This window comes from Falco rusticolus, chromosome 6, assembly GCF_015220075.1.
Source record: "Falco rusticolus isolate bFalRus1 chromosome 6, bFalRus1.pri, whole genome shotgun sequence".
In the NCBI taxonomy this organism is placed as follows: domain Eukaryota; kingdom Metazoa; phylum Chordata; class Aves; order Falconiformes; family Falconidae; genus Falco; species Falco rusticolus.
In genome coordinates this window covers 82105337-82177425 of record NC_051192.1, presented here as the reverse complement: position 1 = coordinate 82177425, position 72089 = coordinate 82105337, and the positions used below count along the sequence as shown (strand labels likewise).

The 72089-nt window shown below is 42.6% G+C and overlaps 1 protein-coding gene across 1 annotated transcript; it reads right to left on the bottom strand.

Annotated features, from left to right (window-relative positions):
- Positions 1 to 20160: 20160 nt before the first annotated feature.
- Positions 20161 to 68457, bottom strand: SH3BGRL2 (SH3 domain binding glutamate rich protein like 2). The gene is made up of 4 exons (XM_037392841.1): positions 68177 to 68457; positions 44386 to 44571; positions 26377 to 26457; positions 20161 to 25239 (listed from the first exon to the last, which is right to left on the bottom strand). Exons 1-4 carry the CDS (start codon positions 68219 to 68221, stop codon positions 25225 to 25227), a joined length of 327 nt encoding a protein of 108 aa, XP_037248738.1. The 5' UTR covers positions 68222 to 68457; the 3' UTR covers positions 20161 to 25224.
- Positions 68458 to 72089: the final 3632 nt, after the last annotated feature.

The following is a 72089-nucleotide window of genomic DNA, read 5'->3' as shown; positions in this document are numbered from 1 at the left end:
GAGCCTATTTCTGTAGCTGTACAGTCATAATCTTCCCCACCTACAATAAATCCTTAATATGTCACCAGAAATAAAAAGGTACAAAATATAATTAATACTAGCCATCTAGGAGCTGGTACCTGGTCATATAGGATTCCTTGGTGGTTAGGGGTGAGAGATGAAACTGAGCCAAAATTTATCAGTTTTTTCATTGCAGAAGACTCACAGGAACAACTATCAGCAGCAGCCTGCATGGTCCTGGACATCAGCCTGCTTGGTACGGCTGGGGACACAGCGGTGCCCTGCTGGCACCAGGAGTTCAGATCATCCATTTAACCTCTGTGCTTTTTGGGTGTAAAGTAGTCAGATGTAAACTGTGGATAATATTGAAACACAATTCTTAAGCACAGCTGCCCTGATGCATACTGTGTGGAGCATGAAGCATCTTTCCGATGCTGATGGTGGGGGACTGAGCTTCCGGTTCTCACTCCCATCCAGACATTTGCTTTTGAAAATGGGAGTTTAGAATTCAAATCAGTTATGTAATTTTCACTCTTGTGCATCTTGTAATAAATCACTGAATTGTCTTAGTGAATTGAATAAATTAGCCAAGGCTAAATAAATTTCAGCATTTCCTAAAGATGTCCAAATTGATTGTTCTGTATCTTGTTTGAAGCAATTAGTCATCCACACTGCGGTATTAGCAGTGGATTTTTATCTTGGTGCAGAAAATCTATCCTACTCTAAAGTAACAAGTTTAATTTGTAACTTGAAGCGAACACCTCTCTTTTAGGGAAAAAAACCATGTCTGTACCTATTTTGTACAGAAACTCACATATGTTTTGAGAAAAGGTGTAAGCGAGACCAACTCTGTCCATTTGGAAATGCAACTGGAGGCTGCTGTTGACCTTTGGGGAGCTTGCCAGAACCCCTGGTTTTAGCCCTTTTTCCTGTAAATTTTTTTCAGTCACCACCCAGACGAGAAGGAGGTGGCCTGGCTGCCTGAGCTGCTTCTCCCACTTCACCTGCTTCTCCCCTCTAAGTCTGAACTCATTGATCAATGATTCAAGCTACTTTGAGAAGGAAAAAAGAAGGGATGTTTTTTTTAAAATTTTGTGAAAACTGGCTGGTTAGAGGCAAGAAAGCAGCAATGCCCCTGCTGAAGGCAGTGACACCTCGTCTCTCACTTTGTATCAGAGGCTCGCTGGGAGTCACTGTAATAGTGACCAGCATTATCAAATGCAACCTGCTACAGTAGTTATAGAGGAAGTGCTTGAAATGCCTACCTTGGCTTTAAGTCCATTATCTTATACATTAGAAACTAAGAATCTGTTTAGAAACAAGGCCATGTTACACGCAGGAGAAACAGGAGAGTCCTACAATGTATAACAACTCCACACACAGCTCCCACCTAACAAATGTTCTTGTGGCCATGCTGGTGAAAGTAATGTCACTACAAAGGAGAGTGAAAAAAACCCTTCTGTTAGATTGGAAATTGTAAATTTGTACAACAATGAACATTTTATTTAGAAATCCATCCAAGTCAGGAAGACTTTCCAAAATTTCCTGTCTCGCAGAAACTGTTCTGGGCATTGCCAGTACATTGTCTTACGCCATTGCAGTTTTGCTCTTTTTTTAATAACTATTTTGAATTGGGGTTTGTTAACCCTGCAGAAAGGGAGGCTGAGGGGAGACCTTACTGCTCTCTACAGCTACCTGAAAGGAGGTCCTAGCAAGGTGGGTGTTGGCCTCTTCTACCAAGTAAGAAGTGACAGGACAAGAGGAAACAGCCTCAACTTCACCAGGCAGGTGTAGATTGGATATTAGGAAAAATTTCTTCATGGAAAGGATGGTCAAGCATTGAAGCAGGCTGCTCAGGAAGGTGGTGGAATCACCATTCCTGGAGGTATTTAAAAGATGTGTAGATGTGGCAATTAGGGACATGATTTAGTGGTGGATTTGGCAGTGCTAACATAATGGTTAGATTCAATGATCTTAAAGGTCTTTTCCAACCTAAATGATTCTATGGTTCTATGAATGCTATTGGGCACCCAAGGACTGCTGCTTCTGCCACTGCAGAAAAGTAGTCTCAGCAAATTTTACTTACTGGATTTTGAAATGGGCTTTACTAAATAAGAAACAGAGAATCTATCTGATTGGTTTTAGTCTTTAATTACCTTTAGATACCAGGAAAGTGAAGCATAGGAATACAAAGATTAGTAAAATCAAACTGGAAAAACAAATCTGATAAACAGTCTGGTGAAAGCTAGAAGAGAAGTGAAAACATAAACGTTATAAAGTTTTACATAAATACATATAACATTATATAAATAATGTAATGGGTTTTCTAAAGCATATGAAAAGTAGACACCAATGTGTAAACTAGAAATAATAAATTATCGAAAGGAAGCTATTATCAGAACTCAAATGAACCAGACTCATGGATGCACGGTTTTCTTCCCAGTGGATATTCAGGAAATGCATCACTAAGCAAGTCAGAACTGTAAGCTGTCTGCAAGCAAAGGACTATTTACTATGTCAGGACTTAGAAACCAGAATATCAGTGAAAACCTCTAGAGACAGTTAAAAATAAATTAATAAGTAGAACTAATCCATATGCTTCTGTTTGAGTGTGAATCTTGCAATTTGAAACTAACTCAGGGTCAGTATACAGCTGGTAAAAATCAGTGATGTCCATCATGCTGGGTTTTTTTAGGGTAAATGTGTGTCAGTTCTCGATGGGGACCCTCGGCTGATCGCAAGGAGCACACACTAGCACAGTCTGGTCCGTCACGCGCAGTGCTCGAGCACTAGACAGGGAGGACTGACGACCCCTGAGAAGAAGAGGTTGGACAGTAGCAGGGATGGCGGTGGGGACACCATTTTGGAATGGCCAGAGGCCCGTTTAAGCATCAGAAAGCAGAGCAATGGCTGTTCCTGCCTGGTGAGAAATGCTGAACCTACCTGGTGGATGTATGTATAGGTTTTCCCCAGGGGGTGTTAAAGAAAATGTATTTTGAATTAAGAATTTTAAAATGCTGGAGCTGCTAAATGGCAGGACCAGGCCTCAGCCCTTGTATATCCCTAATCCAAGGCTGGTTTAAAACTTAGCCAAGTTAATCAGTAGGAGAATAGAGAAACAATAGATGATCAATTTGTGTACACAGGTACTCTCAGAAACGCGAGTATTATTAGAAAAATTAATATATGTGAACAGGAATTGCTTGTTAAAAGACTAAGTGTGCTTGAAGGATTGTGTGCGTTAAAGCAGCAGAAAGAAGATCATGATCCGAGGAGGACCTTGGAGCCCAGGCAGAGACTGGAACTGGATAGATGAATCAACTGGGACAGGCTCAGATGATGGATTCGCAGAACTGACAAGACCAAAGGAACTTCTAAAAACTTTGGACGTTGGGTGATGGTTCGATAAGTGTATATAAGCTGTGCTGTATCCCTTTGTCCTCTGCCACTCACTGGGGTGGTGGCCCAACTCTGAGTTGTGACTAAAGCAAGCCCAGTGGTGCCCACGTCTGTGTGAATTTTTCCTTTAACAGGGGATCTACAAGAAGCTGTGCTCTGTAGTGGTGACTGGGTGAGCTGGCAGGGAGGGAAGGGCTGAAATTTGCTACTGGCACAAACAATTCAGTCTTTTTCCAAAGGTGGGCAGGGTAGGACACAGAAATGTTTTTAAATTAGGAAGGGAGTTGTAATTCCGATAGAACAGTGGATAAATCTTGCCCAGATCTTTACCAAATCCAGTTTACAAACAAGCTCAAGCATTCCTGGGTCCCAGCATACAGAAATCTGTCCTCGTTCTCCACTTCCCACGCATGCTGGTTTCTCATTTCTCTGTAAGATGAGAAACAGAATATGAATTCATTGCACAAGAGCATGATTTTTTTCCTTGGAATAAACCGAGAGACTTGGTAGGGTAAAGACTTAACAACAATTCTTTAAACTGTGGCTACTTTGTCACCCTCTGAAGTAGCTGACCTCCAAAATAATAGACCCTGCGTAACAGACTTGCCTCATGCAGAACTGGATTAACTCAGTCCTCCTCAACCCAGAAGCACCTTCTCTGTGCCGCTGCTCCCTTTCTCCGGTTCATTTTCTGTCCCCTATTCTGTCATTGTTCACTGAGGTCCACACTGCAAACAGAATCAGGGAGATGGGGAACAGCAACGCTCCTGAAGTGTCAACCAACTTCAGTGCCTTGGGATGGAGGAACCGAGAAGGGGAGCAAGTGGCCTCAGGCAAAGGCACTTGGGGTGCGAATTTCTCAAGCTGGCATCATGACAAAAAGAAATACATCTCGTAGGAAACACCATGAGATGGTAATGAACTCCAGAAGGTCCTTCAAGAACAGCAGAAATGTGGTGGTCATCCACACGTGGTTGGGGCGACACAGGGCAAGACACATAGCTGGTGGTCTCATTCCACTGACCTACTACGTGTATGAAGTTCTTATCTCTGTTATAATGTCTGCGTCCTGAAAATATATTATAACTTTTTATAATATGTATTATAACAAATACAAATGTAAGAATGTTTAGTTGTTTGGGATTTTTTTATTTTACTTTATTTACAGGGACAAAACCACTTCAAAGCCAGAAAAAATGAGTCCAAATTTGGAAATATTTCTCCAGAGAAATTTTAATCCATTTTTATCAACTTCACAAAAAAGAAAGTACATGTGAAGGAAGAAATTTTAACTACCCTCTAGTCCTTTCCTTTCATCCTAGAAAAAGAAAATGTATATTAAGCATAAACAGTGATAATAGAGCGTGGAACCTTTAACATGGTATCAGCTTGCTGTTCTGCAAGATCTTCCAAAGGAGTGAGGGGTGGTCTCAAATATCCACATACAAATATCTGCCCATATTATGGTGCCGATTTACAAAAAAAAGCAATATGGAATATATTAATAATACAAAATTACTATAGAAAATCATGCAGAATTACTGGGGAAAATGGAAGATTCTGTGAAGGTTAAATGCAGATGATGCCTGTGGGAATACAGCACAGATGGAAAGAGAGGTGGTCAGTTAAACCCCTCCGGGGCTGAATCCAGTGAGCAAATGGCTTCCTCAAGTGGATCAGCAGCAAAAGAAAGACAGGGTAAACGGCCTGCTAATGAATCGGACAGGAGACCTGGTGACAGAGGACATCCAAAAAGCCAAAATCAATGCCTTCTTTCCTTGGTCTTTATTGGTAAAACCAGCCTTCAGAAATCATAGGTCCCTGAGGCCAGTGGGAAAGTCTGGAGCAAGTAAGATTTACCCTTTATGAAGGAGGGTCAGGTTAGGCAACATTTAAAGAAACTGGACATACAGAAGTCCAGGGGACCCGACGTGATGCACCCATGAGTGCTGAGAGCACTGGCCGATGTCATCGCAAGGCATTGTTTTGGAACAAAACAAATGTTGGTCCTGTCTTCAAAAAGGGTAAAAAGGAGGATCCAGGGAGCTACAGGCTGGTCAGCCACACCTCGGTCCTTGGGAAGGTGATGGAAAAAGCCAAGGTACTTAATGCTGCCTTTACCTTGATCTTTCCCAGTAAAACCAGCCTTTGGGAATCCCTGGGACTGGATGTGCCTGGAAGGGAAAAAGAAGTATAAAGGACCTAATATTACACCAAGTAACGGTCACCATAGCATCCACATCTAAGGTATAAATAAATATTTAAGGTAAGGAAACAAAAGGTTGTTTAATGGCAGATTTTCAGTGATAACTTGAACAAATGCAACAGCATATAACACTGCATTATGAAGAGAGAGGCATAATTCCATCCCCTTCATACAGCCAACCCCCTTGAATTGGTTCACACAGATATTTATATATGACTTTAAAATCTAAATATAATAGAATGTATAGGAATCTCTGTGCCTCCAGACATTTAATGAGCACCATGGAGAAGAAACCCCTGCTTTTTATCTGAATTCAGCGTTATTAGTTCTGCTGGAAAATGCACTGGGTTTTTTTCCCCTGTAATGTTTATTTGCCTTTTGTCTGTTTTGTGGAACTCTCCAAGCTGACAGCAGACTATCATCATACAGGTTTCTTCTAAATGCTCATGCAGGCAAGACAGAACATCTCTGACCGACTCAGCAGCAGCAATTTTGAGCAGGGCCAGCATGCTGCCTTTGCACAGTCTGAGACCCTCTGAAATGTGTGTGGACTGAGATGACCTCCTGGGCAAGGTTAGCAGGATCTCGGCTGCTTGCTTCTCAACCAGCTTAACCAGTAAGAAGATTATGGGTGCACTTGGAGAGTTTCTGATTGCTTAACGCAATGAAAGCCTTTCCATATTTTGCGCTCCCAGCCATATGCTGATGTGCAAGACTGCAGAGGCCATCGCATTTTTGATAAGACGATGCTCAGCGCTGAACCTTTATCTGCCAGAACAGGTGATTAATAGGGGGCAGTCTCACATTATTAGTTCACCAGCCAGGACATAAATGATGAACGGTACCCCATCACTTTCTAAATGCAAGCATGTTTCATCATCATTCGTTGTAAAGAGGAAAAGCCAAGTTAACTATGTATCCAGCAACAAATATTTCATCTTAACTGCACGTGTATTAAGAAACACCTGCTGAATGCAAAGATGTTTTTTCAGCAACAAAACAGATGTTCAAAGCCTCACGCAGAATATCTTTTCTTTTTTTTTAGAATAGGTGATACTAATTTTTAAATGATACCTATTTTTTAGAATGGGTGATAGCACTATGATTTTTTCCATTGATTGGCTGCAGTTTTATCTGTCTGTTTATGAGACTGAAAGATGAAATGGGAAACTGTAACAGTCTGGCAGATCACACCTTGGTCATTTCCAAAGGGTCCCAGATCTGCCACCCCTCCTGTGCCCCCACGCCATATGTCACAGCCGTGCAGTTCCACCCCTCTTTGCTCTACCCTCCCACAAAAGTCTTTTGAATGCAGACCTGATGGAGAGTCCAGTGGGTTACCCAAGGGGTTTTCTCCAGCATCCTGGTGGGCTTGGGATGTGCCCATCAGCTTCAGCACTGCCTGTAGGTGTCCATGCTCCTGCCACTGAACGTCCCATCCCCTGCTGTTCACTGACTGATTTCATGCCTTGTTCTCCACATTTTTTCCATTTCTGCTCTCCTTTTCACCACCTTTACTTCCCTTTCTCCACCCAGTCTCCTTCTAAACAAACCACCTTGTTATCCTTATATTGCTACAACCATTTCCAAATTCGGTGTTTCTTATAACATCACACAAGCAATCTCAGCGTTACATGGCATTAATGATATGGTTTCTTATGTATAGCTGCCCTTGCTATCGCTCCATTTCCCAAAAGAGCCTCCAAGCTCCCCTTGAACTGTCTGGTTCATAGTGGTTCCAGTTTGCTTACCTTACATGCTTTCTGAGACGTGCCATCCTGCCTGTGTCTTCATTCCTCTATTCAGCTCCAGGTAAGCTCAAGCACAGTCTTTTCCCATACACAAACCGTGTCAAAGCTGAGACATGGAGCATGTTTTTCTTACTCTGTTTTTGTGCTTACAGCGCATCCTGCTCTGCCTTTGCTGCTCAGTCACAGAACATTAGCCCAAACGCGTTCTTGGTATAGTGTCCTGCTTCCCACAGAGGAACCATCTCAACACCACCCTGATGCTCTGCAACCCGGCACCCTACAGCGAGGCATTCCTGGTGCTGGAGGGACACCCAGCCTGAGTGCAGCATCAGTCTGGGCACCGCAGCAGGGGTAGGGCAACGGGACAGATACAACCCCCTACTGACCAGAGGCTGTGCAAAACGCCTCTGGGGCTCAGGTCCACCTGGATTTGACACTGCTGGAGGCAGCTGATCTGCTTCCAGGTTTGTTCTTGAGTAGATGTGCATACTGCTGCTTCATTTCAGGGAGCAAACAAGTTTTCTGGAGGATACACCTTTAATAAGAATTGACCAAGCCTGGGTTTGGCTAAAAAGGGGAGTATAAAACCAAAACATTTTGCCATGTTATTTGACATCTGATGGGGACAATGCAATTTTCATTTGTAAGTATCTGAGAAAGCTACTTTCTTCTATTGGCAGATATTTTCCTCTGAGGTGATAAATTATTTATTGTAATAATTTTAGTAGAAACACAAGCTTTGGCTGACCTCTTTTGTCCCTGCAGCTGGTCAGTTACCTTCTCAGCCACCGGCTGCAAATTCAAGACAATTATGTGGAGCTGAAAATAGGATGGTATGATCAGGGCAGCCGATGAAAAGGTAGAGGAAAATAAAGAAGAAACCTGGCCTTCCTTGGAAACAATAAGTACACCCAAAAAACCAGGCGTGATGTTTCACTTCCCAAGTGCAGGTGAACGAGGCTTTATTTCTATTTCTACCATTTATAAAACATTTTATGAAGGGAGTTGGCCAGTGGGAAAGGAGTCACTTGCTCCATTGCTTGATCTTCCCTCCCAACACCTAAACCCAATTAAATGCCGGTTGAGTAGAAAAGTTTAAGTGTTGTCCATGTAAGGTAATTTTTTTCCTATGATCTGGTATCAATAAGGACCTGATTATGTTCTTACCTGATCTTCATTTCATAGGAAACATTTTTAAAGGTTATCATTGTTCATGGCAGTGATACTTCTGCTAAGTACTGTGCCCCTCCTGCTCCTTCTTGCTGCTGCTGCCATTGCATCGCCACTAATCTTATCAAAAAGAAGGTCATTCTGTATTGTTTCTAGCTCAGTAATATACTGACAGCCACTGAATATGTGGTAACAAGCCATGGAAGGTGGAGGTATTAGAGAGGTAGTTGGAAGACCATGCAGCTGTAACTGCTTTGGAGTATTTACTTCTGCTTTTAAAGCAGATGTCTCTGTAGTCATTCAATTATACATAAACTGGAATAGCTGGATGCTATGGGAAATCTGCTGTAAAGGCAGATGTCAGCCAAATTGTTTTAGTTCATACAAAGCACTTGTAAACTCCAGAGGGTTATGGCTTCTTTTAGTTAAACTACAGAGTCTATAACATATACTGCTTACTGTTCATTAAATGCTGCTCATTAAAAGCAACTTCTTAGGGAATGCTGACATCACCCCATTCCCTGACTTTCTTGTCCTTCCCTCAAGAACAATTCAAGGATGTTCTGCTCTTTTTTGATAGATAAAATCAGACACAACCATGTCAGTACTTTATTAGCAAGAAGTATATTCTCAGTCAAAAAGAAATCCAGCCCTTTGCAGAGGGAAGCACACTCATGATGTAATTTTTGGGTTCCATATTAGCGCTCAGAAGGCAGGACCTCTGCTGCCCACAGGTGACACCATGGCCCATGTTTTGCACGTGCTCATGCATTGCTTGCTCTAGTGTTAAGACGGCAAGATGAAAGCCAGAGTCAGTCACTGCACGGTGAGAATCTGTGGTTCCAGGTACTATGACGAGATAATTCTACGTCTGGCAAGAGCCAATTTTGCTACCAAATGCCCTTCCTTAGACAACCTTTGTTTTTTAAAGATGCTTCTTTGAAGAAGATAATGATACACAGGGGCTGTTTATGAACCATCTTTGAGATATAGGTATGCCAGTTAAAAAATATTTTTTAAAATACCATATTTTCTGAACTTACATTTATTGTCATCAATGTAATGTAAACATACAGGTTTGGAGAAAATCTTCTTGAGCACAGCTGAAACATCCAAAGTTCTTTTAAGACCAACTTTGACTGTGATGAGCCTCTCATTTTATGCTGAGATAAGTTTTTTCTCTAAAAGATAACTACTGCTAAATGACCTCAAGCAGATGTTTTCTCATTTCCCTCCATCCCCAAATCTTGCCTATAGTGACTGTATTAAAGTTGTGGGCAACTGTTGTAGGGCAAGTGGGAAGAAAATGCATCCCTGGAGGTCTGAGGGCTGTGACAGCTGGTGCATCGGAGATGGGCATGGAATAAAATATGGAGATCAGTTATCTTTTCCACAGAAGACAGGTTTTGGGTCCAGACTTAGATACCCAAATGCCTGCATTCAGGTAGATGAACTGAGCCTTCCCTAGATGTCCATTTGGAGTAATGGGAACTCTGATATATTGCTCACACAAGAACATCCATTTAGATATCTTAAATGGAGCTAAATCACATCCCGCTGTTCATGTGTCTTCTAAACTGGGTAAAATAACACAAAGCCAAAGGATGAGTTCAGTTGTTGGACTGTACTTAATGTCAACAGAATGATGACCTATTTATTTAATGATAAAGCCAGCTGATGAGGTAGGGGTGCTGGGAAGGTATTTGTAGACTTGCAGTGATCTTGATGACATCGTTAATGTTGAAGGATTCTAACCTATATTTCAACAATTGAAAATGGTGCTACTCAGGTCTTGTGGCTGCTGTGGCCATGGTTTGCTCTAACAGAACTTGTACTTTAGGTGGCTTGGGTTGCAGGAAAGCACACGGCTGCTTTCAAAGTATACCTGTAACATTTGTTGGTCACTTTGTCCAGCCAAGTGAGTGTGCAGGGACACCACTGCCAGCAAGCTTCTGCTTTCTGTGAGCGCTGCTTTCAACCCAGCAGTAAGGAGGGCTAATTTTACCCCATGAATTTTGGTGAACTTGTGCCACACTGCATAATTTCTGCCTGGCTGCTCAGAAAAGCGTCTAGCAGAAGCAACACGTCTGTCTAATCTCAGCCTAATTTGCTGTCTGACAACAGCAGCGCTGAAATTCTCTGAGGGGCTTTTTCCCCATTTCTGTATGCCTGTGCAAGGCATTTCGCTCCAGCTCTCCCCCAGCAGCACAGAGCTCCTTTCAGCCTCGGTGAAACAGCTGCTTCCCTGGAGAAACCACTCCTACGTATGCAGATACCGCTGCAGAGCATCAGCTCTTGCAAAACTGGTTTAAAATTGCACTTTTTATTTTTAAAATGAATGCAGTAAATATTTTGCTCTGCATATCATTATTAATCTGTATTTCAGGTTTTCTTTAATCTATTTCTAGGCAAAGTAGGTATGAAAATAGGACTTTATCTAAATGAAAGCATCTGTCAAGTAACAGGAAAGAAAAAAGACTTTTTAATAAAACAGTAAAAATATCTAGAAACACAGCATTACAACAAAGGACCCTGGCACTCTATTTAAATCATCTGCTTTTAAAATGTATTTTCTTTAGCAACCGGCTTAAGCGCTGGGGCAGCCCTGCGTGGCACTGAGCTGAGCCCCCCAGACCTGCCTCCATCAGCCTCCCCCTGGGCGTGCAGGTATCATCCTCCACGCCAGCTGCCTCAGGTGGTGCAAAACAGCTCCCACAGCCATCGCCCTCACGCGGGAGCACTCCAGAGAGGTGGCTCCTGTACCAGGGCAGTGCTGTCCCCTGAGCTGGGGGCATTTCTGCCTCGTCTGTATATCTCCTTCGCCAAGGCCCATGCTGAAACTCTACCTGACAGCCCCTCAGTTTGGAGGAGTAGGGAGGAGGAATAAAGCACCCTTTCTCTTTCCATCCACTGACAAATTTTCCCTTGGTCTAAGGATAGCAGCTACTGACTGGTTTGTAAAGCGAAACAACCATGATTTGGGGGTTCTGCTCCAGGGCACAAATGGAAGAAACTTCGCAGTCTTAAAGCTTTGTCAAGAAGTCAACCCCTGTGTCATCCAGCTTTACTGAAACACCATCAAGTGCCTACTGCCCAATTTATTTTCCACGTGTAACACACTTTCATTGCAGATGAACAGGCTTTCCCGCTTTCTTTCCATGCTGTTCCTGGCATGGCGTTCAGGGGCAGCAGAAAGGCCATCTCTAACACCACAGCTATGGGGACCATGTTCACTGATGACCTCTTTCTACTGGAGACGCTTTATCAATACAACAAAATAAAATAAGCTCCTGGAAATACCAGCCACTGGGGTCTGCTGCTTGAAAAAGCAAATGGGTAGGAGCTGCCCCAGCTGCAAAGCTGCGCAGCCGACATGGAGAGCGGCTGGGAAGCAGTGGCATGGGCTACACCCACTGCATTACCTGCCCTCACTGACCTCAGCCCTTTAAATCCTGAGGACAAAGCCAAAAGCATGGGAAAAGCTCATTAAATGCAGCACTCCATTAAAATCCCTCTAAAACTTTTTATTAACTTTGTGCAAAAGTTTACTCATCGTTTTACTATCCTGCTTACAGTCTCTTTATGAGGACAGCCTGTTCAGGAGTGCTGGAAAACCAAGGTGTGGGATAATCCATTGATCCTGGGAAACTGCCCCATTAAGTGCCAGTTTGGTATGGTCTAAAGCAGGGCAATGAACTGCTGTGCACACGCTCAGCCAGCATGAGAGGAATCACGGAATCATAGCGTACCAGGTCGGAAGGGACCTCAAGGATCATCTGGTCCAACGTTTCTTGGAAAAAGCATGGTCTAGGCAAGATGCCCAGCACCCTGTCCAGCTGAATCTTAAAAGCGCCCAGTGCTGGGGAATCCACCACTTCCCTGAGGGGATTATTCCAACAGCCGGTTGTTCTGATTGTGAAAAATTTTCCTCTTGTGTCCAGTCAGAATCTCCCCAGGAGTAACTTGTAGACATTACCCCTTGTCTTTTCCATGTGGCTCCTTGTAAAAAGGGAGTCTCTATCTTCTCTGTAGCCACCCTTTAACTACTGGAAAATGTTGGTCAGGTCTCCCCTAAGCCTTCTTTTCTCAAGGCTGAACTAACCCAGTTCTCTCCACCTTTCCTCATCCAGCAGGCTTCTCAGTCCATAGATCATCTTTGTGGCCCTTCTCTGGACCCTCTCCAGCCTGTCCACATCTTTTTTGTACAGCAGGGACCAAAACTGAGGGCAGTGTTCCAGGTGCGGCCTGACAAGAGCTGAACAGAGTGGGATAATGACTTCTTTATCTCTGGTGGTGATGCCCTCACTGGTGCAGAAGCAGCAGCTCCTTGGCTTGACGCAATTACTGATCACCTCCTGGGGCAAAAGAAACCAGCCCAGCCCAAAGAGCTCTAAACAGTTAAAAAATAATCCCACTACAGCTTTCTGGAAATGGTGTGAATTGCTGTTTCAGTCTCTGCAGTTGCTTTCTACATCTGCAGAAGCTTGGTGCCAGCAGAAAGACACAGAGAAGGTGGCTTATCTATGACAACTTTCCTCTTCGTCCTCTTTAGCTTTGCCAGGAAGAGGAGCCTACTGTGAAAATACGTCTTTAAAGTTAAAACTCATTTCCCAGAAGCCTCCCTACTTACTTTCTTTAATTTAAAAATTTGGCTTACCTTGCATTAACAGGAGCTTGAACAACACATTCTTTATAGGCAGGTGCCAAATATTCATAATATCCATGGATGACGCCAGGATCTTGTAGTACTCCTGACCGTTCCTCCAACCAGAGGGACTCCGTCCAGCCCCCAGCCCCAGCCCAGCAGGGCAGCAGAGGTACCTTGCAGCAGGACCTGCACTATGCAGTGCCCGGCAGCACCCCACAGCCTCCTGCTGACACCCCGCTAAGAAACATTGCTAAGAAACAGATCTTGCGATGGACAAGACGGATCTTGTGATGTGGGATGGAGGAAGCTAAGAAAACCTGGAATGTATTTCTAGTTTCCAACCATCACCATCCCTGAAGGCAGATTAATTTAAACTTTGGGTCGTATGTAAGCCTGAGAGGGTGACAAGCCTCTTACCGTTACTTTAACGGTAAAGAAGCTCCTGTAAAGTTACAGTGATCAAAACTCTCACCAGCCTTTAGCTGGGAAAAACTGCTGAAGTAGTCACCATTTCAAATTTTATTCTCAGGGGGGCTAGGACATATGCAACACTGTTCTTCTTACTATTACTAACCAGAAGAACATCTGTCCCATTGGGGTCTGGAGAGCATAAACTCCATCGCACCCCCTGGGGCACCGATGCGTCTGCTCCGTGGGGTCTCAGCCAATACAGTGAGAGGCGTTTTCTGATGGGAGGTGCTTTGTAATGGCAATGGATTATCCCGGGAAGAAAATTATCCAGATGTTTGTTACATTTCCCCTTATCAAATATTCCATAATATCTCACATATCTTCATAATGTCTCAGCTGGTGATGCAAGGCTGGGAGACAGACGTGAGGTTGGGAAGAGTGGCAAAGGGAAGAGGCCGCCGGCACGGAGGTTGCATTTGAAGACACGACGAGGTGTAAAGCAAGGAGAGAAGGGTGGAAAATAGACTGACAAATGTGCTGGAAGTCCAGGTAGGATGGTACAACAAGGCAGGGAGGATTCGTTTGTGGGAGCCTGCTGAGGGATGCGTGCAGGGAGCAGGTTGGAGCCAACACCACAAGCGAGTTTTCTGGGGCCAACACAGCGATCTTGGCTCGCTGCGCGGGAAAGCCCGGCAGCAGGATTGTGCCCGCTGAAGGGGAGGCAGCAGCAAGCGCCAGCAGAGGAGCGAAGGGGGAGAGCCTGAGCCCCGTGCTGCAACAGCAGGCAGCGTTCGGCTGCTGAAAGGCAGCAGAGAGACTGGGCCCACGCTCAGGGAAAGTGGCTGTTGCCCATATCCCGCCCCCCCCAGCACACGCAAATACAGCCGTGACCGCAGCAGAATCGGGCCCCTCACATGCAGGTTTTTATGCCCCGGTAACTGCTGTCTGCCATGGAGGGCCACGTTCCTTGTTCAGATTAGCGGGGAATTGAAATCTACCTTTACCTACTTTTTTTAATATATATATAGATATGTATGTATTAAACTGAAATAAATTTTAAAAATATGGCTGGCTACTCAACGGTCTTTCCAAGATCTGTATTTCACTCCTGCAGCTGGTTCAAGTAAGTTCAAGGAGCACATCCACGGATATCGATTTTTCTGACACCTTTGAATTAACCGAAGGTTAAAGTCTGCAAGGGAATGTTTAATTCATGTATTTAGCAAGCGCAGTTCTTTCATCTGCCCACACAATATGCCCAGGACATATGCGAGATTGGAGCAATAGCTTAGTCAGGACTAAAATGAGAAACTGTTAAACGGCAACACTTCTGCCAAGGTGCTGAAGGCAAGTATCAGGATCATCTCTAAATTATTAATTCTTCTAGCTGAAGTAATTAAAGAGCTCTGGACTTGCTTCATGGAGTTACCTCATGCTACTGTACAGAGAAGATCTCCTCATCCCAAGATCTCAGTTGTCCCTGGACATCAGTGGCACCGGCAGCAGAACCAGACACTGGACTGGCTCAGCCACTTCTTCCACCTGACAAAAAGCATAACGAAGGCAGTGGAGGAAACCAGCATGGAGCTGCATGTGGCAGGTAATTCCTGCAAGGGAGACTTGCTTAAATGAAAGGATGACGAAGGCAATGGAGATAAGCTGGCCGCAAATAAACTTCAGCTGGAATTTGGAAGAAGGTTTATTTTTTGGTGCAAGAGAAGCGGGGTTTTGACACAATCTGCCAAGTGGCATAGCAGAGCCAAAAAGCCACAGGAAAAAAATATCAACCCAGACCCAGTTTGGCGCTTTTGGCTGGAGCTGCGTAGTTTTATGAAACAGGATCTGTGACGACAGAAGCAGCAGAGGAGCTGGCTTTGTAACCCAAGACATCTCCTTCTAGGTTGACTATTTAATGCAGACCGTGAAAATTTGTTGCACTGAAATGCCATCACCTCTGTAGGTTTCTATAGGTATAAGTGGGTTTGATGGATACCCACACTTTGCCTGGAGCCAGAATGCTCCAAAGGACATGAAATAGCCACTTAGGGCTTAAGTGTTATAGCCTGGCCGGAGTAGTGCTGATGTTACAGCAATTTACCTTAATGACTGAAGAGGGTATTTCACAGCAATGCTGCATAGCTGTCCTGACCTAATAGCCCTCTCATGGCTTAAGCTCAAATTTATGCCACTCACAGAAGACATCTAAGAGAAAAAGCATATCCAGCAACACTAGAAATGGAAATGGAAGAACGTAAAGCTGTGAAAAGCCAGAGAAGAAAATGCGTTGAAGGAAAATTATACCAGTGGTGCCAACAATTATAAAAGTCTCACAGAAGGAAGGCCATTAGCTTGGGGGTCAGCAGCGAAAGCCGTCATCAGCCACTACAGGGCACAGCACGGCAGGACAGCAGCAGGACGCCTAGCCCCCATGGGTCACAGCATCAGCCAGGGTCAGTGCTCAGGGGGCTACAGCCAGCTCAGCAAGCAGCTTTCCTATCTTTTGGAGATGACATAGGGCCGTGTCACCACTGCAGACAGGTGACACCACCGAAGAGCTCTGCAAGAGCCATTCCCAGCAGAGACAGTCAATAAGCAATAGCTAAAAGAGGACAATATGGGTATATTGGTAAAGGAAGCTGAGGCAGAAAGACCTGAACTTTTATCCAGATATAGCTTTAATTAGACAATTTATAATTAAATTATAAAACTTATGCATTTGAACGCATTAGTATGCTGCTCATATCATGCTTAAGAGTGATTCAGCCTTCTCAGTTCTCACATATGAAAGGTTGGTCAGTACATCATCTGTCTCCGCCTCTTCACACTTACCTTCTTCCCACCTCCCTGCATGAAGAACATAAACCCATGAAATTTAGAGATGCCAAAGAAAAAAAGAAGACCTGTTAACACCACTTCATCCCTGGCTGCAGGCTCTATGGGATGGATTTTGCAAATGGAGGGAGAAGCATGGACCGGCGCTTGCATGCTGTGAGACCAGGAGCCCTGTGGCTCTAGCGCTGTGTGTGCCGTCCCTGCAGCTTTGTCCTTCGAGAGAGAAGCTGGCACACAAATTGGCAGGGAAGAAAGAAAATTGGCTGAAGTTATCTTGGAAATGCATGCAAAAGCCATCAAATCCAGCAATTACCCTTTTCCTGTGAGGAAGGTGTAAGCTGGAAGCATTTAACAAAGAGGAGGGATGGGCTAGCAGCGGTCAGAGAAGCAGGCTGGGGGAGATGCGAGTTGTTACCTTCAGCAGATGTCTCCCACTAGAGCCCTGCATGCCTTGCCTGGCTTTGTCCGCAGGCACCTGGTCACCCTCTGCGGGTTCCCCTCCCTCCGGGGATGACAGGCGTCTCGCTGCTTTGGTCACACATCAGTGAAACAAATCCCTCATGTGTAGGTGCAGCCCGATCCGATCCCTTTGGGAGGCAGAGGGAAAAGCAGTCGTGGCTTTTGTTCGGTGGCTGGGGCTGGAAGTCCTGCTGTGGTCTCAGCTCTGGCACTTCACAGTGAGGCGTTTGCAAAATCTTGCTGATCCTCGAAGTGCCTCACCCAAAGAAACGAGGCAAAAAACCAAGCTCCTGATTTTTTTTTTAATTTTTTTTTTTTTTGTTCTCAGCAGAATTAATTTGCCAAGTTTATTTACGAAAGGTGCTGCAATGCAGAGACATGTAGGCCCAGCTCTTACTTTACACATCTTGTTGTTCATCGATTTCACTGGAATTGCTCTTGATGGCCAAAGAGGTGCAAAGAAAAAGTAAGCACAGTTTGCTGTCCGGCGCAATTAAGGGAAATGGCACCTGGACTTGGAAGAGGCATATGATTTTTGGGACTTGAGAGGTGTCAAATCAGTGTGCAGTTTATTCCCATTATGTGAAAAATACCTTATCTCCCAAGCAGCAGGGAGCATTCCCAGGTGGATGCAGGGCTGCTGTGTGCCATGTCTGCAGAGGATGGCAGGAGCACCACCACATAAGGGCTCCTTCCCTTACAGGGTGACACCATTGCGGCCATCCTGGAGGGTGGGGAGAGGGATGGGGTGTTTGGGGTCTGCCTGCTTCCCCAGACATGAAGGAAGGATTTTTTCCTACTGTGCCTACCTACATTGGCTTTGCATCTGAGCTCTTCTGGAGGGGAGAAGTGGCATTATTTTTAAGAGACAAATCATTTGGCTTCTGCATATTGCCCTGGGATGAAATGAGTCACAGCCAGAAGCGTAAGCTTTCTCTGGAGAGTAAGGCTCCTCTCCCCACTGTAGATATATGTACTGTGGACAGCTAAAATGGATGGGGCAACCAAGCAGCTGGAGACTGGCACACATTTCTCGAGGACTCTGCTTCTGAACTCCCTTTTTCCATGTCAGAATCTACATATTTCTTTCTTGCCTTCTAAACACAATTTTTCAAGGCTGCAGTCGATCTTTTCTTCAGGGCGCTAATTCCTTAATCCTATAACTTTCTAATGTCCCAAATTTATCAGGGGATTGGATTACGCGCAATGGTCACCTTTGAAGTCATCAATGTATGGAGGACTTGTACCCAGAACCACATTTGCCCTGTGACGCATCGTGCAGCCTGAGGGAAGTTACTTCAGATGACAGCGGGAAGGCACCTTCAGTGACAGCCTGGCTGAAGCCTATGGCATGAACAAGGCAAGTCCTTCTGGCACTTAAAAAGCAAATCAAGCGAAAGGGCCGGTCCAGGAGAACTTTCTCACGGCCCAGACTGACTGCTCCAGGGTAAGAGATGTAGACAGACTGGCAGACACATGCATGTGTGCATGCAAACACCGCGATGACTTTCGAGCACTTTTGCCCACTGATGCTCCGCTAGCACAGGGAGCACGCGCAGAGCTGGGATGCACGGGAGGATGAGAGCTAGTGGCAAAGCATCCTGCACCGTGCGACCTCTCCCCACTGACTGCCCTCAGTGTACTCTCTGGCAGCCATGCAGAAGGAATGGCAGTGCCACGGGTCTACACACAGAGCGCAGGCAGCGATGCTGCATGAGCAAAGTGATACAGAGCATCTCTTGTATCTTCCTCTCTGGAAATGAAGGAGTTTCTGCCCACAACTGCTGCTTCTACTCACCATGACACAACAGCTGAGCTGCCACAGCTCAGCTCACTTCAGACAGCTGCTACCGATCCCCCATCAGCTGAAGATCGCATTTCAGGCTCGCCTTCCCCATCCGTCTCTCTTTTACTCATCCTGTCTTACAGCAGGTAGCACTGAACCTCCTCCAGGGTGCAGAGGCAGCCACAAATGGGTAGTTTTCATAGCAGGGCTCACACAAGAGAAAACGGGCAAGTTTTAGACAGAAACAATAAAGTATTAAAAATTACATGCTAGACTGAGAATCAAGGGAAGACTACATTCATGCAAACCCCTACCTTTGGTTAGCCACTTACTGGGTAAAACATATTAAATACCTTCTACAGACTGGCAAGGCGGATAGGCAAACCAGGAACTCACATTCCTTTCAGATGAGAAAAAGCAGCACTCCTCCAGATTTTAGCCCTAGGAGCAAACCTTCACCACAAGAAAACTTCCTAGCCCCACTGTCCAAGCCACCCCGAAGGATTTGTCCTGTTTTTCCCATGGTATTTATCAGCTAACCAAAGCACAAATATGGAGACGATAAACTGCAGAATCATAGAATGGAAGGCACCCTAAAGATCACCCAGTTCCAACCCCCTGCCATGGGCAGGGACACCTCCCACCAGACCAGTTTGCTCCAAGCCCCATCCAGCCTGGCCCTGAGCACTCCCAGGGATGGGGCAGCCACAGCTGCTCTGGGCAGCCTGTGCCAGTGCCTCACCACCCTCACGGTAAACAATTTCTCCGGAATATCTAATCTAAGTCTACCCTCTTTCAGTCTAAAGCCATTCCCCCTTGTCCTATCACTACGTGCCCCTGTAAAAAGTCCCTCTCCAGCTTTCCTGTAGGCCCCCATGAGGTACTGGACAGCTGCTATAAGGTCTCTCTGGAGCCTTCTCTTCTCCAGGCCAAACAACCCCAACTCTCTCAGCCTGTCTTCACAGGAGAGGTGCTCCAGCCCTCTGACCACCTTGTGGCCCTCCTCTGGAGTCAGTCCAACAGGTCCATGTCCTCCTTACGCTGGGGGCCCCAGAGCTGAGTGCGGCACTCCAGGTGGGGTCTCACAAGAGTGGAGTAGAGGAGAGAACCTCCTCCCCTGACTTGCTGATCACACTTCTTTTGATGCAGCCCAGGATACAGTTGGCTTTCCGGGCTGCAAACACACACTGCCACCGGGTCATATAATCCTTTTTTTTTTTTTTTCTTTTTTTCTTTACTACTATTTACCTGGGAGGACCTAGACGCTAACCCAGCAGGTATTCTGCACATTGCAATTCCCACTGAGCCACCAGGGATCAAAGCCACTTAGCATCTTACAGAATCAGGCTCACCCATCCCAGGTGAGGAGTTCTGCAGTGCTTCCATCCGCGGGGGCTGCCCAAGCCAAAGCACCACGGTGTCGCCAGGGAGCTGCGGCAAGAATAGACACGTATTTTCTCATTGTTTCCTTTGGCACAAAGAACGCGGTCCAAATGTCTTTTGTGAATTACATTTTTTATTAGATGAACACAGTTTTAATATATAACGTGTACACGGCCTAGGATGCAATGTGCTCCCTCCCCCACCAAGTTACGAAACACTGACGCCGTGAAGGTGAACATCAGCTCTGCATTTGCGACCTTGCAGGGATGTTAGCAGATGGCCAGGAGTGGAAGCTTTGCACACACGTAGGTCTATGCAGGACAGGATGGAGCACATTAGGAAGAGGTAAAGGAACAAGGGAGTAAAAGCTGGATCTGACCTGGCTGAAGAACTGCTCTAAAGAAGCTGTTCTCCAATTCCCCTCCCAAATTCCTTGGGGAGCAAGAGGGTGAAGAATAGGCTGTGCTGCAGCCGGAGTTCCGTGGGGAGCAGCACCGCGTGGTTTCACACACGGCACTGCCAGCCAAGGGCCCCGTGAGAACTGCTGCTCAGGGTGCTGTCAACAAGCTGTGGGCCACTCTGCACCGTGTCTCCCACTCCCGCCCTCTGTGCAGGGCGAATATGAGGGGCTCCCTCCTCCCCCCACCGCTCGTGCCAAGATTTAGTGAAATCGGTGGACAAGTCCCTGAAGACTAATGGTATTTGGCACTTTCCTGGTGATGACTCCGCTCTTGCACTCCTATGAAGGGCCACAAGGCACTGCCTAAAATCTCAGGGTCCTACTTCTGAATCATGGCATTCCCAGAATTGGACTCCCTAAATAAATGGCCCGACGGGGGGACAGGGCAGGGAGGGATAACCAAGAGATCCACTGAGAGCCTGGCAGCTCCTTTTCACTTCAGTGACAGCACTTGGGCTGCTCAACACTTGAATCGGTTATTTTGAAGTGTAAACATGGATTTAGGGGCTTTACTCCAGGCCCACTTCCCTTGGAAGGTTTGATTCTAGACAGTCAACAGAAAGGTGAAGAAAAAAAAAAAAGAAGAGAAAGCCACACTATGAAAAATCAAGAGTTCAGAAGACTCATCATCAAAAACTGATTTAACCTTACAAAGCGTGCGTCTTGACTCAGGCCTCAAAATCAGTTTACTGCATCATTAAAAAAACAGCAATATAGAAACTACCCCTTTCTCAGTTCAAAGTGTACGCACATCTAAGAAGACCCTACAGAAGCAGTCCTCTTCTGGCAAGGCACTATCCAGTAGTGTGTGGCACAAACAAAAACACATCTATCAAAGCCACTGATACAGTGAATGTGCACGTGCACATCGGCCCGCACAGCAACTTCAGCTAGGTACAAAGATTTACAGCTTAATTCACATGGCTCTCCCTCTTAAAAAGTGGGGTAGCTACAAGTATTAGCTAAAAATTGGGATCATTTGGTTCTTAAGCATACCTTTATATGCAAGTATTTTAAACAGAATCAAAAATTTGCTGTTTCTTTCAATAAATAGCTCCAGTTTCCACAGACCTTTCCGGTTACCCGATAGTTACATTTCATTATTAAAAAACTAGTTTAAAAAATTCCAGATCATCTTAACAAACTAGAGTAACAAACTAGAACTCTGCTTGCTTTAATTACAAAAATAAGGCTGTCACATAACAAATCAAATTCATATTCAAGCAACATATATATACCTCTTTCTTTTTTTTTTTTTTTTTTAAACTAGCCACTTACAATTCAAAAGCACATATTCTAAGGGACTTACACTGCCAATCCACCTAAGCAAGCAGGATACCTTTGGAGCTAGTGTTGTCCTCCATAGAATTTATTACATCCACATGTGTGCTCTGAAATAAGCTATGTTTACCTAACTGCTGTAACAGGACTAGCTCTCCACTGAATGGGAGATTTCTATTTTACAATTATCAAAATTCAAGAGGAGTTTTGTGAAACTAATTTCATCCCTGTAGAAATCAGTCTAGTTTTGCCTTTGACCTCAGTAAGCCTGGGATTTCACCCAGGATTACTCGTGTATATACTTACATACTTCGGTAAGTTTTTTAAAACTGGGACTTCAGGGAGTTCTCAAAGTTTACAATATATCAAGTACATGACAAATCCAGGATGGCTTCTCTGTAATCAACTGCATAATTATATAAATTTATATCTGTATTCATCTGCAAAGTTAAATATTTTTCTTTGAGTTTGGGTTTTTTTGGGAATAGCTATATTGAACTCGGTGAAGTTAACAATGTACAGCTCTATCTCATGTCACATTCACTTCCTACAGCAAGGTTCAAGTCTCATGAAAATACGGGATTGGTGACAAGAATGTCACAATAACTTACCACAGACAACATAACCCTTAAAAATGCACGTACATACATGTATATGCATGCTACCAACTCCCTTTCAGGATTCTTCTAGAAAAGGTGCTGTAGGTAAGATTTTGGCCAGTAGATACAACCATGGACTTGAAATATGTGTGTGCTCTTGCTCCATCTAGCCCTTTAACCAGGCTGAGGGGGCACCACGAATCCAAAGAAGAACTTATTTACGGATGGACTCCTTTAACATCTCCTTTTTTAAAGCTTTCTTGCCTTTGTACTAGAGGGAAAAGCCACACAGCTGTAAGCAGTTGGCAGCTGAGATGACACGACAGGAAGGCAACCTGTTCTTTACTCCAGCAACTGGTAGTCATGAACATCGTTCGTGTCATACCTGTGTAGCCATGAGTAAGCCAGTGGCCAAGATCTGAGAGGCTACAAATTCTCCTGTTGTTCAGCAGCTTCAGCAGGGACTTGGATGATGACCTAGCACGCACCCTCAAAGTATCTGTGAACGACACCTGAACCTGATTCACTGGTTGGTAACAGCTGGCAGAGCTTCAGTCCAGCAGCATCTCAACAACCTTGAGGACTGGGCTAACAGAAACCTCATGAAGTTTGACAAGGACAAGTAGAAAGTTCTGCCCTTGGGGGTGGCAAAGCATCAGTACGGGCTGGGAAGTGACTGACAGAGTAATACCCCTGCTGAAGGGACCTTGGGATTTTAGCGAACGCCAAGCATATTGTAAGCCAGCAATGTACTCACTGCAAACAGGGGAAAGCATGCAGTGCACCACTTCAGGAGAAGCACGGCCTGCAGGCTGAGGAAAGTTATTACCCATCTCTACTCAACCCTGGTAAGGCCACACCAAAAATACTGTTTTGGGACCTTCAAATTCAAGAGAGATTTGAAGAAACTGGAGAGTAGCCCTCCAACAAAGCAAAGCAGTCAGGGGCCTAAAGCACACAGCCTGCAGAGAGGCTGAGGAAGCCAGGTTTGTTTAGTCTGGTAAGAAGGCGGCTAGAAGGTGCTCTAATGGTAGCCTGAAATTATCTCGAGGACAGTTACAAAAAAGGTTGGTGCCAACCTCTTCCTGTGAGTGCCAGAAAACAGCAAAGGCAACAGCCACAAATCACAGCCTAGGAGTTGCAGCTGGACATTAAAAGAAAGTTTTCACTAGGAGAGTACTGCAGAGCTGTCACAGGTTACCTAGAGGGTTGTGAGAACTTCATCTTTGGATATTTTTAACACTTTGCTAGACAAACCCGTATATGATCTGAGCTAGTGCTGACGTTAGCCTTGTCTGACAGTGCTAGACCAGATGACCTCCAGTCATCCCTTCCAATTAATATTTCTCAGATGCCACAGTTACTGATTTTAACAGAACGTGATTTGTGGCACACACAGTGTTGCTTTCTGACACTTTTCACAAGTTTGGCTTCCTTCAAGCCACACAGTCTGAGAGATGTTGTGACTGCAAAGCTTTGTCGCATAATGGTTGTCTTTCATTTACCCAAAGACATAAGGACATTTATCGGAATGGCACTACCCCGTCACCATGAAATCACTTGACTAAAAAGCTACATTACAGCATAGCTGTTATTTTCATAGCCAGACTTGATTCAAAATGCATAATGCAATTTGACTTCTGTCTAGAATGCATTTTGTAATGGTTATTGGCAAGTCACACGCCCAAGTTCTATGTGCATCAAGGCGGTCCCACTGGAATAATCTCCACTTCCTTTACTTGGCTCCTGTCCATCGGCTGAGCTGACCATTGTGCCCTCATCCAGCAAAGCACACACTCAGCTTTCTGTCTTTGCAGCACCTCCTCATTTCCACACCTGGGGATATAACCAGGACAACAGCTGGGCGAGTTAGGTGTGCTCTTGGATGACGGTAGTGTTTAACCACCCATGCGACTAAGCCCTGACTCTCAAAGTATCCCCCTGACTCTCATGTGGCTAATGGTGGAGATGTGTGTTACAGAAGGTAAACTCAATGTTTTGGCAAAACTTCATTTTAAGGAAGTCCAACTATAGAGCTCCAACTTTGGGTGTTAAGCCTTTCTCGTTTAAGAGATAATATTAACTATGACATCTCTTCTCCTGAACTACCCAGTATTTCCCACGAAGTGTTTTCCTGCACACTTTACTTGCATTTGGGACAGGAACCATGTCAGAATACTTCACTTTGGCACCTCCTCCATGATAAAACTGTTTTTAAACAGTCAGTTGCATCATTAGACAAATCAAGTTTTCATGAACAAGGTTAGCAGCCCATGTTTCTTAGAATGAACATGATCTAGGATAAACATCACAATAAATAAATGTAGAGCAAAAATACAGCAGTTCTTGGCTTAGACTGAGATCTTAAGATTGACAATTTTTACCTTCTGGATCATAGCCAACACAAATACCCTAATAACCACCAGCACTTCAACTACCATGATGAGCTGATTTCAACTACAGTAGTTGGAAGAATTTAAAAAGGTAAGGAATCTGACTACATAAGTATATCCATGAATGATAGAAGCCCTACACTTCCACTCCTTACTCTCAAACATATGTCTGTTAGAGTATCAGTGCCAGTTGCAAAAGCAATCCAAAGACAGAAGTGAAACATCAACAATGAGTATCTAAAAAGGAAGATGAGCAGCCTGGCCTTAAACCTTTTCATATACGTGTTATTAACCCCACATTATTGGAGAGCACCGTCTCATGGCAAGCAGGCTACAATTAATAATGCATGTTTGCTCTATCACAGTGATCCATTAGGGAAGCTGTTGTGTGCTGAAGAACAGGGTCATTCATCCAGATGTGCTTGTTGATACTTTAGATAGGATTTCTAGGGTTCTGACTCCTATTTAAGAGAAAAGAGAAAAAAAAAAAAGATTATTAATGCTATGAATACATTCTCACCTCCTGTGCCTGTGACCTTCACATGTAAGGTGCCCTGAACCCTGGTCCACACGCCAGCTGAGGACGCATCACTCTGAAGCACTACCAGACCGAAGCACTGACCCGGCCAAGCTCACAGAGACACTTCTCCAGGCCTAAAACCGGTTATTTCCTAGGAAGACAGCTGCACAGAAGCTGCTATTTCTGATTGCAGTAGGACATCATCTTTTTTCTAGGACTAGTTCTTCAGGCTACAAAGCAAGGCAGGCCGCCAAAATAACCTGCTTCAACAGCTCCCTGCTGAGGTTTCCTTCCACTCCTGTCCCTCATGGGGTCCAGAAATAAATGAATTCCTGGCACAAGAAGAACCCTACAGATATCCAACAGATGCCATCCAGGCCTGAAACAGTGCTACTACCAAACACAGCTATACCTACAGTAGTCAAGGGAAGAAAAATCCTCCCCTGAGTGTCTGATCCACTGCCAAAAGGTGCACCATACAGTCTCTTTGAACAAGTGTCCAGGCTTTCATATGGGAATAATATCTCCTCTATTAAACTGCCCTCAACAGAAAGGTATTATCTGGCTTTGTGTTCTGACCTGTATATATGTATTTGTTAAAACCTAATTCTTATCCAAATAGTTGATAAAACTCCTGACTGCTCCAGCATTTCAGCATTTAAAAAAAAATATATATTAATGCCTAACAAATAAATGCTGTCCTGGTTGAGCCATTATGCCAGGCTGGCCCAGTAAGATGTTTTGGTGTCATAAACTGCAGATATTCCAGTGATTAAGATTCTACTTCTTTCTCCTGTTACAATGAAGTCAGTTGTTTTCAATGTCATGGAGAATGTATTCTTTAAACTTTATGTATCTGCTGTCCCAAATTAAGTCCCACCTATACACTTGATTCCATTTAGCATGCCTTGCTTTTCATGGCAACTGTTTCAATTACCTCATTAGCCTGAAGCTGATATAGACAAGGTATGGATCAGCACGGTGGTGCATCCAAACACACAAGAGTTCTTTCAGTTCAAAGAAAATTCAAACTCAGTGTGTCAAGAATGCCCTGAAAAGTCCGCAATAGTACACTGACCTTTGATGCCAAAGTAGGTTTCAATCCAAGAAAGGAGAAGACAGTATTGCTCTCCTTTGATTCAAAAAAGCTGTCATAATCCTAGAGAGAGGAAAAAAAAGAAGAAAAAAAAAAGATGAGTCAACATTTGTATTCATGTTTTCCTGATTGATCTTACCACACCATGTATTAGACTAATGGGTGATATATAATAACACTCAGGAAAATATGGATACTCATCCATATTCTCCTATGCAAACCTAAAAGCTATTCTAAACTGCAATGATCTTGATAACTACAACAACAGGGAAAAACACATAAATTCTCTAACTATAACACAGAAAAATATGAACATGGACTTTCATTAAAAACAAATCTATTGTAGGAATTTTTTAAAGGTATTTAACTGCCTAACAATGCAAATATGTTTCTGACCGGGTTTCTGATTTGCATTTTAGCAAACAAAATGCTTCCTAACATGGAAATCTCCAAGAAGTTCTAAGGCAACTGAACTGCTTATTCTGTGGTGGAACAGAGACTTTGTTGTCATTGTATCCTTTGAAATAAGCAATTGCATCTCAGCCATGGACAACCACATAGTTAAATACAAAATGTTACCTTAAAGGAACTGGTATAGAAAGATAAAAAACAACCCTCATTATCATGATTAAATCCCTTTTAGATTTCAGCTGATTAAGACCAGGGTTCGATCTCAAAGTGTTACTACTGCTTTTACTGATCTGTTTACTGCATTGACACCTGCTACACCTCTCTCGTCTGATGAGCGGACAATACTCAGTTTTCAAGGGAAAAAATGGAGCACAGTTTAATGAATGGATTTCGCATATGGCAAGAAGCCAAGAAGTTTCAGGTTCTATCCATGTTTTGGAAAGATTTCCTCTGTGATCACCAGCAAACAATAAAGCACCCAGTTCAGACTCTTTCCCTCTACCATATAACTGCAAAATGGAAACATTAATCCTTACTTAACCACTTCTGTTAGTAAAGTAAAATTCTTTTAAATGTCAAAAACTTCAGGTATGTGCCCATCACTACATAGCAATTATCTCTAAATATTTAAGAATTGTAGTTACGCTTAACTTGAAAGCACTCAACAAGAGAAATCCCTTTAAATATTGACTATGCACATACATGCTTTCAATACAGAGTAGTAACAGGCAGCCTCCGTGCCTCTACACGCTTCCCACTTGGTAACAGTCATTCCCAATGCACCTGATCCCCAAAGTTAGCTCTTCTTTGGTTCCGAACCTCTAATCTCATTACTTCTGAGGGCTCATCTCTCATTGTTACAGTTTCGGGTGCTTTCCCTGAAATTGCACTTCAATATTGCTCAGCAGCAGCTGCTTTGTTCACTTGTCTCCTTCCACTCCTGTCTTCTCTTGAACCTGTAACCTCACAAACCACCGCACAACCACAGGGGACCATGTAAAATAAACAGAAGTTCTAATTATAAAGCAGAAATCTTTCTCTGACCTGGCTGTTCTGGGAAGGTTGTCATAGGTTATGCAAAGATTAGGAACCTTCTTTTCTCTTCCAACCAGAGTTTACATGCCTAGTCAGTACCCGCTTGTGATTACATTTTGGCTTCTCAGTTCCGAAGCAGGAAGCAAAAATGGTCTGGGCAAGCAAACATTCTGCTTCCCAGTATTTCTCTGGGTTTTCACAATGCAGTGTGAATCCCTGAATAACCCCTTCATCCCACCTGCCAGATGCAATTACAAGATATACCGAATTATATCCTTGCAGAAGTAAGTTCTGAAATAACTTTATAAGGAAAGTGTGTACTTGTAGATAAAGACTTGACTTCTCTTTGTTCTTTTTTTTCTCTCCACTAATGTAAAATAAAAGACTGTTTGGACAGAAAATACACAGTCACCACAGCAAGGATAATACACATCCCACGAGACACCTAATCATCCTGCAGATGTGCAGAATGTCTCTTAAAACCTTTATGGTGCATCAGACAAAGATGCTTTACTAGCATTTCCATAACGATATACTGCTATTCCAACGTGAACAACTGTCCTAGCAAAGTGATACTTTGCATAATCATTGAATAACCTCAGCCCAGACAAACACATAGCTGCGCTGATAGTTTCCCAGCTTCACCCTCTATACTAAAAGCATTGGCCCTGAAAGACACAGAGAGGCCAGCAGGAGTGTATGGTCGTCATCAGGCCTCAGACATATTAGCTGACGTAAGAAGAAAGAGTAAACCTTCTTAAGATGGCTTTTTGTCATCGTCATCTTAAAACATGGCATATTGCTATGCTGTAGCCTAGGGCAGTAAGTCAGTATTCCATTCCTAAGCTTTATGTCTACTGATCGTTTCAGCTTTCATACACATGTCTATCTATGTATATACATAGAGAGTACGCTCATTTCTTCTATCTGGTTTTCAGTTCCATGGTTCTCTATGTGTGATACCTAATTTCCAATGAATACCATCTACTCACTTCGCTCTATGGGAAGAGGCAACTTTATTTGCTTTCCCTGACAGGGGAATGAAACACCTCAAGGAATAAAGCAGTTCAGGAGCAAAAGAAGGTAGAATCTCCTGCAATGATTGGCATTGTAGACTGGAAAATAGACTTTGCAGACAGATGCTGCTTATCATTACGAGCACAGAACTACTACCATTACTGTTTAAAATGCTAATATATGAAGTTATTAGACAGTTTTAAGTTCCCTCACTATTAATTTTAGGTATGGTCTGTTCTACCTAACTTTGCAATTAAACACAGAATTCAACAAAGGAATTGGCACTTTTACATCAATCTAAAAAATCATTAAAAGGTGATGGATAGATGCTAAAATCTGAATTAACATAAATTTACAATTAATATCCAGAAAGTAAATCAAAATAAAATAGACAGATCTCACAACTAAGCCATGGCATAAGCTGAAACAGTACTGAAAGCAACCCCAACAATGCCATGGATTAAAAAGGGACAATGTAATCAGTGGATACCTATAGGAATAACAACTAATGCTGAAGCTCTGCAGAAGGATGCTTGATTAAGCCCTTGACCTCTACGAACGAGACTTGAAAAACTGCATGGATGCTGTTAAACTTGAAACAGAACCAGCCTGACTCTGCTAAAATAGATGAAAAGCCATGAGGGACACAAGCTATATAAGCAACCACCTGTGAAGACAGCACATGATTGGAGAAATAACCTTTATTTTCTCCACTGGGTTCATCTACAAGTGAGTCACACTATCGCTGCAGGTAGGGGAGCAGTGGATGGGTACAACCCACAGGGAGAAGAGCAAGGGCACCCTCCCTCTGCTATCAGGGCAAGTTTAAATTGCCTTAAGCTGCTCATTACAGCCCTGTAAACTATAAGCAGCCAACCGGCAGGCAAGCAGCTACTGCAAGCATTTCTGCAGTAACATGGCTCAAGACAGGCATCGTTTTCACTCCCCACCAGGAGCACCCTTTCCTCCTAAGCACACAAGCAGTTTTCGCGAACCCCCAGACACCTCTTTGTCTCAACAGTCTGTCTAAGGAAGGCTCTCTTGTTTGTTTGGGTGAGTCATCATCTCCCACCACTGTTTTCAAGTTCTGGGGTTCTCCTGAAGTGTGTTAATACCAGTACTTCAATTAGCGCTAAAACTATCACTACTCTAACACCATGGTTTTGTCACTGTTTGTTAATAAACTGGAAAGAAAAACGGCAGGGAAGGGTTCACGGCCTGAAAATAATGCCATAAGAAATAAGACTGTATTCCTGGCTCTGACAATGACGTTGCAACTCAGCTAATCCACCAATATCTGTGAAAATCTATTTAACTTAACCTCTGTAAAGTAATTTAAGTCTTACTCATAAAAAGCTTTCTACAAGTACTAGTTATCACTTATTACTTCCAGAAGCATCCAGGGCTGATTTAGTTTGTTTTTTCCACATATTTACAGATTATCAAACCTGGAATCACTTACTGAAAAAATTGTGAAGGTTAAACAATGAGCTAAACTGAGTAACTGCATGTTTGAAAGAGCACAAAACCCAGTGGATTGATTAATTTTAAAAGGAGCAGAATATTTAATAAGCACAAGAGATTATCCACAGAAGCAATCTCCCTGATGTTTTGAAATATCTGCATTGCGAAACGTATTAAAATGCTATTGACAGTTCCTTGCTTTTATGGGGGATGGGGGGAAGAAGCATCATGCTTTTAGATAAAGTAGCAGTAAAATTTTTATAGGAGTATTTTCCTACTGATCCCGGCAATGAAAACATATGGTCCCAAAACAATCAAATGTGAAAAAGAAGTCACAGAAATGCATAATAGTCCTATAAAAGTTGGAAGAAATCACTTTAGTATGGTAGTTCCTTGAGAGATTTTTGAGAAGTATGATCTCAAGGAACGTGATCTGAAGGAACACAATCTCAAGGACCTGTCGGTTGTGCTTTGGCATGTGGTAGGAGTTCAAAGTGGGCATCCCTGGCTTTCCCTGTAACACAGGCAAGATAACAGCTGTTCAAAAACATCCTCCCTTTGATCTTACCTTTACAAGGAGAGAAAGTCTGTGCAGATTTGGGCCACATGTAAAGACCCTAAATCCATGGGTGAGGACATGAAAATTCTTGTCTCAGATAAAGAACATCCCAGTGCTACCAGCAGCAGATGCAGAGGCTGAAGAAGGAAAATGGTGCCAAGTTCAGTGGAAGTGGAGAGCTTCATGCACAGGCAAGAGCCCAACTTACTTGCAAGCCAATGGGTTCCACTTGGAAAACTGGGACACTGCCTTCCCACAGAGGAAAGACACCACCATCAGCTGGTTTTGGCAAGGCAGTGGTTCCCTGTTTCTGCACTAGGCTTCACCACTGGTAGCAAGTTACTACAATCCCCCTGTCACTGTCCCAGGCAGCTCTACCAAACCTGCAAGTGCTGCAGCTTTGCTGGGGTCAGCTGAGCAGTGCTATCCTGCCCCTCTGCAAGGAAGTGGCTCCCACTGACACCCTGGAGGCATTCCAAGAGCAGCTGTTAACCTAAAAATATATGAGTATGACAAACTGCCACCCACTGCCCCACTTCAAAAGGCAACTATGTGCACAACCAGAATTTGGACTGTATCACTTTAAATTACAATCCTCGGTGCTTTCCAGAGCAGCTAATTACACATATATGCATAAAATTCTGGCAAAATCAATAGCTGATTAAGGTTACTAAAACCAAGGGGACATAGAGATGGCGTACGTCAATCATCAGTGATGCAGAGATGTTCAATCCGTCTGGAAAAGTTGAAAAGCCAAAACCACAGGTGATAAATCACAAAGATGAGGGTATGAAAGGTTACCAAGAATGACAAATGCCAGGAGAATAAAATATATCTCAGGATGGTTTGAGGGCATAGAGAAGTGACAGGAGTATAAATAAGGTAAGTAAAGAGCTATTTCAAATCAGAAAAGGCTTCTTAACACAGTAACAGCAGAGTGCTTTAGGCCTGGTTCCTCATCCTTAAAGTCAATGGCAGCTTGGTCACCCACCAAGTAGTCTAAGCAAGATACAGCCCTTCTGTTTTACCACAAGAACAGAACAGTTACAGCATCAAAGATGTTCTAAGAGCTACTGAAATTAGCTGACCAAAGCTCTTGCTTTGTTGAAAATAAACAAAGCTAACTGTACTGAAGTTTCAGCAGCTCACCTACAGACAAGCAAAATCTTGCTGGTCTTGCACAGCATAAAGCTTTGCTTTCCCTGCACCTGCTGAGTGCCTCTAAACCAGGATAGTTTCAATTCACTCATCCATGACCTGGATGGAGGGAGAGAGCGCACCCTCAGCTGGTTTGCTGATGGTACAAAGCTGGGAGGAGTGGCTGACACACCAGGAGGCTGCGCTGCCATTCAGTGACACCTGGGCAGGCTGGAGAGCTGGGAGGAGAGGAACCTAATGAAGCTCAACAAAGGCAAGTGTAAGGTCCTGCACCTGGGGAGGGACAACCCCATGCACCAGCACAGGCCAGGGGTGACCTGCTGGAAGGCAGCTCTGCGGAGAAGGGCCTGGGGGTTCTGGGGGACAGTGAGTTGACCAGCAGTGTGTCCTGGTGGCCAAGAAGGCCAGTGGCACCCTGGGGTGCATTAGGAGCAGCGTGGCCAGCAGGTCACGGGAGGTTGTCCCCCACCTCTGCTCTGCCCTGGTGAGGCTGCACCTGGAGCCCACGTCCAGTTCTGGGCTCCCCAGTTCAAGAGAGACAGGGAACTGCTGGAGAGGGCCCAGCGGGGGGCTATGAAGATGGTGAGGGGACTGGAGCATCTCCCTTGTGAGGAAAGGCTGAGAGAGCCGGGGCTGCATAGCCTGGAGAAGAGAAGAGTGAGGGGGGATCTTATCAATGTTTACAAATATCTTAAGGGTGAATTCAAGAGGACGGGGCCAGGCTCCTTTCAGTGGTGCCCAGTGACAGGGCAACAGGCAATGGGCACAAACTGCAACACAAGAAGTTCCACCTGAATATAAGGAAGAACTTCTGTACCTTGATGTTGACAGAGCGCTGGGACAGGCTGCCCAGAGAGGCTGTGGGTCTCCTTCTCCGCAGACATTCAAAACCTGCCTGGATGCGATTCTGTGCCACCTGCTCTATGAGAGCCTGCTTTAGCAGGGGGCTGGACTAGATGATCTCCAGAGGTCCCTTCCAACCCTGCCCCTGCTGTGACTCAGATAGAGAGGCAGGCCACGGCTGCAAAGGTCTTTAGGAGCTAAGTTAGCCCAGGTGGTAACAGGAGGAAGGATTTGAGGCTCACTGTGGCGGCAGGATGGTTGGTAATAGATCTAGAGCTCAGCAGACCCATGAGCACATTGCCAGAGCACACTAAAGAAGATCATGTTTACATGGCTTCACCAGAAGGCTGAAGTTCATGAAAGAGAAATATAATAAGAATTACTAAATACATTAAAGTGATATTTGTTTCAGAAGAAAAACTAGAGACAGGGAAAATACTCAAATATTTTATATGTATTTTAAATGCTTGACTTGCTTGTAGTCTTTCCTAGGCATATGCTTATGGCCATTGCTAGGACAAAACTGGGCTAGATGGACCTTCAGTCTTACACATTTAAGGTCACTTATATCAGATGCATCTTAACACAAGTTTTAAAATAATCAGCAAAGCAAAGTGATATTGTCCACTTAGTATGCTGGTAAAAGGAAAAAAAAAAAAAACAAAAGCTTCACACTTAAATATCCTTTCAGTTTATCCTGAAACTAAAATGGTGCTGTGGTTGCTCTGCACCTCTTTAAAACCAGATTAATCAAAGACAGGAGAACTCTCTTAACGTCTAGATTATGCAGAAATCCCCACAGCCATCCACCGCCCAAATGCGACAGTGAACTAAGAGTAGCTTAGTCTTTGAAAGAGTGGACAAGCATTCAGGAAATCTGGATTTAACTCTTCTTTATGACACAAATGTTTTATGCCAATCTACTCCAGTACAAAAACTGCTGGTCCTTGGGAATTGTTTCCTCTTTAGATCCCACTTCCAGAGTAGCTGCTGCTTCTCTCAACAGCAACTGCCAAGTTCACAAAGCTCAACTTGACTACAGCAGTATCCCAACTGCGTTGCGGAGACTTTAAGCAGGCTAGGAAACCAGATCACTGTAGTGATGTGATTACAGACACTGCCGTAATTAATTTGGCTCAGCATTTTGTTAAGCAGGTACACTGAAGCTTGTTTAAATAAACACTGTTGCTGCTGGGAGAAACTATTTACTGCACACCAATGTTAAAACTGGCAGTACTGCAGATCAGCATAAATAATTATTTGCGCTTCAAGAAACATAACACAAGCATGACGGCATTGGGGCAAAGTAAAACATTAACACGAAGTAGATTTAACTTACAATTAGCAATTACACAGACACTGTCTATCCGTTACTGCAACTGAGATTAGGAGAACTTTATTTCTAATGAAGTTTCAAAGACAGTAACTGTGAATAGAAGTCCTTCCAGTTGAGCAAGTTGGCTTTGTTGCTGTTTGCTTTTAGTTTGCTGCAAGAGAAAGAGCAAGCTTGCTAAACATCTCAGACAAACCCTTACTGCTTACCACACCAAGAGGCAGAAAACCAATCCTTACCACACCAAAAAGCAGAAAAATAAGGAACATGCCCAAATGTAGCCTGCACTGCTTTTCAGACAGATTTTTTTTTAAATGCACTGATTATTGGACAGCACTTCAAGACTGGCATGCTGCTTGACTTTGCTTATCTTTGTCAATATTTTTTTAATATATGATTATGATCTCTCCATTCTTACAAAAGGGGCGGTGTAATTTGCCCTTACAAGAGTGGGGAACTTCATTTAAATGCACTGAATCAGCACTTTACTACTGACTGAGTTAATACTGTATGCCATTGAGAAAGAGCTGTTAGCATCCTTCCTGAAAAGGGCACTTCAGTTCTCTAGAACAGATGACATTCATTTACTGATCTGATTAGGATTACAATGGAAAACTCTTACTCAGCACAGCTCTCCTTGGAGAATGAGTGTGTGTGCATGTGTGAGGCTTTTTAAATATTATATAAATACACAAAAATAAGAATCTTGTCCCCACAACACAGGACAATCTAAACATGACAGCTTTCAATTACCTAACCTTCTGATAAGATCTCTGCACAGGATTTTTAAAGAACTTATTCAATTGACTCTACAAAGCAACCTGTTACTCTTCTCCTAATGGCCAGATGTTTATTTCAGTAATCTCTTTAGTTGTAGGCTTCCAGAAACAAAGGCTTTAAATTAAAAGGGAGCAGATGTCAGCTACAGCTCTATTGTTGGGACAGTATGGGACAAACTCAGGCCAGTATGATGTTTGCTGTTCATTCAGTAACAGTGACAGGGACACATACATCAACAACGTAAGAACCGATACTCCTCACCTCTAAGACAGGGAGTCCAAGTGCAGAAAGGCTTCCCCCAGCCAAGCACTGAAGAGCTCAAACTGGCACAGCACCCACCTGGGGCAGGGGAATATTCAAGGGACTCAGTGGCAGTATCAGTAAGACTATGGATGATCAGGTGCCACCTCCCCCTTCTGTGCACCTTCTAGCTCATCATGTTATTTTACTAATGGTTCGGATAAGAATATTATCAAATCAGACCATAACAGGAATTTGAGAAGAGGGAGGGATGGAAACGTCAGGGAGTTAACTATGGTAGTCATCCTTTTACATGAGATCGTGGCCAAAAGACATATATTGACTGTGCTGCACAGAAGCTCTGCATGCACATATTTTAACTTGGACATGTTTTAAGGTAGCTGTAACTTTACATGGGACATTACAACCACGTGTTGGTTGGTTTTCCTCTTAGAGCGTTTTACTCATACCAATATTAGGTGACATCTCAGAACACTAAATAAAATATAGATTTTCCCCTTTATTTTAGTAATTGGACACTGTCAGAATCATCCTTCAACACATTCTTTCTTTCCTGCAGTTCCTTCAGAGAAGAACAAAATCAGAAAGCTACTAAGAAAGAAGAAAGCCACACTAATTGTAGTGGCACTGCAAGGTATCAACAGCATTCTTACTTAAAAATTTATTATAACTTTGCTGTATCTTCAAAGTGTTTCTCAGAAGATAATCTTAGTAGCATGATTACAAGCGGAGCAGCGGTGCACAGAATTAGCTATTTCATCCTGGTTCTTCACTGACAACAGCCATGGCCTTCTCTTAGATACTGTTCCAATACACTGCTACATGCATAATCTGTGCCCTCAAAGTATCACTGCCACTTAGTAAGCTTTCTTACCCTTTCCTCATATATCTCATACATCATGTAGGCTATACTTTAGTAGAACGGGCCCTTTAAAAAAGACTTTAACCAAAGCAGTCATGACACCTTCAAGAATAAACCCCTTTTCTTCAAGAAAGTGTAGCACAATAGGAAGTTTCCATTCCATGCAAAGGAGAATTAGGATCCCAAAATTGTTAGTAATTATGTGACGCTTACTGATTATCAATGAGTGCTGCAGAACATCAATGTAAATATTAAAACTAAAAAGAAAAAACTTTGCAATATTTTCTACTATATCCTGTAAAGGTGACAATTTTAATTTTATACCAGTCATCTTTAAGTGTATTAAAATACCTAAACACATATTATACATAACACATACGTATATACATATACATGCATATCCATAAATATATAAACACATATATTATTATTATATTTAGGAAATAAGAGTCTGCACACAGAGTAAAATATCTCCAGAGTTGTATCAAATCTTGGACAGCTATCATCTTTACGTGGTGAGATAGTTCACAAAGTATCTGCTACTTCACTTTGAAAGAGCTATTGATAAAGTTTAGAACTCAGAGAGGAAAGAGTTCAAATAAAAACTGTGGTGCTCAACAGGAATGTACTCTCTCCACTACAGGGCAAACAGCAGCATTATAATACATTACTGGTACCAGTTCTAACCGTTCTGAGGATAAAATTATTGGATTATTTTATTTTTAGTCAGTTGCTGAGCTTCTATTTTTCAAGCCCTACCACTGGACAGGCTGGCTACTCCACACTTTTGCCTCTGGTATCACACTCCTCTGTATCAAGCATATATCACATGGAACTAAAGCTCTTTGCCTTAGGACACAGAAAAGCAGTGGAGAAGTGGATGGCAAAAGCATAGGCATAGCCTCTAAGTTATAACCATACAGACCTTGTGAATGGTCCAAACAGTATCTTGCCAACATGGAAAAAGACACATGGGCAGGGGTTGCCTTCCAGCACTAGCCCTGCCTTCTATATTCCTTGCTTGAGAAAAGGGCCTAATCAGGAAGATAAAACAGTGCTGTATCACTGACCTCAAGTCACTCACATACAGCCTGGGGTCTGTGGTGAGCCACAAACTACTCCAATACAACTGCAAAAGGTAATTAAGAATGATTTCAAACAAACAGCTTGAATTGGCCATACAGGAAACTCTACCTCTGATGGGAAAAATAATTAATCAAGAAAGTTTCAGCATCGTCAATCATTAACAGCTGTTATATGAACTCTGAGCAAATACACACTAACCTCTATCTAGCAAGATTATCATTCTTCTAAAAACAGAGCTGGACCACCAAGACACTGAGTCGGGTAAGACACCTCCAAGGGTGCAGGGAACCAAATGTAGATTTGATGAATACCAAATAGCCTCACAACTGCCCTAGGTCCTGAAGTAAACACACTATAGCAGGCGTGCTAAGGTGAATTGTGCCACGTTGCTTGAGGATCTAGAGACAGAGCTCAAGCTCTCTGTATCTGTAGGCACAAGAACAATGACAAACTCCCCAGTGACAGGCCAGGGCAGAAACTCTGAGGTGGCCTCTAGCCAGTTTTCTTAAATCTTCTTTCCTATTCTTTCTCTTATCAGTGACTGAAAAGCCACCGATACAGTTACTGATTTGTCATTTTACACATATAAAATGTAAGAACAAGAAATGTGTGTGACTCTTTCCAGGATCTTTAAAAAAAAACAGAACAGACTGATACTTAACAGTGCAAAGAAATCAGTGCCACAGTAATGGCCTGTGCGCTGAATAGTTTCTGGAGAACACTGCACCTCTTTCAGTGGCTTATTTTATTTCTTTCTTGTCTATAGGCCTTCACTGTTTTGATGGGGCTGACACCCATATATTAAATTTCAGGGAAGGACAATAAATATCACGTATCAGTGTCTCTGCTGCTGCCCACTAGGCACTCTATCAGGACTTACTCTAACACTAAACCATATGAGCAGCTTCAAAAGAAAAGAAAAAAAAAAGTCAGCTTGATATGTAAATATTTTCTCTTCAGCTCAAACTCCCACCTGAAAACAGATTTCCTTTTTAATTTTGGTTGGCCTAAATTTCAGGCTGTCTCACATCAGTGGCAGATTTCTGCATATAAAACTGTCACTGTTTCAAAGTGCTAACTTGTGCTTTGTAAGGTTAAAGTAAGAGTGCACTCACTGGGAAGTGGAGACTTCCAATCTTCTGAAAGATCCAGGAGTCACTTCTAGTCTAAGAAGAGTCACACATTAAATTGTGGAGATTTCAGAGAAAGCAGAAGAGGGAAGTGGTGAGGCACTGGCCTAATTTCAGACACCACTTTTCCAGCATTTCTTGCTTTCTATTTTAAAAGCTTTCCATGTCTCCATGCAGTAGCCAGAACATGGCAGATCCTGTTTGGATACATGTACCTATGGCTCCTCACCAGCCATGTGAAGAAGTTAGAGCCCTAGCTGGTGGCTTCAAATTCCACTCTAGAAGCCACATGCCTAAAATTTAGGTGCTTGGCATCATGCTGTAGTCCCTTTGTGAATCTGGTCCTAATGCACCAACCTGCAGTGATCTCTCTCTGTTTGGATCTTCTATAGTCTGTGCAAAAAGGGCAACAGTAAGTAATAAGTATGCAAGGATAAGTAATTATTTGTTCATTCTTTTAACAGTGTTTTTAACCTGCAGGATACTTAACAGTTAGTACTATGTTGGTCCATACCAGCAGTACTTTAGAAAAATCTAACTTACATGCAACATCACTGATCTGGCTGTGTAAAATAAATTCACAATGGGAGGCAGAGGATTTAGAAATTTTTCTGTAAGCTTGAAAGCAAAGGATTTAGTTAGTGAAAACTTAGAAAACAAACTGCAGTTTTCATCTTCATGTTTTTACTGGGTCCAGCTGTGATGGAGCTGGCTTCCTTCACAGCAACCCCTATGGTGCTGCGTTTTGGATATGTGACTAGAACAGCCTTGACAACACAGCAATGATTTGGTTATTGCCAAGCAGTGCTTGCACAGCATCAGGGTCTTCTCTGTTTCTCATTCTGTTCCTCCCTGCTGCCCCCAGAGAGTAGGCTGAAAGGGCAAGAGGGACAGAGATTCCAATTAGCCAAAGGGATTTTCCACACCATATAACTTCATGCTCATATAAAACTGGGGAGTGTTTGTCTTCCAAGGTACCCATCGCTGGGAGACTGAGTGGGCCTAGGTCTGCTTTTGGGAGATGGTGAGTGACTGTGTTTGCATCACTTGGGATTTTGTCCCTTTCCTTCACTTACTAAACTGTCTTTATCTCAACTCATGAGTTCACTTGCTTTTTCTCTTCCTATTTTCTTCACCTTCCTGCTAGGTGAGTAGGGGGGAGCAAGCAGCTGTGTGATTGCTGTCTGAGGTCAACCTACAACGGTTCTTTTTGGCTCCTGAACAGGGACTCAAAAAGGTTCAAGATAATGACAGATGTGATCAGAGTGTACTAGACTGAATTTACAGCTGGTTTACCTGTTTAGCTGTTACTTCGCAGGCTGTTACTTTGTGTTGCTGGTCACAATGTTGACTTGCCTGTTCTTGATCTCCTTTTGTCTTTTTCCTCAGTTGCTCTGTTGCTTGCTCCCTTCCTTCCTGTACATCAAACTCAAGAGCTTGTAAATGGCTGTTTTCAGCTTTTATTGTTTGCCCTGTTGTTTATCACTTTCTTTTGCTTTGCCTAGGAGAGCCGTGATAAAAGCACCGGCCTCAAGCCTAATTTGCTCTTTAGCCCCTGCACTGTTGCCATCCCAGTACTCTGGGAACCATCTCGTGGAGACAATGCTCTCCAGGAGCCATTCTGTAGGGAAAATGAAGAAGGGCATCTTCTACTCCAGGACAGAGGCTTCTACCCTTGTTCCAATGGCCCTTCAGTTTCTTGAACCTTCTAATGTAACCAGAATGTTGTACTGGTGTGTGCAGTGACACTGATTTTGGCTTTTCCTAATGTTAACTGATCAGTTGGGAATGCCACACAGGAATGTGCCCCGAGGCAACAGTTTCCTGGGTGGCAAGGTGTGTGGGAGAATTTGAGCAGGTGCCTAGAGCAGTTTTCACCTCCGATGGCTTGGGACTTCTCTCGTGAACATCCTGTTGAATTAGCAGAGCACTTGAGGGAAGGATGCCTTGCATATACCACAAAGCCACAACTTCCAGCGCTGTGCTGGGGCCAGGGGTAGACCTATGCCTATGCTCAAAGGAAGAAGAGGGTCTCTGGATCTCATGACACACAAAGAGACACTGTGAGGGTCTCTGGATCTGAGGACATAAAAATAGATACTGTGAGGGTCTTTGAACACGCACACAGACACTGTGCATAAATCAGAAGCCCAACCCCCAACTGTAACTGTTGTTCCTGCAGTCAAGAAGAAACCATGGGAGCATAGGTTGACCCAGTTAGTAAAGGAGAAAGAAGCTCCTCTTGAGGGAGAGCAGGAAGAAGACATCATGGACTGGCCAAAAGGCAGACATTTTGAAGCATCACCCAGGGAGGTGACTCATGCCAAAGAGGCCCCGCTGTATAATAAACTACTAGAAAATGAAAAACAATATGCTCTACTTGCTGATGGGTCCTGTCATATCGTGGGAAAACATTGGAAGTGGAAAGCTGCTGTGTGGAGTTTCACAAGACAAGTCACAGAAACCGTCACAGGCAAAGGCAAATCGAGTCAGTTTACAGACGTGAAAGCCATCCAGCTGGCCCTAGACGTTGGGAAAGAGAAAAGTGGCCAGTATCCTATCTTTATACTGACTCATGTATGGTGGCACATGCCCTGGGGGTTTCCTACAGCAACTGAAGCTGACATACTGGCAGCACAGAGATAAGCCCACCTGGGCTGCTGTGGCTGCTGTGTTATGGCAAAACATTGTTGCATAGGTAGAGAACCTTGCTGTAAAAGTATGTTACTTAGATATTCACATGCCCAAGAGTTATGCCACCAAAGAAAACGGAAACAAGGAGCAGACAGACCAGGCTGCCAGAACTGAAATGGCAAAGGTGGACCTGGACTGAAAACCTAACGGTGAGCTATGACACATCAGGACACCTAGGAAGAGATGCAATGTATAGACGGGCTTGTGATCAATGGGGTACCTGACCACTGAAGCCACTGAACAGGTTATCCCTATATCTGAAACATGAGCCACGATCAAACAAGTCAAGTGGGTAAAGCTTCTCTGCTGTGGGGAACAGTGGCTGGGAAAGGCAGTGTGGGTTGCTCCTCCCCCAGGAAACAGCAAACCTGTTTGTGGGGTTCCTTTTGCTCAAGGGTGAGGGTGCACTTGGTGGGTAATGCAGGAGGATGAGGAAACCCGGTGTGCCCCTGAAGGAGACTTACCCTTGGGGGAAAATAATCCATTATTCGAGTTGTATGTCATAGCACAGCAGGAGCCACTAAAACTAACTGAGGATAAGCCTTGTACGGAACCGAGCAAGACACAACTGGGTTCAATGCCCAACAACACAACACAACACCTCCTATTAAGGTTCTACTTGTCCTTTTTTTTGTTTTTGATCTTTTCCAAATTATCTCCACTTTAATTTTCTTTATGCCAAGTGCATGAGCTCCCTCTTGGAACATTCACTAAGCATGAAGATTTCCTTACTCTTGCATAGCACTAACTAGAGCAAGATAACTGTAATAATTTCAGATTTACACTACTGTACATTAGAAGAGCAGGTTCATGTGTCTGATTTGTCTGAAATGTAGACTCTCTTCTTACACACTTACAATGTTATAGCAATGTCACTAAGATGAAACAACGTTGTAAAGTCATAAAAATATGTAAATTATCATAGTGTCAGTGCTATGACATAGCACTGGATTATGAGTAAAATGATTTGTGTTCTTGTGTGCTCACAGCTCTATCTTGTTTGCAGGAAATAAAAATGTTTCTTGCTGAGTACTTTATTTCAAAATCCATCGGCAGAACTTGTTACTGAAAAACTAGGTAATGCATCTCAGAAGACTGAGAAAAGGAGAAGATAGATTAATGATCATATGTGTGACTACATCGACTCAAAAATTACAAGGTCTTGCTCACACTTTGAAACACAGAGTTTGTCCGTTGGTAGCACAAGGATCCTTCCCCCTCTGGTACAAGACATTTTGTGAACCAGTAAGCACTGACCACCTTTTTGTACCTTTCTCCCCCCTTACACCAGCTATCATGTTAAAATGGCTGACAGCAATCCATTTTGGATACTTACTGAAAATACCGAATACAAACTTCTTCTATATTGCAGTTACATTCTGAAAAGTGATTATTTCAAATGGTAATGTCCTAGCCAGAAAAATCTGTTCTGAGATAATACCCTTGTATGCATTGCTATGGTTTTCCACTAAAGAGAAAATGGGCGGGGAAGAAAAAAAAACCAACTATTAATGCTTTACTAACAGAGAAAAACCAGCATGGCTATGAATATGACACTGCATCATGGCTTGTACACCATATGCTTGTGTACCTCTACAGAAATAACATGAACAAAATACAAAGTGTATCTATTTTGCTTTGTCTTGTCTAGCCCTCATAGGTTTAGAGGAAAAGCAATGAATCTGACCAGTTCATATTTTAAGTAAGTAAATCTATATTGTCAGTAACAATGTATAAGCCACAATAAGTACATAGGCAGTTTTCCTGGTGAGACTAGAACTGGCAGGCAAAATACCAGTGTTTTTTAATAGAGTAAATAGGATTAGAAATTGCCTGGACACAAATCAGGAATGATAAGCTACGATTTTCACCAATCAATTCACAGAAAACTTGGTGGGTATCGTTTAAGTTATTTAAAAGCTTTTTTTTTTTTTTTTTTTTTAAGTTATTTGTATCAAGATAAACTTACGAAAACAATGTGGAAATGACAATGAGAAACAAGATCTGCAATGTCTGCTGACTTCATCTAACTGTGATATTTTAACCCCCTTTCCAGCACTGACCCCATTTGCCTCCTGCCTAATCTTTTGACCCACTCTATTACCTAAGAACTTCACCAACCAATACAGCAGGCTAACTGATGAACGTTGGAGATCCTGCACATGCTTCTTCCTTCAACCTGGAAAATAGCTTCTTTCAAAGCATGTTTGCTCTTTAAAGATGTTCATGCAGACAGTGAGGCCTAGTAATAGGATTAACTCTGCTCAGCCAAAACAGCTATCAGATGAGCAGACAGATTAATGAGATCATCTCACATGTTGCATGACATCCTCTTCCTTGCTAATTCCAAACAGAAATTTCTAAGACTAGATTAAAACATGCTATAAAGACAAGCTGAAAGGGTAAGAAACAACTGCTTCCAACACTCTATTTCCCAGGCAAACTAAAATCACACAGAACAACGTAACTGTTATTTGTAAGTGAGGGGCTACTTCACAAGTGACAGTCAAAATCCCTTCCAAGTCCCACATATATTTCTTTGACATTTCTTATCTGGAAGTAGGCAGATACGAGTGAGAGTGCTGAGGTAAACAAGTAAGGCCAATACAAAGCATAGGGGAGGGGTGTTAAATACCTCACTTTAGGAAGCTAGTTAGCTGCTGCATCATACCCAGTCTGTTTGTTGCAGAGGATCCACCATAAGCTAAAAATCACACTCATTTCACAGGTTCTCAGCAGATCTGAATGATCCATCAGCCAGATTTACCTTCATTACAGCACTGTTGAGGCTGGCAGAGACAAGTCTCAAGCTGCTTTACTTCGGGGAAAAATAAAACTATTCTACAATTCAAAGAGAAAACAGTTTTCATTTATCCCAGAGAGTCTGATCGCATAAAGGCTCTCTAAGCATAAATGAAACTTACACGACGACAGCAGCAGAGGAGCTTAATTACAAATGACAATGTAACTCAATCTAGCCAATGTTCTCATTTACTGTGCCAAAGATTTCTTTCTGAATCTTTATGCATAGACTAGACCCAAGTAGCAAGAAAACCATAAATCCCCAGCTTACAGTGGTCTCACAAGGGACTTGACCATGAAGAGGTTGTACATGAAGCATGTAACATTACAAATTCCTACATTTGTGGAGGGAGTCCACTAGCTGAAGACAACCTTAGGATTTACAGATGAACAATCTGAATTTTCACTGTATGCTCATTACCTGATCCTATCATCCCAAACTGTCACCATTAATTCAGATTCTACTAGAGAAAGCTCAACAGCAAGTCCCAGCTTTTTAAATGGCCAACAGGGTATATTAATATATCATCCGTTGACAACCGTAACAGCTACTTACTCCACAGTACTGATCATCACTGAATATCTGTGGTGGCAGTGGATTGCCTTGCGCGGGCTGCCTATCCTCAGGAATATTTTTATACATCCATTGTCTTTTCTCCTCTGACATTGTGATATCCACTTCTTCAAACTCTATGCGATTGGCTTCCAGAAACCTCACCACATCTTGTTGCCTCTTCTTTATCTAGATGAAAGAAAGAAAAAAAACCACCAATACTCAGAGCAAGTCTACCATAACCCAGACATGCTTACAAACCTGAAAACATTCCACTTTCATGGGATGGGAAGTCACAAACTCAGAAGGACAAAGGATAAAATATGTTTTTCAGGTTTAAGTTCATAAAAGTTAAATACTGCTGTTTCTTTACAAGTTGGCAAAGGTTATACTTCTTCATCTCCTTTCTACCAAGCTGCCTCTTAAATTCAATTATGGGAATTTCAGCCTTTACCCTCTAAAGATACTTTAAAAAAAAAATAACCTGCTTGGGACTCTTCAGAAGCTCAAGTTAAAAGAGGCAGCTGGTTTTCAAAGTCATTAGGGGCTGCATTTTTTAAGTACACAGGCACCTAGAAATGCAAGGTAAGCAACGTGGCAACTCTCAGAAGCATCTACTCCTGTAAGTGTTCATTGAGATAAACATGTCAGTACATCTGAAAGAAAGCACCCCAGCTACACACATTTCTGTTTTCCTAGGCACCTACACATTTTTCAAATGCAGCTCAAAGTTCCCTGAGCAAGGCTTGTGGAATCTTTAATTAAGTGTCTGTCTGCATAATAGACATTCCTAAAAATAAACATGATCTCATCTCTTGAAAATTAACTTCAATGCAAAGAAAAAAAAAATGCACAACGTTTGTACTAAATGTATGGGGTTTCTGCCCCTCGAAGAGATTATCATCTGTATACAAAAGCCTAACACAGGCAGAACACTGGCAGGTTTTAGCTCATTGTAGCTAAGATCAACCCTTAACAGCTATCTGGGCTTCGACCAGATACACTCAGGTGAAGACTACTTCTGCCTCGAATAGGGCTTTACATCAAGACAGCAACCTCTGAAATTGAAGTCTGTAGGGCCAAGGAAAGCTATCTGGGCTCATTCAACTAGGCCTGCTCTGCATTCTCTTCAGTCCATACTGTGCTTTTTACATCTACTTAATGAAATTAAATCTTTCAGAAAGGAACTATAAATTATATGCTGTATTTTTTACAGCTATCATCAACAGTGTTATTTGAACAAAAAAATTACAGCTTTAATAATTTTACAGTATTCCTGAAGTGTCAGATCCATGCAGTTGCTGACTGGCATAAAGCCCAGGTGGATGAATCATGCCTGTGGGTATCATATGACCTAGATACTATGTGGAAATCTCAGGATTTTTAAAGTGCATGTGCTAGCTGTTCTTGTCACACAGCACAGTCTGTCTATCTAAATGTACCACAAAAGTACATAACTGTTGGAGGTAAGACTGATGGAATCATTGTTTTCTTGAAATAAGTCGGTAGCTATCCCAGGAAACCACAAAGGTAAAGCTTTTAAATGATTACTGTCTTTCTTAAGAAGTGGGCTGCATAATAAGCTTGTGTTTCAGTGCTTAACTCTTTTTCCTTTTCTTACATACACTGGTGGGGTTTTTTAGGCATATGTGAAAGGATCACTTTTTCATACAGAAAGCAGCTCCTAAAATTTTGTGCAAATAACACATTACCAACATCAGCAAAATTACCACATCATCATCACTGCTGGTACCAAAGACAATGTGCCTTTTACTATCCCCCTAAAAACTGCAAAGACAATTCTATTGTCAGTGTAGAAGTGAAAGATGAAAATACTTTCCTCTATCTTTCACTAAAAAAAGCTACAAGAGAGGCCCAAAAGAGACAGACTGAAATTTTCTTAACACAAATAGTATTTGTTCAAACAGAAATGAGACATCTCAAATGATGTGTGGGATGGATTATTTCGTTATAGTGGAGTACTGCTAAAACCGACATGAATTCCCTCCTGCACTGGTCAGAGCAACCAGCAAACCACACAGTGCGTGGGCCAGCCTGCTCGGCCCAGAGGCCAAAGGGCATAATTTGGCCAAGTCTATTAAACCTGCAGCCTCTGAGACTGGATGCATAGAAACTGTACATTGGGAACGATCCATGGCATGCTGCAACATCTAAATCACGGCCACAAATTGTTGTGAGACTGGAAGTTAGCCTTGGCCAAAGCTGTCTGTGCTGGTACCATTCTACTATCAGTTTCATAGTACCAGAGCGCTCCGTTGCTCAGGCCCAGGCCACATACACATGTATCCACATGTACCCATTTTCATCTGCTGCCTTCCAGAAGTCTGTACAATGGACACAAGTTTAACTGCAACTTAGATTTAATCAGATCCCTAATATTTTACTGTTCACGCCATGAGAATTCTCCCACAAACTCACATTTCCTAATGTCTCCTTTTTATTTTTATAAAACTAATTAAGATGTTGAAGAGAAATAAATTGTGGTGGTTTTTTTTTTTAGTCAGAAGCCTTGCAATTCTCCACATGACATCTGCATGAATTAACAGCTGTGGATGTGCCAGCTGCATAAATTTAAACAAAATGCCCTGACATTTTTTAGCCAAAAATGTAGCATCTTCACCTCCCCCAAGTGATTTTGTTCAAGCCTGCAAACTGAAACTAGAGCATTAGTTACATTTGAAATCCTATTAAATTATGCCTTCTTGTTTAAGATGGATGTTCAGAGCATCTGCCACAACAGAAGCCAGCTGATTATTCCCCAAGAAAACCACAGGACCTTTGTCTTCCTCTACAACTGGATCTGTGTCGCAGGAGTGCGTCAGCCTCACAATCCTGCCGGCAGCTCTCATCTGTGGTTACCCTGAGCTCTAAAAACTTCCAGTATTCAACCAAATGAAACACTGAGCAAAGATAGCATGGGTCAAAGAGCAGCGTCAGTTCTCCCTTCCTCACTAGCCTATGCAGAGGATCTGAGCTCCTGTCAAGAGCTCATTGGAGAAAAATGATCCTTATTTGACAGACTATGCAGGTGGATACTTCAGACCTCTTTGTGAAACTTGGCCTTGTATCTTGCTGCTTCTGAGGTTTCCAGAGTGTGGCACAACTGAAAGAAACCTGAAAAGAGTAGTTACATAATCAGAGGTACCATGTTCAGAAAAACTTGGTGTGTTGCTACTCATACGTATTTTGTGGGTAAGCATCCATATTCTTACAGGACAGACTGCTTCGGCATCAAAATATTTTGGTTTTAATACATTTCAGCACATTGGAAGACACTGCAAGATACACCATCAAAATATATATACATTGTGAAGTTTCAGAGGAAAATCTTTACATAATATGATTGTAATCTATCTTTAACGAGGTGAAGAAAAAACTGATAGAGCTAATAATCTACTACTATAATCTGATGCTTGTCTCCCATATTTTTAGCTGGGTGATTGTTTTCTGAACATCATTTCTCTGGGTTTGGTTTTACTGTTAATCTGTACTTCTATTCACAAAAGGAAGACAGGAAAAAATCCCCAGAAACATCTCCATTTCATCCTGCTATTTAGAGCTGGTCGCCTTATTAGGATTAAAAAGCAGCAAAAATAGGATGTCCACTTTAATATACAAAATGCTAAAACGAGTTAATCAATTACTCAGTAGCCTGATTTATAAAGTCTATCATAGCTAAAGTATCTTGTCTTTGTGCCCTAGTTTTCATTTCTTTATACTGATTTGCAACAGGTAACAGGAGGATACACTTTTGGACTGCTTTGGAGAAATACTTGCAAGACATACTCAGGCCTGGCCAGGTGGGACCACCGGGATTATCTGTTCTGACCTTTAGCATCCCTGAATTAATTCCTCTTAGGAGTAAAGAGTTTCTTTAGGGTTTTTTTCCCCATAAACTCCATTCCTGAACTGATAATAACAGAGACTCTGCTAGTCTTTGTAAATTGTTCCCACAGTTAATTAACTGCCTTGACTTAAAATACTTGCTTGCATCTGTTCAGAATTCGCCTCACTTCCAGCTTTCAGCCACTTAACTGTTATATTTTTGGCTACACTGAAAATGGTTCTGTTACAAGATTTCTGTTTCTGATACAACTAATATAGTGAAGAAACAGATCTCCCAGCTAACCTGAACAGCGATCTCCAGTAACAAGAGAAATACTATTGCTTGTTTAACAGCAGAATGACAAAATGAGGATGTTATGGTCATAAATCATGTCCAGACTGGAGCAGAAGTTTAGCAAAATCAGATCACATCATGTAGCTCCAATTCCCTGGAAGCCTCTCATGCCTTCCCATGCCAGGTCACAATTTCCTTCCTTTTTCCCTCTCTATGCTTCCTGTTTCAGAAGATTTTCTGTACTAGAATGGCTTGCCTACTGAAAGCTGCTGACCCAGAGGAGCATACCATGTGGCGTCTCCATTACTAAATTGCAACAGCATTTCATTATTCTATATTATTTTAACCAAGATATTCAATACGTTACAAAAATCTCACTAGTCAGGATTTATCTAACCCAGATAAGGTAAATTAACACAGGCAAGATGACTCAAGTAGCAGTATTAATAGGAACTGTGAAATAACCATGATTAAAGAGAACTTCTCTGCCTTATTTCATTAGCCCAGTTAATAGAAATGGGACAAAGCAGAAGCATTCCCAGTTTCAAGCCTTTTCACAGTGTCAGCAGGCATGTTGCTGTGTGTCTGGTGCCTGGACTGGTGATCTGCTCTGGACCCTAACCCCCCACCTTCTAGAGATAAGGAATTCCCTGGGTTTCAGCCCTACCTGCAAGTGGAGGGAATGACAGCAGGTACCATTCACTGCATCATCTGGTGAGTGAGATGTACAGCACTGACTGTCCTACAGCTTCTTCATCCTGGAACTGAAGGGACCAAAAGCCTAAACTGAACTGTCTGCTCATTCCAGACAGATCGTGAGAACAAACAGCCTGCTTTCTAACACAAAATCCACCCAAAAATACTCAGACACTCATGGTGAGAAAAAGGCCTTATGATTAGTATCTTCTGATCTGGCTTGTCAGACCACACACACATTTTGGAAGTCAATATTTCAAAAACCAAACCAGAATGCACACCTAAGTCCACCTCAAAGATTTGTTTCGCAGACTGGCATATGTCTATCTAGACCTGTGCCTCTAAAGAGGGAGGTGGTCCTGCTGGTTTCCTTCCTTCCCTTTCCATCTAGTTAATCTTTCCTGATGCCTGCCCTTACTCCAAAACTGCAGCAGCCACGTTATCCACTCGCTGACTCAGCTGAAAACTGAATGTACTGCATTTGGCAGGGGCACCTTTAGGGTGCAGTTTGACAATACAGCTATGACACCGTTCCACCCTCCTGCCAAGCAGCTCCTGCAGCCCTCCTTGCACAAGCATAATGCAGGAACCAACGGAACAAGAGGAGCATCAATAATGTCAGCACCACAACCTCACCAGTTTAAATCAACAGCAAAACCACACTCTAAGAAAATGGCTCAGCAGAAACTGAACCATGATCAGCTACACATTATTTGAAATATGAACTGCATAAACAGCATTTGTGTTACATAAACACAAGCTCCAGCTCACTCCCACAGCTGAAAATATCAAACGGGAGCCTCTGCCTTTACAAGTCATGCAAACATAACCAAAGGGACTGTTGCAGTGTAAAATGCAGATGTAATACAGTTACTGCAGAAGATTACTAATCTTCGCTTCTCATACAGATGAGGCTTAACACATACTCCCAGATAATAAGGAGATACTACGCTCTAGCAAAGAAATGCAAGCCCTAACTACATCAAATGAACAGAACTCTAAAAAGTGTGAACTGCAAACCTACACATACCTTCCTCAGAAAAACACGGAGGAGGCAATGCCTCTTATAAACACACTAAGCAACATCTGTGTTCTTTTCTTCTATTTCCACTGTTTCTGCTTTCATACGGAAACAAAGAAAAACAATCTCACACACTCCCAAGGCTGACATGAAAATCCTCATGGTCCTGTTACATTTGCAACCTGTAGCAACACAGACTTTCTGCCAAATTTCTCCTTCTTTGTGTGACTTAGGAAGGGAGATCACAACTGACCTCTAGCAATTTTCATTGCAGAGAGATGGCAGTGCTGTGACAGACCTTTACAAAGGTGCATGTAATTAATTCATTGTTCTTGGCACAGGAAAATACAATTCAGCTATGTACATAGGGGAAAAGGAGATGAGAAGCTGTAGTAAGGTGAAGGAGGGTAATAACGAAGAAATTTTTAAAATAAAAATTAAAAAAAATCAGCATTGCATAACTATTCCCAAAGGTAAAGTGGCTACCTGCTGTAGCAAATACGCATTACATGTGAGAGAAGGAAAATACAATCTTTTCAGAACAGACCTCCAAATAGCTAAAACCACCTTCTATGCTTCATCCTCAAGAAAATTTTTCATTATTCTAAAAACTGACCACGGAACTTTTCAATCTGAAAAGAAGTAGAACAGTCCCTGAACAGCAGCCACGTGCGGCTTGTACTGCCCTGGTCTCCTGCTAGAAGCAATCTTCTGCTTGCATACAGAGACATAATTAAGGACACACCATATGAAATACTCTATTGAACTGGGAGGGCAATCTGTTCAGCTTTATGCAAAGTAAATTTGCAGGTCCCTAGGAGCTGCTGAGACACCTCTTAGCCTGGCAATCTGCACACCTTTACCTCTGCAATACATGTATTGTACCTTTGAAAGAGTCCAGTATTTAAGAAATGCAATTAAAATTTGAGCCAGGTTTGTTTTTTAAAAGACTGCTAATCACAAGCAGTCAGCAAAGGAAAAAATTATTTTCATTTTTTATAAAGCTACAGAAGACAGTAAACTGTTCAATGCCCAATGCCTGCTAACCTCGTATTTTCCTTGTCAGATGTTGCATTATAATAAAATGCATTTAAATCTGTTTCTGCATATGTATGTCTATTACAAGCTGAAGGGAAAAGTTTCTTTTTTAGGACAGTTTGAAAGAAACCATTGTTCTCTGTGCAAGTAAGAAGGTAACCACTCAGAAACACGAAAGAGTCTTTAGCAAGTACGAATACATCTATCTGCGCAAAACAAGAGATGGTAAGAGTTTGCTCAGGCTACTTGGTATTATTTCAAGTAAGCTTAAAGGGAAAAGGAGAGACAGAAATAAAACAAACAGGAAAAAGGCCAAGACCAAGAAAGGAAAAAGAGAAGGTTCTATGGAAATATCACCTATAGGCAGTGACATGCCGGCTGCCTTCAAGCTGCATGCAGCTGAGAAAGCCTCTAAAGTCGCTCCCCAGTCTAGTTCTTTTGATTTCTTCTGTATTTCAGGAAACAAGACTTGCCAATGCTGTACACAAATAAAGTGATTCTATCATCATTTTCTTCTTGCAGCAGGAACAATGTGTTCCTACAGTGTCAAAAATCCACTTAGGTGTGAGTCTCTGATGGACTGGAGGAAACTATGAGACCCAAATCTTGGTTTATTACTTCCCATCAAAAGAGTAAGAATACAATTGAAGCTGGATCTATCTTCCAATTAATGATGTGAATGTGCATTCCGTTGCACCAATGTGAAACCAAAACAACAGAATTGCTTGTGGAAATAAAAAATGGCTAAAACAAAATGAAACCCGGAAGACTTTGCAACAGGAACTGAAACAGAACATGGAAGTCCCACTGAGTGTCCAGGCAGGCAGCTCCAAATCAGAGAGACCTTGACAGACTAAAAGCCAGAGGACTGCATGCAGACTGAAAAATGTAGCCAGAGGACTCCCAGCCTAGCCTGGCAAGCAGCAGGTGACTGCCAGATTGAAGGTCAGGATGTACGGTTGGAGGTTCTAGTAGGGAAGCTTGCAAAACTTGCCAGTTTGGATCATAACCTACAGGAAGAACTCCATTCTGTGGAATTACACTCTCCTGAAAACTTGTACATTTCTCTTTGACAGAATGCACACTTTAAACAATATTTGCACAACAGATACAGGATCTTTCCTGTAGGTATTTTCTTATGAGGACACTGGGAAGACATACTGGTTCTTCAGCTGGGCCTCTAGCTAAACCAGCAGGCAGATTACCAGAACATGCTGGTAACTTGGTCTTTTTTTTAAAATGTCTCAGCCAACAGCAAGACAAGAAGTTACAAAATCATTAGAATTTTGTGCTAGGATTTTTTTTTTCCCCAAACAAGATCAGGGATCCTAGCGGCTAGCACAAAAGACAAGAGAAACTTTGAGCAGTTTGGAAGACCTCAGGGATTCATAAAAAATATCCTCAACTATCAAAAACTTCTCCTGATGGAACCATCCTGCAGGACTAGAATAATTCATTTCAAAAGACTAAGAATTCAAAACCTAGCTGGCAGCTAGCTTCTTTCAATAGATAGATGTTTTTGTTTGTAATTTACCATATGTTTCAGTGATTCAAGAGAGTTAAAAAGGTGTTATTTTCATGCATTTTGCTAACAGAAATCTCTCAAAGATGCCAGAGAATAATTTAAATCTCCTGTTTAGCATTCTACATTTAACTCTTCCTCGTACTACTCTCTTTTGTCAAACTGGCATATTTATAGCAAGCATTCTACATTGTGGAAGACACCCTTTCAACAAGCAAAATCTATCTTCCTTTTCAAAATACACACTACACAAAAAACCACAAGTATGATAACTGCAACCCTTATTAATTCAGCTACTCTTTAGTGCCTCCTAATTAAATGCAAGTTTTTCTCTGATCTGTATTCTGTATTACGTTTTTTTATATGTATTTTTTATTTCTCTAAGTTATTTGACTCTGAAGAATATCCTTTGTTACCCATTAAATCCCCAGTTCAGCAAGGTAGTTGAGAACTGTCAGGTTCTGAGCTATTGGAAACTCAGTACTCAGTCCTGCAGAGATGAACAGAAAGTTGATCTTTGAATCTCACCATTCCTCCTTCAAAGTTAGGAGAGCAGGGAATTGTTTTGTGTCTTGCATGTGGATGTCCCATACTGCTATAGCTGAAAAGCTGCAGGGTTACGCAGATAGCACTTTGTTAATGTGCATCAAGCTTGCTTGGCAGAACTATGATTTTGTGGCAGGAAGAAGAACATGATAACTATGTTTTGTTTATTTCCTTAAAGTGTGTTAAATATTTGGTAATTCTTTAAAAAGGATTTTATGAAGAGAGTGGTTTTATCAGCAGGTTTTGGGAAAAAATATTCCTTCCACCTTGCTGTCATCACAGAATCACAGCAGGGGCAGGGTTGGAAGGGACCTCTGGAGATCATCTAGTCCAGCCCCCTGCTAAAGCAGGCTCTCATAGAGCAGGTGGCACAGAATCGCATCCAGGCAGGTTTTGAATGTCTGCGGAGAAGGAGACCCACAGCCTCTCTGGGCAGCCTGTCCCAGCGCTCTGTCAACATCAAGGTACAGAAGTTCTTCCTTATATTCAGGTGGAACTTCTTGTGTTGCAGTTTGTGCCCATTGCCTGTTGCCCTGTCACTGGGCACCACTGAAAGGAGCCTGGCCCCGTCCTCTTGAATTCACCCTTAAGATATTTGTAAACATTGATAAGATCCCCCCTCACTCTTCTCTTCTCCAGGCTACACAGCCCCGGCTCTCTCAGCCTTCCCTCACAAGGGAGATGCTCCAGTCCCCTCACCATCTTCATAGCCCCCCGCTGGGCCCCCTCCAGCAGTTCCCTGTCTCTCTTGAACTGGGGAGCCCAGAACTGGACAGGGGCTCCAGGTGCGGCCTCACCAGGGCAGAACAGAGGTGGGGGACAACCTCCCTTGACCTGCTGGCCATGCTGCTCCTAATGCACCCCAGGGTGCCACTGGCCTTCTTGGCCACCAGGACACACTGCTGGTCAACTCACTGTCCCCCAGAACCCCCAGGCCCTTCTCCGCAGAGCTGCCTTCCAGCAGGTCACCCCTGGCCTGTGCTGGTGCATGGGGTTGTCCCTCCCCAGGTGCAGGACCTTACACTTGCCTTTGTTGAGCTTCATTAGGTTCCTCTCCTCCCAGCTCTCCAGCCTGCCCAGGTGTCACTGAATGGCAGCGCAGCCTCCTGGTGTGTCAGCCACTCCTCCCAGCTTTGTACCATCAGCAAACCTGCTGAGGGTGCGCTCTCTCCCTCCATCCAGGTCATTGATGACTAAGTTGAACAGAACTGGACCCAGCTCTGACCCCTGGGGCACACCGCTGGCTACAGGCCTCCAGCTGGACTTTGCACCACTGACCACAACCCTGTGAGCTCAGCCAGCCAGCCAGTCCTCAGTCCACCCCACTGTGCACTCACCTAAGCTACACAATACTCGTATGAGTCAGCAGCGTGCCCTGGCAGCCAGGAGGGCAACCTGGACCCTGGGGTGCATCCAACACAGCGTAACCCGCCAGTCCAAAGAGGTGTTTAACCTGCTGCATTCAGCATCCGTATGGCCACACCTTGACTACAGTGCACAGTTCTGGGCCCCGCGATTTAAGGGAATTAAGATTCTTGAATGCGTCCAGAGGGCAACAAAGCTGGTGAAAGGGCTGGAAGGAATGATCTGTGAGGGGTGGCTGAGGACTCTGGGTTTGTCTAGTTAGCAGAAAAGCAGGCTGAGGGGTGGCCTGATTGCTGTCCACAGCTACCTGAGGAGGCAAAGCAGAGAGGGAGGTGCTGATCTCTTCTCCCTGGGATCCCGTGATAGGATGCATGATAGGTGTGTCAGGGGAAGTTCAAACTTGACCTTAGGAAACATTTCTTTACAGGGTGTTCACACACTGCAACAGGCTTCCTAGAGAGGTGGCTGATGGCCCAAGCCTGTCAGTATTTGAAGTATTTGGACAATGCCATTAATACCATGCTTTAACTTTTGGTCAGCCCTTTAGTGGTCAGGGAGTTGGACTAGGTAATCATTGTAGGTCCCTTCCAAATGAAATATTCTAAATTCCATGAAGAAAAATGAAAGTTTAAAACCAACAAAAAAATAATTCCCCTAATAAGAAATTCACACACATTTCCTGTTATGTAACATGTTTATCACCTAAACTTTTAAGATGAAAACACACAATTGTCTTTTTTTTGTCACATGGTGAGTCAGCAGAGCACTGAAAATGTTGTGAACTATTTCTATGTATTTATCAGTCACATTGTTTTGTCACAATGAATAAAGCAACCCCAGCTGTATTTTCTGTACTTACTGCAAATGAGATATAAAAGCAAATTTCTTGGCACTAAGAAAAAATAGGTCATGTTTCTCCCTTCTCATTAGCTTTAAACATCAAAACCCAGTGGCATAGGAATATTTATCTATTAGAATGGAAAAAAAAACCACCTAGAAGCCCATGAAATGTAATAAATAATTAGCCTTATTTTGTCTGGATGGAGTCTCAGTTCTGTTAGCTCAAGATGTTAAGTCCCTCTGGCCATTTCCTACCTTACCGGTGAGGCTTCACCCTCTGTACTGTGTCACTTAGAACCCACAGCCCAACAACCAGATACACCCAACTGCAGCTCCAGCTATTTCTGAAATAAGAGTTAGTTGAACAAGAATGTGGAGCCACAAGATGCCATATGCAGCAGTCTCCTGAAAGTATGGTAGAGTTTTTAAGTGACATTAAAGCAAGCTCCAAGACTGCAGTACTGCCTAGTCTAGCAGTAGCATACTGGGTTTCATGGAGAACCTTGTTCTCACATAACCAAACGGGCAAATCCATATTTCTCACACGCAGCTACTAATCCCTCTCCATGAATTTGAGAGAATGATAAGATCCCTTGGATACTTGGAAAAAACATCCAGCCTTTCCCTAAAGGACTATGCTTGCATTTATTTCTTTTCTCATTCTCAAGTATCAGAGATACTCCGATTCCAAAATACTCCAAAAATCTTGAAAAACAATTTTGTGAAATAAAGTTGTCAATACTTTCACTCTTTTCTCCTGACAGCCACTATCCACACAGCACAGATGTGTCATTCTGCCAACTACAGATATACACACCCCTGATAATGCACTTTAACAGCATAACAGCAGTGCAAGTCATTCAGAATTTGTTGTGCCAAGTTTTTACAGGTATTTACAGGTTTTCCCAGCAGTATATGAAACAGCAACATAAAAATGCATTTGTGGCTCTAGACAAATGTCATGTTTCAGATAAAATTGGACTATATTACTGCCAAGTTCTATCAGTATGTTTTTGTAAGGCTAGGATGATGGATTTTGTTGGTACCACTCTCTAAACCAGGGCTGACTGCCACTGCTGTTATTCAGATCAATAACAAAATTACTTTGACTCAACTGAGAGCAGAACGAGGCTTCCAACTTTATTAACAAATGTCAATGTTATTTCTCTTTCAACAAATGCAACTATAGCTGTGTAGCTTGTGTGTTCTTGCAGCTCTGTATCTGCAAATTGCCTTTTCTTCTATACATCTGCAGCCCCCTTTCTTAGTGACTAGCTGCATCCCCAAACACAGCAGCCATCTGATTATTATCCCATAAATTTCAGATACATCTCCTGCAAGGTCAACAAGAGTCACCTCCACATAGCCAAAGGTATCACTGAATACCATACTGAATAAACCCATAGATTTTCAGACTCCCCTGGGGCCTGGTGCTGAGAACCTAGAAAACAGACCTTGCTGCAGGCAAGCCAGTTTCACCAAGTAGGAAGGGACTGTTTGCACATCAGGGACTTTGTGGAAGCTGTCTTCTCTGATCAACGACTAGTTTTGTATCTCCTTTTAACTAATTTTAGCTTCCTAGCAGGTTCCTACTGAAGAATGTGATACCACACCTGTCTCTGCTTCTATATAAACATATCAGATCACTCATTTAGAGATGCTTCAGGAAAATTGTCTGACCCTAGGAGATGTAGAGCCAGATCAAAGGTTTAATGCATAATTGAATTGTGTTTCTTTAAGTTAGACAGGGTTGATAATTTCACTAACCCTGCAGCAATGTAATGACAGGTTTCATTTGCTGATGCTCTATTGTTCATCAGATCAAAGGAAGCTTTCTTTCAAATGAAGACACACAAAACTTCACTTGCTTTTCTCTGAAAAACACAGACCCAAATTCCATGATTAAGAAATCAGTCTTTAATTGATTTTTAATGTTACTATTAAATTGTTCTAAATAATCACACATAAAGGTTTTAATAGCACAGATAATACCTGGTATCATTCTCTGCAGCGCATGGAAATGTCAGGAAGCAAAACAAATTTGTGAAAGCTGTGATGGAACTTCCACCATTAAATTCTGATTAATTTGTTTTCTGAGTCACATTCTCTTGCTTCAACTGGGATCTATCCAATGAATTCAAAGGACTTGTGTTAGATAGCAGATTGGTGAAAAGGATCATAACAGGCCGTATCTCCTAGCATGTGAATGTAAACAAAGTTTTGACTTATTGTAAAAGCATAAAAAGCCAAAAAACAACAGGAAAAACTTATCAGCATGTGTGAAAGGAACATACACAATCACATTTTGATTTGCATTTAATACGGAGTAGAAGTTCATGGTTTCAGGGCTCTGCCTACAAACAGAAGCTCTGAGGGTAACCCTGCTGGCAGTTTGCTGCAGAGCAATCCCATGAAACGCTAAGTTCTGAGCCACAAACTGGCTATTTAACACTTTGTCACAAGCAAAAGCTTGCCAAAAGTATCATCACTCCTGCAACAGTGGCAAAACTGGACATGTCCTAGTGCTGCAGATGGCCAGTTTCACAGTCCAAGGTATTTAGTAGACAACCATGAGCACCCATGAAGGCAAACACACAAGGCTGCAACCGAAGAGGCCAGGATGCAGGCACACATTCTATCCTGAAGCCCTGCAACAGGCAGAAGAGCAATTTTGAAGTTATCAGCAGTGAGGTCTTCAACCATCACAGCTAGCCCTGTCAGAGCTCTAAGATAAAAATCTTCATAACATTGTTTACACTGATGTTACCCGTTTCCTAGGTAGGAAGGGAAATATTTATGCCACTCTTAAATCCCCATCAGCCAATTACATTGGTGGATATTTTAGACTGGTATAACTATTATGATGTTTTGTAAGCACCTCATTATTTGAAATAACTTACAGAAGGAAAAATGTGAAGTGTAGGCGAGACACATGGAATAAGAGAGACAGCTGAGCAAGCACCATGATTTTAGCACTCTAGCTTACACAGAAGAGAGACATCCATGGTTACAATTCTGTAAGGTCTAGCCACTCAAAGTAGCAGTCACTTTTGACAGGACCCCAGCAGATGCTGACATTTCTTGAGCAACCAAGGTGAGGCACCAGGATGTTATCTTTATTTGTTTTCTGGGGTTGCAAAAAATCAGTGGTTTATTTTTACCAGTGATAATTAACATCTACCAGTGATTCCAAGGTTGAGAAACATACACATGCACATATGCACAGATATAATCAGATATAACATACACACTATATATATAAAGATATGTGTGTATGCAAAAATGCACATCTATGTATCTATATTTAAAAAAAAACAGGCAGGTTGATACATATGCAAAGGTCACTCCCAGGCATTAACTTCTGCAAGTTTATTCCTTACAGTAAAATGAGAAACACCTTGCAGTTTTCCACCTCATCTTACTAGGAATGGTAAGGGTTAGTTCATAGAATCATTTAGATTAGAAAAGACCTTTAAGACCATCAAGTCTTACTGTTAACCAAGGACTGCCAAGTCCACCACTGAACCACCCCTCTAAGCACCACATCTACTCATTTTTTGAATTCTTCTAGGGATGGTGATTCCACCACCTCCCAGGCTAGTTATCCAGAGGTAAAAGAACAAAACCAACAACAACAAAACCTGGAAGTCTTAACTGTCAAGACAAGCTCTAACCTACCCAAGGGAGGTGGGCAACAACAGAAAAGCACACTGATATTGATGATTAACATGAGTCACTGAATAACCTGCATCTCCTAAGAGCATCTCTTTATTAATCAGCTAGTAAGACAGTTACTCTCCTTCCTTCGTGCCAAAAGATTTCACCCCAAAATACTTCATAGCTGGAGGCCTAACGCCCAAGAAAGACAAGAAAGCAGGTTTTCTATCCATGCTTTCTTGCTATGAGACAGGCTATGCTGAATGAGTTGCCTGTACAACGTTTGTATCTCACACCCCTTCCTCCCAGTCAAAGCATCTTAAGTTCACCAACAACTCTGAGTTATTCCTTGAAAGATCAGGTCACACTTTGCTCACTTACATGAGTCCCACTAAAATGAATCTGATGTTTGTTTTTAGAAATGAGTCAACAGTGACTTAGGTTTCTGAATTGACTCCATCTCTCCACCCAACGGGTGCTGACTAAACAACATACCAACCCCAGGAGAGAAGATTAAGGAAACAATCTGATGGGTTACTGAGGAACTGAGAAGCTCTTTCGAGCTTTTGCAGCTAACTGCAGACTGTTTCCACTGACAGTCGCAGGTAAGAAACACTACCATGGCCTCTACGTTTCCCCTCATCTCCCCAACAAGGAAATCCACCAAATTAAGGGACTTGCAAAATCTTAACTATCTTCTGTAAAACTTACCAAAATATTAAGCTGGCAAAAAGCACTGACATACTGGACCATGCCCATGGTTTTGGATACAGTAAATTTCAACTAAGAATAGGCTGCAAGGACTACAGCATTTCTGTGTTCATTACTCTTCTTATCAAGCTTTAACACTGCAAGCAAAACAAAGATTGCAGTATTTCCTTCTGGTGAGTCTCCCTTAGGAGGCCAGCACTTGAGGCTGCAGGTGAGGAAACTGTTGCCCTCAGTGTATTTGCTAGTGAAATGATACACTCCGAGTTACCAGCTTAGTGACAATTCTTTATCTCCAAGTTGCACTCAGACTGCTAAAGACAAAAGTAATTCTGATTTTATACAATAAAGAACTTCCTTAAATGCTGACTATTTTTTTCACAAATCCTATTTTCTTCTGCATTTCCCTCTTTGGATAAACAGAAAGATAAACAGTCTGAAATAATTAAATTGGAAGATGGATTGTACAGAAGACTACCAGAGAGAATCTAACAGAGGTGAACTGAAACATGGTGCATTATAGACTTGATTTTAATTAAAATCAATAGCATTCATACAGCAAATGAAATGGACTTATTCAGCAGTATACTTCACCTTTGACAGGACTATTAGAACCAGAGCATTCAATATACCAGTTATAAGAGCTTAAAAAAAATCCTGTATTTTAAGAACTAAGAAAGGTCATTTACTCCAAATAAATGTTGTCCCTTTACATTGGCAATCTTTGCTGGGCTTTGGTACTATTAGGTAACTTTGATTAGTACACTTTCACATTTACTGGTATGTCTTCACTGTTCCTTGAATTGTATTTATAGGTCTTTAAATTTAAAAAATGCTAAGTATTCAGGAATAGAAGAGAGGCATAACTCTGCAGAGCTAGTTATTTGTTTCTAGCCTTACTGTCCACCAGAATGATGGCAATTCAGGAAATTCAGCTCTCTTGCCTAGAATGTGGCCTGTAAGTCATGCAATGGTACTTACTTGCTATGGTTTGCCCGAAGACAGAGGCTTAGAAGTCCAACACAACCCTTCTACCAACAATCTCTAGTTCTTTCATTTTAGGTAAAAGATTATATTCTGAGGTCTATTTCTCCTTTCTGCTAATGAGGACATCTTACGTTTGCAGACAGAACTCAAGTAATTTCAAGTTGGAGCCAGCAGCATTGTATTGTTTAAATGCATGAACAAAATCATTTAGCACAATACACATTATTATAAGTCCTGAACTTTTCACACCATCATTTAGGTTTAATGATAAGCATGAAAGCCACCTGGCTTGGATGAAAGTCAGTGAATGAAGATGTTTTCACCAATTTCAACAAGCTTTGGATGACATCTTACATGAATTTACTATACTAGACACCACATCCCAGTAAATGACTGCAGATCACAGGATTTACATTAGCCCAGCAGTGACCTTAATTCAACAACTTCTTTTAATATCTTTCTACAAAGATACTTGGCTTCAAAAGAAAAGAAATAAAATAAAATACCGACACTCTGGTGCTTAACACATTTTGCCCAAATCAGACTTCTTGGGGAAAAAAAAAAAAAAAGATTAAAAATCTAGAGAGGAAGTGAGTATCTGGCCTAGGTTTACAGAACAACAGCCAAATTTTAGGAAAGCAGTTCTGTGATTTCCAAACATAATGGAATTCAGTTCATTGTCCCCTGGCTGAGCAACCTTTGTAGTGACAAGAAACCAGACACTGAGCCTGCAGTACTCTGCATATGGAAAACATGCTGCTTTCAATGTGAATTCACCAGGTTAAAGTTGCTGGCACCAAGATCTCCAGTTCAGCGGCACTGAAGGCAGCAGTTGCAGTGACCCAGTGAGTTACACCATAAGAGCTGCCTGCCTTGCCCCTCTGCTGGAGTTTCTCTCTGCAGGAGCAATGTTGGCAGAGAATAATGTGACGATGGCAACTGTAAATGTGGCAGTTTATATGTTGCTGTACTAGTGCCAGACAACAAAGTGGGGACAACCAAAGAATGCCATATGCTTCATTCCCTGCCTTTCCTCCTGTGCTATACCCTCTAGAAAACAGGCAGGTGAGTTACGTGCCCAAATTAATTTTCATTTCACAAAACAATGTGGCAAATATAAGTAATCCAAAAGTAATCTGTACTAATGAATTGCATGCAAGTTAGGTATTACTTCAATATTTTTTTCCATTAATGTAATCAAATTCAGTTATATGTGACCTCTTGTGATGGCTGACACTATGACCAAGGTTAGGAAAAATAATTTCTAGGCTTGGTATGGGTGGAAGATGAAGGAGAATAGGTCACCACCAGTGAAGTATGTCCATTCAGGGACTTGCACTTTGCCACTGCTGTACTCTGTAGAAAACCAGAGGGGAAAAACCTTCTCAAAGTGAACAAGTTGCCTTTTATTACTTATTTTATTCTTTCCAACCCATGTGCATACATTCAAAATAGAGGGTTAATCTTTAATGAAAATGTCACTATATAGTTGTTACAAGACATTGAACCATATACCTGTACAAAGCAGGTCAGTACATGGAGTCAACATACACACTCCAGCCTTCAGAAACCCAGTCAGTACAATACCTCCTCTGAAGTTTTACTACAGCTACAATTGTAATCAAAGATCAGTAATAGGGATACTGCTCATGACACTATGTATGTCTAAAGCATATTCCTCACGGTAGCATTATTTCTGACATAATCTATCTGCCAACAAGAAATGTAAATATTTGAAAAGCACTAGAGCACACAAGAGCGGTACACTTGGGTACTGAATACCATACACATATGGTCTAAATTCTACCTGTATCCTTGTGGCTAGGGTGCTCACCCAGCTCCCTCCTGAACATGTTCCTTAAGCTACCTGAATCACTGTTCAGAGGCTCTTAGTTCTCTCCATATGGACAGGAGGATGCAATCAGAATTTAGCCTTCTTTGGAATACAGACTTGAGAGCTAGATCCACAGAGGGTCCTTAGGGTGAAAAAACAGCTAAAGCCCTCAGCACTCACCTTCTTGCCTCACAGAATTCAGTCATGAGCGAGGGTCTCAGGCTCCCTCTGCCACATGAACCTTGCAAAACAGAATAGAAGCCAGCAGAGATGAAGATGAGCCATCTGATCTGACAATAAGAAATCTGAGAAAAGGATGAGGGAACTAATTCTGTCAGTCAAATGGACTAGATCCAGGAAGTCCCCAGATCTCTCTTGTGGACATGATATAATTGCTAATGTTCAGGACATGGATACACACAACATGATCTGTGACTGAGCAAGGATCCAAGTTTTTTCTTCCAGTATTGCTGCTGTTGCTACAGCACTACTCTTGTAGGTGCACAACCAAAAGCACCACCACCTTTACTTGGTAAAGTGACACAATATGTTCATGTGAGATTCATAAATCAGGCTTTGAGGATCCAATTCAACAGGTGTACACTCAGCATGCTGACAGATGTTAGACAGTACTGGGTTATGCATTTAAAATACTGCTCTTTCCCATACAAATATTGCAGGATCAATTCTAATTGTAAAGATTATTGTCCCATTTCTGAAAAGCTAACTTACCTGCTACTCTGATCTGATTTTACAAACTTTTAATATTAAAATCATGTTAATGTTTATAATTTGCAAAGCTTAATATTTTATATCATAGGCAGTTGAATTTCCATAAATCACATGCAACAAGTTGTAAATCCCTCCAAACGACCACCATAAATAATACAGTTTTCACAAAAGGCACTTGTATCACTCAATCAAATCACTTTCAGTTTTAACTGTTGTGCTTTTGGGGTGCAGAGAAGCAAAAAAACATGTTTGATGGTGAATATTCTAGAAGTGACATTCTAAGTTTATTTGTTCCACACCTCTCAACAAGAAGCACATTCTTCCTGAGAAGTGCTATGAGAAATGTTGAATTACTATGACTTTGTATAAACAAAGGTGGAGCTGAAATTTATCATTATCGCTAGTACACAAGATTAGCCTCAAGAATGCTAGCATTGTATTTGTCTTCACTACATTATCCAACAACACGTGAACCAAACAAACATGACTAATTATTCTGACATTCTAATGTTTTATACTGTGATTTAAAGTCATTCCAGGAAACAAAAATTCCAACTCGTTTGGCCTCCATAATATGTTTAAACAACACCAGAATTTTAGTCTCATAAAACCAGTATTTCCCATAGAAAAAATTAATTATAAGCGCACCTATCTCATCAAGCCTCCCAGTAAACAAAAATCTGTCATTCTCTTCAGTAGCAAGAGTCAAAGTCCAAGTTTTGGTCATTTAAAAAGGTCTGTTATTTTGGGGTTGGTGCTGTTCCTCCTCAACCCATGTTCTCATGGAGAATGTGGCTGAGCAGCACTTGCCCTTGTACATTAACAGAATTCACTTCAGTGATGTATTTGTCACATCTCATGAACACACAAAAATTCAAATGGGTGTTTCACATCTCTTATTAGTCAGAGTAGATTCCACCCACTGTTCCATTATTTCAGTAACTAACTCCCCTATATTATCTGTTCAGCTTAACAGATGAAGCTCCAAGACAATAAATTATTACCACAGGTGAAAAAGTGCAAGTAAGACAGTTGTTTGAAGTTTCTCCATTATTTGAAGGCTCTTCAATGACATTCCCCTTACTAGAACTTCAGTCTTCTTGCAGTCAGAGGACTGAAGTCTCCCCTAGCTTGGTATCCCGAGATAACTGTAGGAATTCCAGGCATAGAGTTACTTAGTTCGTACTACCAGCTTTTTGTTAAACCTAGGGCTGCTTCAAAACACCGAAAACCACTTAACTGACTCAATACATAGGACAGTAACACAAGTGTATTTTTTTATTGATAGACCCGAAAATGTGAAACAGATTAAATTACAGTCACCTGGGAATTATTTGGTGAAAAACGAGGGCAAAAACTATTTCCTGAAAACGGTGAAGCACAGCTGAGGGAGAAAAAGTAAATGCTAATTTTAAAGTAGCCTTTCTCCTATGCACAAAAGAATACCGATTGTCCTTATCTGGGAGGAGTGGCAAAGCCTGCCTCCCCATTCCTACAAAGAAGTGCTTGGAATTCTAGATAGCTTACCAACGGCAAGTAGAAATTCAGGTCAGAAAAAGTAAAAAAGGGTAAGGCTTGTAGAAACATGCCTGCCTATTCAGAGGCTTCCAATTATGATTCAATTGGATCTGCCTAACGCACGCTTAAAACAACAGGAGGTTATTTAGAAATGTACACATACACACAATGCCTCTCTCCTCCTGTCCCACAAGGAGGTCTCGGTAACTTGTCTACAGCATCCCTGCAGGGTAAACCCACAGTCCAGCTTCCCTAAACACTGAAGATGAATGTTGCCACTCAAGCAACAACTAGGTTTTGGTATCTGTCAGCTCTTTCAAGCCCATGAGGCATCTATATTCACACATCTTATTTAAAAAAAAAAACAAACAAAAACCCACAACACACAACAAAAAATAGTTACTACCGTTAATGTCTCAGGGTTCTAAGAACTGTCAGATGTGAGGAAGATGCTGTAGGAAGAAGTCCAAGACCAAATGAAGTGAAGGCTCATGTTGTTATTGGTTCCTTCTCATCCACTCCAAATATTTCTTTTGTCATTTTTCAGAATGACCCCCAAAACATTTTATGCACTGAACTCTTAGAATTATGTATGACTATTACACATTTTTATCTTCTTTAGCACAAAATAAATTATAACAAGTATCAGGATCAATAAATATTTTAAAAGTTTCCAGGAGAAGTTATATTTATGCAAACTGAAGCCTTTGCTGACCACACAACCACTGTATTTCTCAGGAATGTTTCAGCCAAATGCCCGTCACTAGACTCTGGTATTCTGAAGATTTCAGAAGGAATCATACACAGAGAGTTTAGCTCATTATTTCCACCAAACTAAAACCTTACTCTAGAGACTAGATAGACTTTTCATTTTAAAATACAGTAATTTAACAAGGTACCTCTTGTGAGATTAGTAAAGTGAATCATGTCACTATGACATTGATTTTAGTTTATCAGCAAATATTACATATAGAAGTTTTTGGTCAATTACAGCAGATCAGATACTAATCTCAGCCACATCTACTCTACAAACAGCTAGCCCACAATTTGATTCAAGCTGACCTACAGGTAGAAATCAAACCATGGATTCTGACATTGTTTTTAGCAGGAGATAGATTAGGATCTGTAAGGGGTACTCATTTCTCTAGACAGAGAAATCATCCCATCTCCTGCACTGCACAGTAGCTGATGTAGTTGTGCTGAAGGCTAGAAGACACAACAAGGAATTACATCACCCAAACACTTTTTCTTTTCACTAACGTTTAGTTCTGGGAGGATTAAAATAAGTTTAAGACTCCTCTGTTTAAAGATGTGCAATACAGTAATCACCTTTTTCTTAAGACGTGGATTCACACATAACCAGCTGATAATACTTTTTTCTTTATCATTTTCCTCAATCACTTAGCCCTGATTGTGGACACCCCCTGCAAAGCCCACAAAAAAAAGCCTCAGTGATGTGACGCTGAGAACAGTGGGAAGCTACCCCATAATGAAGGTTCCTAAACGCTGTGACAACACAGATGAAGAAAAACTGACAGAAGAGAGTTGTTACAGTTCTGGTCCTGTGTAACAGTACCTTCAATAACTACATTATCTATTCTCTGGCTAGGCTGTACTTGGATGTACTGCTGTCTAGATGAAGAAAGCTGACTATCACCAGTATGCAAACTGTTATCTGTGTTATACATCATCTTCTTTTTGTCCAAGCCAGGAAAAAGTCAGCAAGTGAACTCATGTGCAAACTAAATTGCTTGTCAGCCTCAGATTTGGTTTGCTGGGTTAACAGATAGGGAAGAGGGTTACATTGCTGCTGTTAGCAGGATATGTACCTTGCAGGCAGAGACAGGGCAGAAACAAAAAAATCAAAAACTCCCATCAATAACCTATTTACAGACTGGAGATACGGGTGAGTTAATTATGTAGCCCTTTTCCCCTCCTATCAACAACACAAATAATAAAACTATGCATTATTTTTCAAGCTACGAGGCATGAAACAGAAACTAAACCTAGCAATATTGCACTACCACAGCGTTGCCCAACTGCCCGTGCAGGGAAGATGTTTATATTATGGATGCTTGATAAACATGGATTATAGAATTCTGAAGATGCTCCATGTTTACTCAGTTGGCTACTGAAATGGATAATTAGTTTGTATTAGCTGTAATGCAGCCTCTAAGCATTTTCAACACTTAATGCCAAAACATATCAGAACACATACCTGTCACCATGCCACTGAACTGAAAACTAGTATCACACAGTAAAAGGCTGAAGGAAGCAAACACACGGTAACCCTTCAGATGGCAAAATACAGCGCTACATCCTTCCACAATGCAAAAATGCTGCTGCCTTTACTGCTGAAGCATAAAGAATAGCAATTACATCTAAACCCTTCTGATGTCTCTCATTAAAGAACAAATTCAGTAGAACGCTTATGCTCAGATTGCCTTAACGGAAATAAAAGTTGTCACTTTATTTGAAAATATGGAAATTCATAGGTCACATGCATAATTAATTCAACAAGAGAAAGCTGTAAGAGCTTTAATTAAGCAGAGGATGCAGCGATGCCTTTCAAAACCGAGTTTGAAAGGAGTTGTACCTTTTCCAAAGTATTTCTTAACACAGAGAGGTGCCAGCGGCCTCAAGTTTGTCTCTAGGCTCCCCTTTTATTTATTTTTTAAGCCTGCAGTGGCTGGCAGGCACCGAGGCACTGCACCTGACGGTTCCGCACGCCTCCGGGCGGTCTCCCCTGCACCGCGGCGCTGACCCCCCCTCCCAAGCGGGCAACTTTAGCCCTGTTCAATCACCTTTAGGACCCTTTCAACACGCCCAATGTTTGTCCCCTACAAAGAGGTTTCGGGGGGGGGGGGGGGGGGAGGGGGTTGGTTTGCCAAAGGCAATTTACGATCAAGTTAAGCTTTGGCAGCCCCCCGAGGCGGGGGGTAAGGGGCAGCAGTTGTCACACACACCCCCGCACACAGGACCCGGCACAGCGGACCCGCGCCTCACGCGCCCTGCCGGCCCTGCGCTCCCTGCGGCGTGCGGGGCAGCCCCGCCAACCGCGGGGACGGCGAGCGGCGGCTGACAAGCACCGGGCAGCCTCGCCCCGCGCTGTCCCCGGCCCCAGCGGCTGAGTCCCGGCCGCGGCGGCCCCGCTCCCCTCCTCTCGCCCTGCCGCTCGCTCCCACTCACCGCCACCGAGCCCGAGGAGGAGGCGACGAAGACGCGGATCACCATCTTCACCTCATGAGCCGCGCCGCGGCGGCGGGACCGGACGGGACGGGGCAGTGAGGCTGCGGGGTCGCCGCTCCCCCACGCGGGACGGGCACGGGGACGAGGTCGCCCCGCTCCACGCCGCCACTGCCCCCCGCGGGCGGCCGCCGCTCGCCGCACCCCTCCCCCGCGGCGGCAGCCCCTCCGGGGCGCGCCGGTCCGGCTCCCCGCTGACAGGAGGCAGGCGAGAACGGCGAGAGGCGGGAAAGGTGGGGGCGGCGCGCAGGGGCCGACGGGCGCTGTAGTTCTCCCCGGGCGGGGGACCGCGCTGCCGGCCGCCCCGCACCGGCAAGGCTGGGGGTAGCGGGCAGCCCGCCGAGCCCCCAGCGCCCGCCGGGTGCGCCTCCGAGGGGCTGGGAAGGGGCTTGTGCCGCCCTCCAGGTGCGCTGCCCGCAGGTCGGGGTGGCCTCAGAGCTTGATGACCAACGCACTTAAATTCAGTGCCTTCGCCATTCAGGGCTGCTCCTCCCTGACGGCTTGGCCCGCTGGGCTGCTCCTGGGCCTCTCACCGAATGCGGAGCCACCCGGGCCCGGGTCTGGCCCCAGTGGCTGCCATTTACAGCAATGAAGGGGTGGAAAATGGTGCCATTCCCGACAGGCCACTCAGCCACATTCCTGTCAGGGCAGGCAAAAGGGACAACTCAAGGGGGGCAGGCCAGTGGGCAAGAGGGCTGTCCTACACCACACATCTCAAAGGAGTTAAACCATGCTGCCTATTTCCACTCCCTGGTATAGATGTAGAGTTCTCAATATTGTCAGCTGTGGAACAGATGTTATTAATCAACTGGATAAGCAGATAACCCCAAATAACCCCTCCATCAGTCAGGTCATCTGCAAGTGACTGAGGGGAATCCCTACAGCCCTCATCAGCTTCTGGGTCGGTGAGGACACGGCCTGTCTTTATTTAAAGACTCAGAACCGCGTAGCTGGCAGCCTTATATGTGTTATTACAGTCATAACCCTCATCCTCTTACTTCCCTACATGCAGCGAGAAATGCGCGCTGCCTCTGGCTGAACTCTCCCCAGTGTTTCACCCTGATGGCGAAGTCCATGGCATCGGCCTCCTTCACACCTTCACATTGCCTCCCCCCTCGGTGAACTTCCACTGTCCAGACCAAGCACAGACCTCAACTTGCTGCCAAATATGTCCTTAGAGCTTTCTTCACGTTTGAGTATTGATCATTTATTTTGAAATCCTGCAGGTCTCATGGAAGGTACCTAGCAAGAACCCTAAAAAAGAATCAGGATACTCAGTGCTTTAAGCTTGGTTTATAGCTTGTGGAAGTCATAGGGAGGCTTTCCACTGACTTCACTGTCCTCTGGAGTGGAGCTCAATATCAGTGATATAAAGTCCAATCCTGTAATGGGAATTCAGGTACCAATCTTGCAAAGATTTATAACTATGCATTACTTTGCTTTCGTGAGTGTGCTCGTTGAAAAGAGTAAACTTCATCAGAGTAAACGTAGGTACAAAGGTTAAGATTTTCTGGCTTCAGTGCTCCTGCCTTAATTTGAGCACAACTCTTACTGTGGGAACCACAAACCAGTGATCAACAAGTGTTTATTGGCTGATTGCAGCTGAACTACCAGCAAAAGAGGCAAAGGAGGTAAACTTTTTCTAAGGTTTGTAATGTAACTCCAAACAACTCATTAAAATTCTGAGACAGTGAGTAATTATAGGAATTTGCTGGAAAATCCCTATTACCTTACTGAGTCAATTTCCTTCACACTGCAGGATTATTTCTGACATTTTCTTTATAAAGATGGAGATGTTTACTTCCCATTTACTTCCCTATTTACTGCCTACTAGAAAATACTATTTTTAATATTCTAGTTTGGCCATACTGTTATTGTATGAAACAAATAGAATCAGGGCAACTCACTGCAGCTGGTTGTATTTGATTTCCTCACAGCATTAATATATAGCATTACATTATAATATAACTCCTTCGTTCTGCTATATTTCTTAAATACAGCAGAACAGAAAGAAAGATTGCAAAGTCTGATCCTGAAGGATGCTGAACATCTTTCACTCTCACTACACAGAAGAAGAGGATGCTCCTACCTCTCAGAGACAGCCTTGACACATAACCAAAAACCTAGAGAAACCATGTGGCAATGGCACTAACTGGAAAAAGCAAGAGATGTAAATAAGAAAATTAAGAAATTCTAATGGGACTGTAAAAACTAAGATTTTTGAAGTTGTTTCCTTTCCTTCTAAGAGTCCTTTACTTTTTCAGCTCCAAAACCCCACAAATCTACTCTCCTTTCCCATCTGGAAAACAAACAACTTTCATTTCAGTTCACTTCAAAGTGTTACTGAGCTGCATAAATTCTCAAAAACTATGGGGAAAAAAGGTGGTAGGAAAAGTAAAACCAGGTGAAAACAGCACCCATTAGAAGAATTTCAAACCCATTATTCCATTTCAAATGCCCCAAACTAATCCCAGCCAGCCAAGCCAATGTACATTTTTCTTTTCATTGTTTTTAGTTTCCCATTTTGTTCTTGGGTCAGTAGGTTCCTACAGCTTGAACTTCAACACAGAGCCTGAGCAGTCAAAATCATGGCCAGAGCTGATAGACCCAAACTGAGATAAAGTGCCAGAGCTCATGGAGATCTTCCATCCATCACACTTGACACAACTTCTAGCCAATGCTTCAGAATCCATATTCCACACATATTTAGAGACACCATCAAAGACAGAGCAGGTGGCTTCCAGCCTGCGTTCAACTATGCTGCAACGAATCCAGCAACTTCCTGAAAATGTCCTTTCAAACACCCTTTGAAACAGATTTTGAACATTCTCAAGCTGTATTTCAATGAATTTTCTTGTAATTATCAGCTTTTATATGTAAATTTATAATATTTGGGGCTAAAAATCTTGCACCTATAACTTCTCAGTATCAACTTTGATGTAGCATGGGCATTGAGAATCCAGACAGCTTTTTCATTTCTTTCTTTTGCTAATGTTTCTATATGCACAAAAAAGCTACTTCTGTTATGGAAGTAATTCAGAAAGTTAAGAAAAAGAAATATTACACTGAGAAGTTGAAGATTTCAAAGCTTGTAGGGCAGCCTCTTACTTTACATGGCTCCTAAGCAAACAACTGTTACTCAGTGGAGGGTAAAACCTATTGGACGTTGCCACATGACATTTTGCACTTTCAGGTTAACACAGGCCTCACCCTCTGTCCTGCAGCCACTGCTGGTAAATATCCTGAGGCCATACCTTCAACTCCATTTCTATAGTACAGCTCTAGAGGCTTGAAGACCAAATGGTACAAACATTTAGTTAAGTAGAAGAAATGTAGTAAGTTAAAAACTTCATTAAAATTATTTATGAACAGTTTTCCATGTTTACAGGAGGTACAGAAACACTGAATTCTAAGACTGGAGTTGAAAATGTGAATTTATGGAGGGCAGAGGGTAGTTTCTATAAACTTCATGGTAGGAACGATTCACTGTTGTGCCAGATCTTCATGGCAGATTAAACAGAAATTTACTGCTGCTAAGGTAACAGAACACACAAAACCAAGGCTTGCAAACATGTGAAAACAGAAGTATAAAAGTACAACCTTGGACAAAGAAGATTCTAATTATGATAAAAATTATTTTTATAGCAAGGTGCAACAGGCATAGGAGAACAATCCTGGAGAAATCGAGTAGTATGTTCAGGACTGAAAAAATGGTTAAAATGGCTTAATCTCTCACCTGAAAGGAACAGTCTGTCTGAGGCATTGTAGACGTTTTCTGGTCTGTGGGTTGTTGGTATCCATCAGTTATTTCTTTGGGTTCTGTGAAACATTGCTAAGAAGCAGTAAATTCACATAG

What these genes read in the sequence shown, in the direction of transcription:
- SH3BGRL2 (XM_037392841.1), bottom strand. Translation starts at nt 68,221, where the DNA reads ATGGTGATCCGCGTCTTCGTCGCCTCCTCCTCGGGCTCGGTGGCG. An exon ending in CCTCCTCGGGCTCGGTGGCG is followed by an intron (nt 44,572 to 68,176) that starts GTGAGTGGGAGC and finishes TCTTTCATCTAG; the next exon opens with ATAAAGAAGAGGCAACAAGA. An exon ending in GTGATGATCAGTACTGTGGA is followed by an intron (nt 26,458 to 44,385) that starts GTAAGTAGCTGT and finishes TCCTCTCTCTAG; the next exon opens with GATTATGACAGCTTTTTTGA.